The sequence below is a fragment of the Nelumbo lutea genome, chromosome 3, assembly GCF_056320005.1.
Source record: "Nelumbo lutea isolate HS-2025 chromosome 3, American lotus-T2T, whole genome shotgun sequence".
NCBI lineage: Eukaryota > Viridiplantae > Streptophyta > Magnoliopsida > Proteales > Nelumbonaceae > Nelumbo > Nelumbo lutea.
The window spans coordinates 27,137,112-27,206,026 of NC_142686.1; the positions used below are offsets into that span (position 1 = coordinate 27,137,112).

A 68,915-nucleotide genomic window follows, 5' to 3' on the forward strand; every position below is an offset into this window, starting at 1 on the left:
ACTTACGTTCTCACCGACCCATCACCCAACCCCCTTATGCATCAATCCTACCAGCTACCACTTGCGTAACTATTTTCATCCTTCACCTCCCCATCCCCTTTCTTTCTCTTCTGTTGGAGGTAGGGCTGTCGCTGTCAAAGGGACTCCAAAAATCTGATACGTAATTTGGCATTTGATTTGATTTTGGATTTAGATTTTGTTTGTTTTTTGATAAATTATTTATCCGGGTAAGTGTTTCTAGGGAAAGATTTATCTGGGTAAGTACATTTATCCATGTTGTTTTATTTTCCATGTAAATAAGGTAATAACTATTTTAGTCATAAAAATTTATTATTAAAATAGACATTTTTATCCCATTGAAATATTGGCAATTCCCCCCTAAGTGATTAATCCTCACATAAATTTGAAAAAAGAGCATGGATTTCTTGGTCAACAAAATCCAGAGAATAAATGCCCCCTTAGATGTTAAAACCTGTATTCAACCGATTTGATTTGGATAAAAATATATATTTTTAACTTTTTATATTTATACAAATTTTCATTCTATACTAATTATTACCGCTACACCTCTAAGGGTCCATTTGATTTGCAGGAATCGGAATTAGAACCAAAATCAGAATGGTCTATTCCTAAGTGTATTCCATTCAGATAAAAATGGGAATGAATTGGAATTAACAGAAATAGGATTTTATTCCCATGGGAGAGAAAGGAAAATGCCACTCTCTCAAATGGGGAAATGTCATATGCCATTTGGAATCTGAATAATCCATTCTGATTCTAATTCGGTGAACCAAACAAGGCCTAATTTTCTCTTTAGAAGAACTTTGATTTACCCGTTTCTATCGCTTCACTTTGCAATCAGCCACTAATAAAATAACCTCTTGGGAATAATCAATTAATCTCAACCACCAAAATGATGTACTAATGCTTCAGCCAGCAACCAGCATCACTTTCTTTATCACCGCTAGCCGCTAGCTAGCTATTCCCAACATCATTACCAGGCCACCCTCATTGGCTCATCGCCTTGCCTCTGCCTCTGCCTCAGTAATAAGTGCTCTGTTGCTCATGCAATGCATCGATCACTACTGCTGGTTACCAAGACTTGAGCAACCACTACTTACTGTCACCATATTAGCTACTTTCCTTTTTACCTCATCTCCACCTGATTAATCTTCTTCTCATCTCCTTCACCCCCAACCATATTCTTCTCCACCAATATTATCGTCAACATCTTCTCTCCATGACACCATTCCACTCACGCACCTTCACTTCTACGTACCTCCAACTTTCCACCATCGCCTCAACCACCAACTTTTTTTATTTTCTTCATCCTCGTAGTCTGATAGTCATAGTCTTTCTCTACCTATTGCCTTCTTCGTTGCCACCACTAATCCATCTTAGTTCTTTCTCTTTTTTGACTCTTTTTTCTTCAAAAAGCAATACAAGGCTTTCTGGGCGATTTGGTAACCGATTCCTTTCCCTACCTTTCTTTCCATCCAGATACAGCGCACTATGTAAAATTGCTAGTTACATTCTCTGGAGTTTCTAACAGTTGCAGCTGAACTTCCCCTGCTTCTTTGCTAATAGTAGTAAGCTCCCCTGAAGTTTCTGACACTATTGCACTTACCCTTCACACCCCCCCCCCGATATTAAATTGGTGATGTTATCAACTATACATTTTTAAATGTCAATATTGGCCTTACATGAGAAACTGCTAGCCAGTTCGAGTTCAAGCTTTTGACGAGTAAATATGTGCAAATTAAGTGTCGATTCAAAGGAAGGGCAATTTTAGGAAGAACTGTCAATCAAAAGTCAGGGAATGGGTATTTTGGTCATTCCTCTCCTATCATTAACGGATTCTTAGATAACGAAAGTGAGTGATGAGACTAAAAAGTATCATATTTTTATCCCTTAATATTCACTATTTTACATTTATTTAACATTTAAATGGATCCATTACTCTTGTATTTCGATTCAGGACAAGAAAATAGACAATTGGAAGTAAATGGGGCAATTCGGATGATTTTGCACAGTTTCGGTAACAGTCAATAATCTGGGCATAACTCTCAATTCCGGACTCCAATTTGGATAATTCAAGAGGCATCAGAAAGATGAAAGAAAAACCCACAACTTTTATGTTTTGGGTTTTGACAAATATGATCTGCATCAAAGATGAAACCGGGCCCGAAATTGGAGCAAGTTCATAGCAAAGCCCATTTAACAGCTGAAGCCCAATTCGTAGAAGAGCCTTGTAGCAGCCCAAGATATTAAAGCAACAATTAGGTTAATATTTTTCTGGGTCAATTGTTCGTGATAGCCTTTAACCAATGTATTGACATGTTTTAACCTAAAGGGAATCGATGGAACAAGATTCAATAATTGCAGCTATCTCAATTATTGTTATTTTGCTTTAACTATTTTCACAAAGCTTAATACTATCACTAGTTGATATGGAATGCTATCGTACCCAGTCGATTAGTGATAAGTGTTGATTAAATGCTGGGTTTGGTCAATTGAATTAGAAAAACACAAGGTTTATTATGACTATCCTAATAAATATAAGGTCAAATACTTGAATTGCAAGAATGTCAAGGTCTACCCATGATCGATGGCCAATTGACTAACCCGAACCCTTAAACCAGAATTCGGTAAGACTGATTTCTCTTGTTTTGATATTATTATTACTTTCTTGTTCTCTTAATTTTAGTTATTTAATTTTTCCACTCAGTTATATTATTCATTCGGCTGAAAAATTATTATTTAACTCCTTGTGGGATTCGTCCTAATACCACTTTTACAGCAAAAAATTTATTGTGGGACTAGCATTAATTTTGAGGGCTTCGACAACCCGTCAATAAAGTACACTCATTAATGACGGATGCAGAGTTAAATACAAATACTGCCGATACATATCTAAATACAATACAATCTTATATTAAAGGGTTTCTTATATGTTAAATACAAATACTGCCGATACAAATACTGCCGATACATATCTAAATACAATCATAATATGTTATTTAATTTTGTGCTCATTAATTTATAACAACAGTATGTTGATGCGTATTCAAGGGTTTCTTTGTGTTCTATGCACTTTAATTATCTTGATTTTAAATTTATATAAGTTGAAAAGTTATAGTAGGTCTATGTGCTAAGTATTTATCAGTATCTCTACTTTATTTATATTTGTAGGATTTATCTTGATATATTTCTTAATTTGCCTTCTCAACCACCCGGGGTTGAGGGGAGTCCGACCCCAAATCCATAATCCCCAACCATGGTTGTGTAGTAGAGATCATTAGATTCAGGTCTCTACTGCAACTGATCCAACATCAGATGGTCCAATATTTCAGAACTTGCCTCAAAGTAAAATTGTTTAAAATGAAAAACAGTTGGTGTATATATATATATATATATATATATATATATATATATATATATATATATATATAAGAATGAACAGCCAAAGTCAGAAGTTTATTCCTCACTAATGGAATACTTATATCTAACACTGAAAACGCATCTGATTCTTTTATTTTTAAAATTTTCCTGTACTTGGAGATTGAACGCTCTCATTCACCAAAGAATTAAAAAGGAAGTTAGAATATAATTGAAAATAGATACTCTCATTGCCCATTTGGGTAACACATCAACAAATTAGTTTTATTTATTTCTAGTGCAACTTGTTCACTATCATGGATCGTTGTGCAAAGAATGTACTTAAAATGGGTGGCAAGGAATCTGCCTTGGAGATAAACCAATCCAAAATAATACCATTATATTATTATTTTAATAAAAAAATTAAATTTATATTCTAATTTTTTGTCTACCCAATTAGAAAGACTATTTTCCATTTTATACGATCCACTTGCACATTCAACTCCCTTGGAATTCTGCAATTTGGAAATTTCACTTCAAATGAAGTAATTGGAGGGCTCAAGTGGAATCTCAGTTAATTGAAATTAATTAGAGAAATGGATAAGACTTACGATCGATAATATTTTTATCAATACATAACCTTATTACAGTGTGGGCTCTGTTGTCTGTCGCTTACAATATTATATCTGCTACAAACTATTTCAAGTCCAACACAAGCAAAAAGATGCATAAAAAAGCTAATCACTTTGGATGATTTTATGTTTTATATGCATTTATCGACGACGATCCTGTGACGTCTGAAACCCACCACTCAAAGGGTGGGATTAACCAAGATAGAGGGGTCCAGGTATCCTGTATTTAACGCATTAGAATGGGGTTGCCCGACTTGAAGAATTTCAACTACATCGGTCATCAGGCTTGGGTTAGGGTTCGGGCTCATTGAGAATTTGACAAATTTCCAATCCAGCCTGACCAAGTTGTACCCTATTACTTATATATTAAGGTATATACTAATCAATGGAAATTCATCAAAATTTGAAGGAAAAGGGGGATGGGTTGGAGGTGGTTTTCATCAGGGGTGCAATTTTAGGTTCGGATAATAGGGTTGGTACATTCAGATTTTCAGATTTTGATGAAAGCCCAATCAACCCAACCCAACCCAACCCTGTTCAAGTTGTATCCTTAGTTTTGATTGATCAAACTCTAAAACAAAAGTTCGTATTTGGGAGTTTGATTAATCAAAACCATCTCCTTGAATTTTGATGAATTTTTATGTATACATGGAGGATCCGGATTCCTCCCACGCCGGCAAGCACACATACATATAAGTGTAGAGGATGCAGTCACGAGCCTTAGCGTACACAACTTGGAGGGCCATATAGATACGAGGCATGGATCATCCAACTATCACTTTTACAGAAGGCATTGAGAAGGAGAAAGAAACTAATAGTAGTAGTAAGAGAGAGAGAGAGAGAGAGAGAGAGAGAGAGAATGTTGCCTTTCCAGAGATCCATCAAGTGTCTACGAGGCATTCTCGTTCTGTTTATTCTACTTGCTATTATGGTTTCTACAGGGCTGTGCACAAGAGTCATTAGGGGTGTAAATGATTTGGATTATGATCCGATTCATCCAAGATTCAATCTTATTTGGTTGAATTTGGATAATCTTTTTGGATTGGATTGGGTTGGTTTTGGATCACCCCTATCCGATTTGAGAAAATCTGATATGATGTGTTATATATTTATAAATATAAATATATAGTATATAATATATAATATATGTTATTCATTTATAAATATATTATTTATATTGTATTTTTATAAAATTGTTATAAGCGGCATTGGCTTTGCTTTAAATAGCGACATTGGACCATTACAACCTCGTCATTACTTTTATTAGTGTATATCCCTTTGGTTTTATTAATTGTTGTTTATTAGAAAATTGGCATCAGTTCAGTGTCAAATAAGCATTTTTTAATTAGTGGAGTTTGATTTAAAAAAAAAATGTTTTTCTTGAGTTGTGTAAGATTTTTTTTTACTGTTTGGTTTATGTAGTGTTTAATGGTGTAAAAATAAATATTTTGTCCCGATTTTCAGAAGAAAATTCATATAAAACATTTTACTATAAACAGCAATTGAAAACAGCCCCTACATTTGCAGTGGTAAAATGGTAACCATCCTTCAAATGGTGATTCATAATTGAAATATTACAAAGCTTTTGAAGCCAAAACCTATTGGAACTTTCAGCTTGCCAATAACCATGATGGCATCAAAATCATCATATGCTTGACATGTCAAGGAGCTCCAACTCTCAATTAGCCTCAGATGGACAATTGGGAAAGGGCAGAGGTAGGCACTAGGCAGGTCAGATTATCTTGGAGATCATCGGAATCTCTTGGATTAATAAGCAAACCTTACTTGGATTTGGGTGGCCTTTGGCTGCAATTTTCAAACCTTACTTGGAATATCCATGACGTGGGTAGAAACTTGGGTACACTTGATTTCACACTACACTACACTGGGCCAGTCCCATTATGCAAAGTAATCTGATGCGTTGGGGTGCCCTACACTAGCACTAGCACTAGCAGGGCTCCTCTCCTACACATTCTACTTCTACCTTTTGAGTTGTATTTTGTACCATTTCTTTGGGCATGCCGTCTGGGCAGGGATAATTTTGGGCCGTTGGGGGCCAACAGCTGAACAGCATAGACTGTTGAGAGCGTTTTTAGGGTGGGCTGGGCACGTTCACCTATTCACACACACACCCCCTGCCATGTCTTATTGTCTTTGTTTTTGGTTGAGGCAATTACTAATTTACCCCTCTCATGGTAACGTGGCATTCCCAATATCCAAAGTTTTTCCATGCGGGCCTGTTTTCTGATGACATATCAAATGATGTGGAACTGTAGGGCTGAAAATTTTCATCAACCAAGATTTTTTTTTTTTTTTTTTTTATGCACGACCACGAGTGAGGTTGCATATCACATTAGTCAACAAAAGTTGATCACTTGTATCAACATTGATGGCCCAATCAAGCTTCTCAGTCTGAGGTGTGGTAGCTTCTGGGCTTTGAATTATAGGCTTAAACTTGTGGTAAACTTTTAGTCAGTGAATTACTTCATTCAATTCAGCTGCAATTCCATTTCATCAGTACGAGCCAGTAGCCACCTAAAGCTGTGCGTGACAGCGCGAGCTTTGTTTTTTTGTTCTAGTGGTATCTCTAGAATAAGGCTTAGGCACCATATGATAGACTGTAACTTCAAAGAAACGACGACAGCTAATCCTCCTCTTTTCTTATTTGTTGCCACTTGCCAATATGTGAACTAGAGGATTTGAGATGGGCTCATCTCACAACATGGTCCAATATGGGCTTAAAATTTAAATATTAAAGGGGCTTCCTACCAAACATGGTCTAATATGGGCTCTAGCAACTCTCTTTCTGTTTATTCATTTTCTTTTCCACCTGGTCGGTATACTAGACATTAAACATTTAAACAAAGAATCACTGGGCTGGGTGAATACATGGTTGAAAAGATTGAAACGCCTGTGCATAGCCATAACTGGTCTAAGTAACTGAAGCGCTGACAGACTACATACAATGTGGAACCTATTTAGGATTGAACTACTTAACAAGTTAAAAAGAGTGTAACAACATTGAGTGAGAACTTGTCTGCTTTGATCACATTATGAAAAGATGATAATGGCATATGAGTAATAAGAAAGGTTTTAGAAAGATAAAATACCGAGAGCTGGGCGTAAACTACAAAAGAAGTTTGAGGTGAAAGCCCATTAAGTAAGTATTTGGGATGTTGGTGGGCTTTGTTTCAGAACGATTTTTGAAAATTAAATGAAAATCAGTGTCTTGCATATTTGGGTAAGTTGTTTGATGTTCTAGGATCCAAAAATTGCCCCCTCTTTTGAACACTAAAAAATATAGTGTTTTGAAAATTGAAAGTGAAATCTCTTTAGTTAGAGGGGGAAAAAGAGAGTAGATTTATTTTTGTTGACGTTTTATAAAAATCTAAAGAATGAAGGTTTGCATTCATATTCAAATGGAAATACAAGAGAAGAGATATAAACAGAGATTACAGATAAGGATAGCCTTCATTTATCTTGATATCCTAATTCCACACCACTAAACTAATCCTTTGTATGTTTTTGTCATGAACCTTTGGGGGCTGTATAGAGTGGGTAGGGGAGTGTGATTTGTATCTTGGTTTTTAGGCAAGTCTGGCTTCATCCTCCTATCCTCCTCCTATGTACTAATTTATCTCCCTTTTCATAATGGTTAATAAAGTTTGAAGGTGGCCAACCCTTCACTTAAAGTAAAGTTTTGAGATAAAAAGATAAAATAAAATAAACAAGTATTTATGAACAAGGTTTTAAATTTTAATTTTTAATTTCTTATAATCCAATTGCAATTTAAATGTTAAACCAAAAATATTATATATATGTATGAATATATGTTTTTCAAAGTCGCATGTACTGGACTAAAAGCACATCAACAGTTAACCCAAAAAAAGCAGCCCATCCAGAAATAACAATGCCGAAACCGTTTGTTTTACATGGGTGTGTCATGTCTGAGAGATCTAGAAAGGGGTTAGGCATCTCACGTGATCTGGTTAGGGTAGGTGGTGGCCATTTACTATAGATGGAATCTCCTTTGAAATCATATTTGGAAAAAAGAAGCTAGGATGCCACGTACCTTTTTGTTTGTTGGAGAGAGAGAGAGAGAGCAGAGTTTGATGAGGGGGAAATAACACAGAGACTAGCAGATATATAAGTAACGCTTTGTCCCTTGATCATTCAGCCTTCAATCCTTCACAAACAGACAATTCTAGAAGCTGCAGTGATGCTCTCTGATCGTCTTTTGACGACATATTGTAGGTTGTGGGTTCATGCATTCGACATATATAAAAAGATCAGATATGTAGGACCAAAACATTGATGTCTGTCCAACTCCAATCTATATTCCATTCAGTCAGATAATCCGAAACTTTGATGTCCAAATCATGCATCATTGATGTTATTTCGAATTGGATAGTTAACACATGTTTGATGAGACTCATTTTTGGCAACCGAGTTCTCTTATTTGGCAACGACCAAAGGGACCATCCTATCTAAAATAAAATTTTGAAAATTTAAATAGGACTTTTTGTTGTCATCTCTAAGCAATAATAATCCATCTATATCTACAAAAATAGCCATTATCTAATGTATGTTGGTCCCAATTATGTAGGGTTAAAAGAAGGGTAGATCGGTAACAGCCTCTATTCCATGTACCCACCAAAACAATAATAATTAAATTGATTAATTTTAGAAAATATTTATGCAAGGGCATATAATGATATAATACATACATCTTGAGGTAGTGTTAGAAAACATACATACAAGGATTTAAGTTTAACAAATGATGGACCTTGAGTGGAATGGCGAAACAAAAGGATATTGAATTAAATCTCCAGTTAAATATATATAAAAGTTTAATTGGTAATAAAACGGTCATCTTCCTTTCTTTGTTGCTTTTGGATTTTAGAGTCCATGGAAACTTTTCTTTAACTTCCTTTATCGGCGTACTAGAGCAACCCACCATTAAATTACTCATAAAACAAGAAATTTTGATTTGAAGGTTGTTTGGCTATATGAACCTCATGATTGTCTCATGGAAATTGTATGGATAGTAAGATATGTAGGAGAATATTTCATGCTTCTATTCACTAAAAAATAACCTATCCATCAATTAGAGGACCCTCTCAGAACTAATTATATATGAACTATCCATCAAATTAGCCCTTCTCACACATAAGAGGTAGCAGTTCCTCAGAAGTTCAAAGCACAAGGCTAAGCCTGGGAGCAATTGCTTATTCTAATAAGTATTTGTGAGTGTTTCGTGAAAAAGCATTTATTTTAAACTGGGACAGTATATATATTTTTAAAATGATATGGTGGGTCAAGATAGATCATAAAGAAAATAAGTATTTAAAAATAAGCCCAAAGTTTAAGCTTTTTAAATAAGTGCTTATTCTCAGAGTATGTAATTATTTTGGGTTTATTTCCCAAACCCAAATAAGTGCATAATGGTATGCTCTTGGCCCAAAATAAGTACTTATTCAAATAATCACTTATTTTTAAGTAGTCCCAAACTTAACCTAATTAAATATGCATTTCATGTACCTTATACAATATAAGCTATCCAAATTGCAAATATATATAATGAAGAGTTACCCAAATTAACTTAACCAATCTATTGTTTGATTTTCTTCCCAATAAATTAAATATGTGAGTAATTGACCTCTATCTCCTCTTCCAAATCTATGTTTAACAATGTTGCATTGGGTTGATGATGTTCCATGGTGGTAGTGCACACAATCTGGTCAAGCAGTCTGTTATAGCCTTCAAATCATCTTGGAACCAAACTTTCCTGCTAGCTCCAAATTCCCTAGTCAGCATCTAAGGACTCTTCAGCTGCCCAAGCTTCTGCTATTAGTTCTCTATTATAAACATAACTATTTACCCATTGATTTAGGTTTAATCCCAAGGAATTTTCCCTATTGATTTGCTGTACAAGTCAAAATTCTATCTTGTTTTTTACTACTTGATGAAGGTGTGTAGAAAAAGAAGATGTAATGAAATGCAGGAATGAGTTTTTAGCTGTCTTTATTTTGTAAATGAAGAGTGTGGAGAGGATTAGGGGAATAAAGTAAGCGTCTTGAGCTCTAGCTGGACAAAGTTGAAAAGAGAATATATATGTACGACACGGGTAGATAAGGGAACATTATAGATTAACATACCTTTACCAGTCTTCCCTACGTAGTCCATTGTGCCCCACCATTTATTACTTTGACAATGTCTCAAGGTTGTTGGCCTAAAATGTTTATGTTCTTCCCCCTTTCATCCTCTATTCAATGCTACAGGTTTCCACCAATGGAACTACCTACTCACTCTTCACCAGTTGTTATCCTAAAATTACTTTGATTTCAAGCTTTCAAAGACCTGCATCATTCGAATGCTCAACAGGAGCCGTCTGACACATATATATATATTTAAGGGATTTCATTTAGACAACGATAGAAATGAAATCAAGGGAGAATCTACATCGAATTAATTTCACAAAGTGAAACTGATTTTACTCTTTTCTTTTTGGTTTTCTGAAAAGCAAAGAAAAATCGGAGAAGTACGGATTCATCCGATGTAGAATTCTGAATTCCAGCCTCTCTATTATTAGCTTTTTTTCCCCTATAAACCACATCTTATTCGTCAATTTAGCATCAATTTGCTGTCAGGTTATATTCCCCCTGTACTATGGGGTTATAAAATCCTGATCTGGGCTGATTGATCATTCTCTCGAGAAAAATCAGAGAAAGAGCTACACCACATTGGATGGGTGAGGTGGCATTGTAGCATACCCATACGTTAACGTACGTATGTTAAAGCTGTAGAGTGTTGAGTGTAGATTGTTGTTGTTGGGGGGGGGGGGGGGTGTTAAATCGGTAGGACCACGGAGATAGTGCTAAGTAGTAGTAGGATGCATGCCGCAGAGACTTTTTTTTCAATACATTTTGTAATGGAAATCATTGGGCCTTTTAAATGTTTGTTTGTAGGCTCAAAATACATTTTGGATAAGTGCCAGATCGAAATTAATACCAATTCATACAATGCAGGCTTTTGACCTTCTAAATGTTTATAGTTTTGTAATGGAAATCATTGGGCCTCTCCATATTTCTGTCTTACTCAGTTGAAAGACTTTCCTTTTTAATTGGCCCCGCTTTCCCACACAGCTTTGTTAGTACACATGACAATTGCTCAATTGCTTTCTCTCTCTCTCTGACTTTAGTGTAAAAAAATCTGAAGTTCATCATACTTTAATCAAGTTAGTATTTGTTGGTTTGGGGATTAACACTGCTAATTAAAGAGAATAAAAAATTTAAACTTAGATTAAATACCACCAACGTTGTTTCCAACTCACATGCTGGATGTAAATCAGACACAATCCCAAACCATTGTGTTTTGGTGTTTTTATATAGTTTGATTCAAAAGTTTCTTTGAGGGTATTGTTTTTTCTTTTTTTTTTTTTATCTCACATGCTTTCTCACACCCAACATATGCCCATATATAAAGTTGAATTTAACTTTTTGTGATTTTTCAAGAAACCTTTTTTATTTTAAAATTGATTCTCTTCATTTGTGTGCATTTTCTTTGCATCTTTTGATTGCACGTGTGTTTTTATCTTGAATCATGAGTTATTAATTGGTCTATATAGACCCAGAGGTGTGTGTGATTGGAACACATTTTTAGAAAGGCGGGTTTGATTATGATATTAAGAAAACTTGTATCCAATCACAGTTTTGATTGGGCAAAACCCTCCCGGAATCGTATCTTTATGCCAGCATAGATTTTTTCTTTTCAGAATTTGTTCTCTTGTTATTCCTCTATATTCTTCACATTTTTGCATACAAATGAGTTGGGAAATTGTTGCAGTTGGTCTGATTCTGTATTTTTAAGGGAAAATTTAAGATTAATACCTATACATTGTGCTTACTGTCACTTTGGTCTCTGAATTTTAAAACATGTCAATTCAATATCTAAATTTTTAAAACGTGCCAATTTAATCCTTGTTGTTTAACATTCCTTCAATTAATTATTTTGTCACGAAATAAACCACTATTCATCACCTTGTTCCTCAATAAAATGAAACAAGCCGAAGAAAACGGAGGACAGAGCCTTGTTGGCTCTTGCATCTCATTGTCCCTGTTTCACCTTCCTCCCTTTCCAATGCCCGTCCTGACCCAGACGATGATGGATTCACCGTAAAAGATGCAAGCATCAATCAAACAGCTCTTTAGGACCCTTGCCTTGCTTGAAAAACTGGCCCTTAACATTTGCTGCAACTGCAATGTCATGCATGCGAGGCATAATTTATTAAGTGGAGGTGCTGAAGTGTAACTTGGCTAGTATGTTCCGAAAAAGCAATGCTTGTTGATGTGAAAATCTCCTGCTGCAAAAACCTCGATGCTGCAACCTCACTACGAGCTTTGGTGCCAATTAATCTGTGACAGGATCAAACGATTTCACATATATTGTATATGGGACAGTCTACACCTGGGATCGATCGAAGATGCAGGCGGTGAGAAGGTGGATGAAGTTGGGGCAGGCGTGGGTGATGGCAACCGAAGGGACATGGTGCCAATCCGGGAAGGAGGAGGTAAATGACCAAGAATGTAAAGGTGGGAAATCGTCTGTTCTAGATCTGAAGTGGTAACAGATATGAAGGATTCAATTGATATTCTACTAATGATTTGTATTTGAACCCGGAAGGTGGAAGCAGGAGAAGTATTTTCTCTTCATCCACGCCTGCTCCAACAACCCAAGGGAAAGACTTTCCCATGCATCATCACTATGCGTTATTCACATCACAGAGATGGCCCATGGTACCAATCTGGGAAAGGATCCAACGATTACAACCACCACATTCTTTGATGGAACAGATGGTTGATAAAGGCAAGGAGATGACACTTGAAGGTTATTTGTGTCTTTTCACAACAGTCTTAGTAGCTGATTAATGGTAGGGACTAAATTGATACATTTTGGAAGTTTAGGTATTGGATTGATACATTTTGAAGTTTGGGGACGAAAATGATATACTATAGGGTACTAATGTGTGGAATAGGGAAAATTTATTTTATTGGGTAAGTGATACTCATCTCTGCAGTGGGTAAATAATTTCCCACAGGGAAGTTGGGGATGGGACAAAATGCCCATTTTTTCTGGTTAAAATGGTCATTGTCTTATTTACCTGAAAAAAAAAAAAAATATATATATATATATATATATATATATAAATATATATGGATATTTAACTAGATAAATAACTTATTACCAAAAAACAAAAAAAAGAAAAACTTAGAGAAAACCAAATTTTGACCAAAGACAATATGGCCAACACACCTCAACCAATAAGCCCTCCATTTTACTCTATTTACTATTATAGCAGCATCCTAATGCACATACTACATGTTGGAGATGGATCTTCAATCTGATATATCAAATAAATTCCTTCCAGGTAAAGGAAATTTTGTTACATCACAGTGTTGAACGAAAAAGCCAAATCTTACATCTTTTTAAGGGCAGATATGGGGTATTTACCAAGGCAGTTCTCGGAATATAATGTAATCATCTCTTTTGCTGTTCAACTAAAGAAATATCCTTCTAGCAGCTGAAGAAAAAACAAGGAGAAAAGCTGATTCTTCAACCCTGCCAACATTATGATACTTAGCTTGTTCAATATTCGTCAACAAAGCTAATGACACTCACTAAGGAGAATATATATTAATTTTCTTTTGTTATTTACATATTGATCAAATCGATTGTAGGTTGAGGACTTGAGGGTGTGGTTAATACAAGCAAAGACTTTCTTCCAAATTTGAAAGAGAGGGAGAGAAAGAGAGGAAAGGGAAAATGCAAAATTTTAGGTTGTGTTTGCTTTTGAAAGAAAAGAAGGGGCAGGTAGGAAAAGAAGGGGCAGAGAGGAAAGGGAAAATGCAAAATTCAAATCTTGTTTGAATTTTTTTACTTTTTCCTTTTTTACCCTACCTTTTCCATCAAACCAAACACTTCATTAGTGGACTACATCGAACCACTCTTAATTGAATCTAGTAATCATCTCAGAATATACCACCGTTTATTTATATTTTTCTTATTTTCCTTTGGAAATTGCTTACCAGAAAGATCCAAATGCAATTGGACTGAAAAGTCCACGTGATCCAACTCCAACAAGTTGTGCATATGAGATATGATGTGTCATTCTCTTAACCGTGGGATTGGAACATATGAGGGGATGTCAATTCATATAGCTAATTATAAGCTGCCAAATAATTCATGATCTTGAGATTGGTGTGCCAATTTGCTAAAGAGTGACACTTCACATGAGGGCACCCTCCTTGGGTCATAACCTATGTATGCATATACATATATCTATATATATATTTATGGGTTCCACGTGTTTTGGAAAGCTGGAATTCAGTACGACAATATATGTTAAGGTGGGGCTGTGAAAGCTTCCCATATACTAATGGTTGACAGTGGCTTTGGGTTTTTTATAAGGAGCAGTTGGGGTTCGATATAAATTAAAATATTCTAATAAAACATATAAAACAATAAGTCATTCAACTGGACCACTTCAATCATTACCAAACGCGCCCTAATTATTTTGGTGCCCATGAAAAATGCCTTATTTTATGCTGTCACAGAGTGTTTTCATGAAAGGAAAGAATGGGGGGCCGTTGGCATTGCGCATAGTGTGGTAGGTGGCCTGTCCCCAGCACACACGCACACACACACATCTATATATATATATATATATACAAAAATAATTCCAATCCAAGCTTAAACAAACAGGTCTACTTCTCTCTCTCACCATCCTCATGCTGATATAATGATAATATCATTATTATCATTTTTATTATTGTCATCATCATCATACTTAACATTAATTAACCCTAGGCACTATCTTATCTCATTCTATTAGAATGGACGTTTTTCCTTTTCTATTTTTTCTTTAATTTAAAAATTATTCATCATTAGGCGATGAAATGACATAAAATAAATGGAATACAAGATTCATGTAGTCCATCCCATATAGTTGGGACAAAGCATAAACGATGATGATGATGGCCCACAAAATGATTTATCTTATGACTTTTGGGACTAAACCATAATTATTAAATGAAAGATTCCTGAACCATTTAGGCTGTATTTGTATTTTTTGCAAGTCCAAACCAGGTATTAATTTTGTACCCCATTTGTATTTGTAATTGTTTGTTTGGCATATCAAATTGCATTAATTCTTAATTGGGATAAAAGTTGCACTTTTCCCATGCTTTTTCATCAATTGGTGGAACAAATTTTGCATTCTAAGAAGCTACACAAATTTGCACCACTTCCTCCTGGCCTTCAGCCTCTCCTATAAAAATGGTGATCACTTACTACCCGTTTTACATTTCCTAAACAGACAGTGTGATGTAAAGCATTAGTAAAAAAATAAGCAAATTTTACATTCTTCCTTTTTGCATTCTTATTCATTTGAGCCAGTGCAAATGAAATTTGCACGTTAATTTCAAACAAATGAATATTCTTCACATGATTTTTTTGGTGCATTTACTCTCTACATGATTATTAGGCTAGCAAACCTATACCTATTATTTTTTTTTGAAGATAAATAGAAAAAATTATAAAAAAGAAAAAAAGACATATAACCTAGCTATACCTAATATGTATTATAGTTATTTATTTGAAAAGGTGTCTACACTCCATCACGCGAAGGAACAAGAAAAATAATATTAAGAAAATTCAACAATTTTCTTTTAATTTTGTAAGTTTTTCTCTTTTTTTTTCCTTTATCACGAGGGGCTGGGGGGCACTAACTTAACTGAATAACTACGACCATTTTGTTTGAAAAAAAAGAAAACATAAAATTAGTTGGTTGGTAATAAAGGTTCATTTGTTTATCATTCATATGCTTAGCACTCTCTTCTCTATGTTCTAAATTATTATGAATTCTCAGTTATAAGGGTAAATTTACGATGCTCAATTTAAGGACTGAAATTCAAATTCAGATTTCACCAAATTCAAAACCCATTAAAGTTTCTACAGCCCAACAATTTTTATGTCATAAAAAACTAGAAGAATTGTTTCTATATATACTGCACCTACATAGCTATTATAATTTCATTGTTTCTAAATTTTAGAAACTTGCTCTTTTGAGTGCATTTCTGTCGATCTTTTAATTAAACGATTATTGAAATCTGTATATCTTTATTAGTTTCCGAAGAATTTACATTTACATGTGTATGGTTAGTTCATCGATAAATTTTCAATGTTTCCTGCTAGTGGTATTTTACATGCACTATCAAATCGCGTATTTCTTCGTAAACTACGATACTTTGAACAGTGGTGTATTTGGAAATTGCAATTATTAATTTTCTTTTTTTTGATAATTAAAATAGTTTTATTCTCCACTTCTTAATTTAATTTTGGAAATAAAACTGATATTCTTATTATTTTTTTAAATCTATATTCATAATTTATGGTTCCTCATGCATCGCCATTAGCTCATTGTCAATCCCCTTTTTCACTGGCAATAACTACTAGTCTTAACTATTAATCATATGTATTAGTGGCTTTAGTTCCTTGTAATGTATGTATATATATAGTAATATAATATTGAACTCTAAATCACTAACTAATAAGACTTATTAGAAACATTTTGTAGTTTGTATATATAAGAAATCCAATGTCGAGAGGAAAATAAATATCAATTATGATCAATACAAAGGTAAAACATATATTGGGTTCATATTGACTATAAAACATAAAACATGGTCTGCAGGAGATAGAACAGAATTGAAGTAGGTAGGGTTTCTAAATGACCCGTTTCATACATCCATCTTTATTCCACATAAGTGCATACATGTTATTTATTATTTATGGGACCATGTGCTTCTACTACGTATTAAAAAAAAAAAAAAAGTACTTCTACTGGAGTCATGGATATGGTTTGAGGACCCCATACCTTCCAGTTTCGTGATGAAGACAAATTATTGGATGGATCCCACTACCCACCTTAAAAAGAGCGTTCAGTCTAGAGATCAGTGTGATTAAATTATTAGTCTAACTAGGCAGCAGTTTTGAGTCATACATCATCTTTTTGAGCTTAAACACAGTTTTCTCTCCCATCGAATATACATCTTAACTCATCTAATTAAACTCCCTTCTTGGACCTACCGAACGAAATGTTTTAATACTATGCATAAAGGACAAGTGGCAAGTAGTGGGCCCGGACCAGTTTACAAGAGTTGTGGTTACAAACCCAATTAATCTTTTGCCATGAATTTATACATTTATTCGTTTATTTTATTTGAAATTTTATTAGAAGCGAATATAATACAATTTCAGCGGACGATTTGAAACCAGAAACAAAAAAAAAGAAATTAACCTTGGGTGGACACTTGATCGTAAAAGTACATGATGTATCTGTAATTTTTTAGGTAGATCATCAAGGTCAAATCCATTTGTTATTGACACGTGGAGAATTTATAGATAAAAAAACAAAGAACCGTTGCTCGTGTTGGTTGGTCGGTTAGTTGGTCGGTTTGGAGTCGTGTGGATGCTGAAAAAGCGAAAGAAATGGGGGAAGGTAGATGGGGAAATGGATGGAACCATGTGAGGACTGAGGTCGTCCCGCACAAACTATCCATGTTTTTGTTCATCGGCGCTTCAGAATCCCACGAGCACATCTACCCCCCCTCTCTCTCACTCTGTTAAAAAATAAACAGGTAAGGAGTGTGACTGTGAGCTGAGCTAAGCAGAGCCTCTGCCTGATCAACTCGAGCTTGTTACCTGAAGCTTGAGCTCAACCTCATTTTAGCCAAACTGATCAGGCGTGGCTGCTCTTATTTAACGGAATATTCGGATATTAGAGTAATTAAATTTCCGTGGAGCTTGGCTCATACTGGTTTAGCTCTACTTTAGCTAGGCTTGGCTCATTTGTAGCCCTTCTCTCTCTCTCTCTCTCTACATACACGGATATACTTGAGCTCAGCCTCAGTTTAGCCAAACTGATCAGTCTTGGCTGCTTTTATTTTATGAGTTTTTTATTATTTATTTATTTTTTCATATTAGGGTCATAAAAGCCATTTGCAACCATGTTTTCTTTTTAAAGCTCATGAGTAATATCTATATTATTTGTGACTGGTATATGAGCAAAGTTATCCTTTCAGAGTTAATCTTCGTGAAGCTTGACTCATATTCGTTTAGCCAAAGGAGCTCCAATTCTGATTTAGGCTTGGCTCATTTACAGCCTCTCTCTCCTTGTCTGTCTTACGCATATAGTATTCGCACACTCGAAACTCAAAGTCCCAATTTCTGCGTGTGTTGGGGTGGGGAAGGAGGGGAGGTTGTTACGACTTACGAGCTCGATCACACGCGCCGGACGCTCCCGTTTATACCATCCGTGAGTCAAAGCTCCTTCTTCTCCTCCCTTTCTTGGGATGGAATATGGATGCATCACTACAAACATGTAAACACTCCCACGCGTCAACACTTGAACGCCTCTATCCTGAAAAAAGCTCTATAAAAATCTCTTCGGACCCAAACACTGAACACTCCCCGTACCAGACGCCTCCTCGGACTTCCGATGGACTTTGATGGTCGGTCGACACTGCTTTTTCCTCGATGGTTGTTGGTTCAATTGGAGGAGTACTTAATACTGTGGCAGTCCTTGGTCGTTACTAAGAGGTTGGTATAAGATGTTATGGGTATCTGTCGATCGGATGAAAGGTGAGTGGTTTCCATGTTATCCTTGTCAACTAGACAGCCTTTTGCAGATCGACCTCTGTTTCGTTGTCTGTTCGACCTTGAACTTATCGATATGTCTACCATGTTCCAACTTCCATCAAACCCTAATTACGTTATTTCTGATTCTCTCTCTCTCTCTCTCAATCTCTGTATCTCTATATATCTTTCGTGGGTTGATGACTGCAATCCTATTTAACTCTTATCATATTTATCTCTAGGCTTGCCTGTTTAGTTTCTTTCTAATGCATGCAATGAAAATCGTGTATATATATGTTGATTATATTGTTGAATATAACAGAAGGCGTTTCAGTGTGTGTGTGTTAATAATTACCCAGGATATATACTCATGTGGCTGCTCTCTGTATGTCCTTGCCTCGATAGAGGGGGCTAGGCTGCAGGCAGCAGCTGATTGATTTAAATCCCCTAACAAGATATTTGGTTTTACTCACAAGGACAAGAGCCGATATGTTCTCTGAATTCTCATGGGGATTCATATATATATATATATATATATATATATATATATATATATATATATATATATATTTTAATTCTATCACTACTTGCATGTCATGGCTAGGAAGTAGGATCAAGCTCAATCTTGTTGTCCATATGGTACATAAAAGTGTCGTCAGGATTAGACAGAGGGTCGGCTTGATCGAATTTTAGCAGAAACCATGGAAATATAAGGTTAAAACCATGCTAATAATATATATATATATATATTAATTATAGTAGAGCGCAACCGGATGATGCACAGGGTGCTACTTCTTGCACGGTGCAATGGTAAAATCTTGTGCTGATCACAAGTGTACTTAGAACACGAGTATCAATTAGGTCTGAGACCAAAACCACTTTCTGTAAACAAAATACAAAAAAAAAAAAAAAAGCTAGGATTATATCCAGGCCACCCCTCAGAAGAGCCACAATAACTAGTTAGGACCAAGATCGAGTAACGACCTAACTGGAGGATGCATGCAAAAAGGAAGATTTCTTCATTATAGTTATTGTATAACTATAATTATTTAATCTTTATATGAACATACTTACTGTATAGGTTTGGGGTAGATTTTGTGGTGTGATGGGAAAGAATGAAGGAGTGTATCCATAATGCAATGCATGTACTTATTAAGATGATGTTAGATTGTTAGAAAGGTTTTTAACTAAGGTCGTCTCACCCTTCTAAAGGGTCTGAACATGTTTCATCTTGAACTTTATTATGGCAGATGATGAGGCTGGCCCATCCTTGAAAATTACGGTTCAATAGGTTGAGGACATAAATGAGAGGGTACAATTACCATGTAGTTGTGCAGGATAAAGTTGAGCTCATTTAGGGTACCATGCATACAGGAGGAGACAAAATTAAGGGCATTAATGGAAAGGAGTATTTCAATTATTTTGTATACTAATACCAATAATGTGGAAGATGATCATACTACACCAAATTGTTAGTGGTAACTATAATTTTTATTTCATAAATCATATTGATAGATGGGGCCATCACCTTCCATGAACAAATTAAGATTTTTTTTTCTTTTTCTGTTCTCTTCTTTTCAAAGCAAGGGTCTGCCAAAGTTCTTTACTTAAAAAAGATTCATTTCTTTTTTACTTTTTTATTTTTTGAGTTGAAAACCTATTGGTTTTAGAATGAGATATTTATCGTTCCTATGTTAGCATCATCTCAATTATATAATATTGAGAGATTAGATTCTGGATACTCTAGTTTTGAACCCCGCCCCTTTAGCTAAATTTCTTGGGTGAAAATTGTTGGCAGACCAATTTCTGCAATATAAGCAATGTTTATGCAATACAAATGTTCAGTAGTCCGTAATCTAAATTGTTGGCTCCTCTATATTGTGGGGAGATTTAATCATATAATTTAGGGTTCATTTTCTCCACTTTTCTTTAGAAGGAAATCCCATTTTAGCTGATTTCAATTCTCATTCTGATTCCTGTTTGAATTAAACAGACTATGGAAATAGATCATTCTGATTCCAATTTCAAAACATTTTGATTCCGATTTCAATTCTAACTGTAAACCTCTGGACCCTTAGTATATCATGATGTGAATTGAAGCATGAACATAAACCTCCAGCACTCTGACATAGCTGGCATACTTGCTTGGGGAGGCTGGTGACTTGTATTTGAAGAAATGGAAAGTTTTGACCTTATAAATATTGATAATTTTACTATGATCAGAGTGTCAATGAATAAGGTTAAATGGCAAATCTGACTTGACCTTATAGGTATAGGAATTTTGTCAGGTTTGAGGAAGATTTATTTGGGTTAAGGTCCCAATACTTCAACCCTGGTCACAGTCGTATTTCATCATTTTCACCCACTAGACCATGATATCCCCACTTACACAAACACAAACTCCACACTAAGCCCTAAGAAAAAAAGCCTGTTTTTACCCCTTCTATTTACTTTTAGTATTCTTTGTACATATAAATAAGAAATCTATCACTTTTAATCTTATCTAGTTGGACATTGGCCCTCAATGGCCGTTGCAGCCAAGTGTTTTGACTATGTGAAATAAAATTTGAATAGCCTAGTCAGCCCACAACGAAAACTTTTAATCCTTCTTGAGTTTTCAAAATATGCTATAAAAATGTAATAAAAATACTATTTAATATTCATCATAACATAAAAAAAAAATGATAGGACAATCACACAAAAATTGTAATTAATAATTTGTGGGTTGGGTCGGATCGGGTTGACTCATATATATATAATGGTTAGGGTGGTTTGGGAATTGCATTTCATTAAGTCGGGTTCGGTTAAGTAGTTCAGATGAAGGACGAACTGGAGAGTCAAGTTAGGGTGGACCAGTGGAAGCAAAACAGTACGGAACCCAATGCACTGACATCCCGAAATATGATTGTTTTGAAACTTCCAAAACTATGTTGGTCAGTTCATTCTGCTGTGTTAGCTCGGCCAAGTCTCAAAATGGGTTCTGGTCATTGTGGGATCATGTCATTTTGATCTGTGCTAGAACTAGGGATGACCATGCGCTGGGCCGAACCAGGATCATGAGCCGGGTTTTTACATGGTCATGATAGATTTCAGGTCCGCTCGGTCTCAGAATTTCAGTTCTGGGCTGGTCCAGGCCAGACATCATTTATATATGCATATATATGGAATAAAGTAGTAAATCATAATTTAGTTTCCAGGCCGAGTAGGGTTGAGCAAGCCTAGAGCTTACTTGGCCCGAGCCAAACCTACATTATGTGCAGGTCTAGGCTGGCCGGGCCAGGCCAGGTCCTAAATTATCATCCTGAGTTGGAATTATGTTGACTCATCTGGTGTAACGTTGAATTAATTTATTAGAGTCACTGGGTGGATTGTATTTAAAATTTTAAGTATATAGAGCTTTGTGAATAAAATTAGAGATCTTACCTACTAATTTCTGAGTTTTGACTTGTGATCGGTCCACCAGACCTACTACCATGTAAGGTTGATACAAGGAGTTAATTAGTCATGATTTTACCTACAAGTCGTGGGGGTTGAATTATATTAATTAGCTAGATGCAGAGTGATGCCTTAGGGTGATCAATTGTCTGAGTGAGTCCAATGAATATGAAGTAATCAATCCAACTCTAATATTTTAGTGATTATTGATAGGACTTAGATTTGGGTTTGCATTTTAAGTTATTATTATATATAGAGTAAGGGTGGAATTGTGTTTACTTGTTTCAAAATTTCAAACAGCACAAAATCCAAATCAAATCAATTATTATGTAGACAAATACATACATGCACATATGCACATATATGATATGTATTAGAACATGACAGAGATGAACTTGTAGCTAGGCTTACTAGAATGGTAATGGTAGAGGTAGTAAATCATAATAATTAATATAAAGTAGAATATTTATGGTGGGAGTGGATCCACCATTCGTCCACTATATTCAGAAGACTTGAATGAGGGTGGTGTGGTGTATGTGCATTGAAAAGCACGTATTTGAATAATTAATAGACCCGACCCACCACCCATTGGGGACATTGTTTAAGGTCGATCAAGCAATGAATTTGAGGTCTAAGCAAGGGCTGTATGCTTGCCAAGGATTTCCATGAAAATCAACACCTACTGCTCCTTCAATTCAGTTGTATCAATGTTGAACGGATGAGATGATAAAGGTTACGTTTCAAAAGATTTTCACTTATCAACAGTTTTCAGGTATATACTAAATCACACTGTCTTTATTTCAGTTGAATATTATTCTTTTCATGCAATCGTTCTTTTGCAAATATTTCATTTTGACTACTACATACTAACTTACAATATTTCCCATTGTTAGCCAAGACCTGGTTAAAAGTAAAATTTGAGAAAACTATGGCATCTTTTTCCTTGTAGAAGTTCTACAAGAGAGGCTATTCAAATGAACCAATTAGTCACTGTGTTTTCAGTATTTTTTAGCTAGCTAGGAGAGGATAGATCCACTCAGACTGTCTTAATTGGTATTTTCTTTAGCTTGGAATGCAGATTAATTTGGTTCTTGTCTTAATGTGGAAGGCTTTCATGAACTTTTCCCAGTAATTCCATCTATAGAGCACCTTCATATAAGTTAAGAAAGACGATTTTTTGTAGAACCTCTGAGTTTTCATAATGCTTTCTTTCTTTAAGTTGATGAGGATTCAAGTGTCTCTGTGTTGCTTGTTAGAGTCAACTTATAACTAGATCTTACTTGCTAGATTCAAGGATCTCACCTAACAGTTTAAACTTTTAGGTTGAACGTTTTTTAAGATGGTATAGAGCCTGTTTGACCAAGTGGTCTAGCTAGTGTTTAGACCTGTTTATGGGCCGGGCTTCGGGGATGACTTTACACTATATCAGGCTCGGGCTTCAGGCCGGTCCTATCAAATTTTGGCAAAAGCCAAGTCCAAGCCCGACCCATGAACAAATCTACTAGTGTTAAATCCTTGTTTCCTGCACTATAATCAATTAAAGCACATGGCATGGGTAGGCCTTTACTTGTCTATGCTTTAAGCTTAATGGGATTTTGCCTGAGGAGGCATGTTAGAGAATGCAAACGTATCTAGGGACATCACCTAAGAGCTTAAGCTTTTAGTTTGAATAGTTCCAGAAATCTGAATGGTTTTTGCATATGAAAGGAAGCCCTATAAATCTGTCCTTTAAGCTATACCAACACAAAAGTGAATGTCAATGGTAGTTTAATGATGAGAAGGATTAATTAGCTGTTGAATTGACTAGATATGTTCCAAAATTCTCCTTACAGGTTGAATTAGATCAACTTTCCAATGCTACATATCTTCCATCATTCCATATAGAGATGAAAACGGGGCGGGTTTGGGGAGGATTTTTAAATTCCAAACCCTCCCCGCCTCCACAACCTCCCAACCCATACCGTACCATAATTCAAATCCTTGCCACGCATGAAAATGAAAAATTCTCCCAAACACTACCCTCCCTGCATTTGAGTGGCGTGGGTCAGGTCCAAAATCCACATTTAATAGCTTAAATTAGTAAAAATTAGTAAAGTTAATAAACTAAATAATAATTTCCTATTATATGTAAGCAATAAACTATCAAAATAAGGGCATTTTAGTAAATTCAGTTTACAAGTTAGGGAGGGTTGGGTTTAATCAAAATATGGTTTGTAAAATCCCAAAACATGTCCTTGATGGTTAAATTGATTGACTTGTCAGGTAAAGAGAATCATTTTTGAGTTTGTTTCAATCCACCCTCTTGTTGCCAAAAAACAAAAAAAAAAAAAAAAGAATAAGAAGATATTAAATTGCTCAACAACATGATGACCTATTTGGCTAAATAACCTGTCTGTTTAACCTAGTCAACAGGTAATTAGTCAAAAATTAATTATTTTCTTTTTTTTTCTTTTTGTGTTTTAGCCATTTCCATCATTCATAGCAATAATTTCCATCTATTTCCATATATTTTTCAAATTGTCATTTTTTAATTGACATCATGGATCAACCCATTTAATTATAACTGAATCGTTGGCTTACCACATGGATGAAGAAATGGTTATGATTCTAGAAAGTTTTAAATGTTGTATCCTGTTTCTATCATTAATAAAAATATTTCTTATTTATGACACTCATTTTTGTTTAATATGATGAATATTCAATATTGAAGATATTTCTAAAATTATATATATATATATATATATATATATTTATTTCTGTTTTTTTTTAATTTTTTATTATTTAGTTATGGCATCCTAGGTTAACCTATTTAACATGGATAATTGAACAAAAAACTTTCTAGCTAGATGGAAAAACAATTTCATTTTCTATTTTTAAAATTTTTAAATTTTTTATAGCATGACCATCATTATTAAAAATAATTCTTTTTCATAACGCTTCTATTTTTATTATAATAATATTAGAGATGTACACAAATTTGTCTATCAACTTTGTATATTTCTATAATTTTTGTATTATTATTTGATTTTAATTTTTAAAATTTAAATATGACATCATGTGTTGACCGATTTGATCAAGACAATTGAATGGATGGTCTACCACTTAGATGGGAAAACATTTTAACTTTTTAGTTAGTTTAAATTTTGTATTCCATTTACATCATTAATAAAATAACTAATTACTTTTGTTTAATATGATGAATAGATTTTCTTTTTGGTAGCAAAATGTGATGAATTGATAATATTATAAAGATGTGCTCAAATATTTCTGCAAAATTTTTATATGTTTCTGTATTTTTTCTATCTTTTTTTTTTAATTGTTAGATTTCTATAGTTTTATATTTTTATATATTTGTCACACTAAATTTTGTTTATTATAATGAATATATAATATTAGAGATGTGACCATGTTTTTTAATAAATTTCTGTATTTTTTTGTAAATTATAGTTTTAAATTTTTATTACGTATTTATGATATCATGGGTTAACCAATTTGACCTAGATGGAAAATGGTTTAGCTTTTGCATTGATTTGAATTTTCTATTCCATTTCCATCACCAATAAGAATAACTTTTGTTTATGGCACTTTTTTTTTTTGAAGAAGAATGCAAAATTTTGGGGATGTGCCAAATTTTTTTATAAATTTTCTATGTTTTCTGTAATTTGTATATAATTTTAATATTTATTATTTAATTAATTATGATCTAATAGGTTGACGTATATTGCTGAATTGTTGACTAGCCACCTAAATGAAAAGCAATTTTATTTTCGAGTCACTTTTGAATCCCCTATCCCATTCTCATAATCAATAGAAATAATTCTTATTTATCACACTTATTTTGTTTATTATGATGGCTAGATAACATTAGAGATGTGTGAATATTTCTTCAAATTTACGTTGTTTTTTTATTTTTTATAATTTTATTATTTAATTAGAACATTGTAAGTTGACTCATTTGATTTGGATGATTGAATTGCTAACAAGACACCTTGATAGAAAAGTAATTTCACTGCTGAGTTATTTTTAAATTTCTCATTCTATTTCCATCATTAATAAAAAGAATTTGATTTGTCACGCTTATTTTGTTGAATGATGAATATACAATATTATATATAGATGTGATGATCAACTTTTTTATAAAATTTCTATATTTTTAATGCTATCTATTTTTAAATTTTTATTATTTAATCATGACATCATTGTTTGACCCATTTTACTTTGATGGTTGAACTACTAGCCATGACCCAAACCAAAAATAAAAACAATTCCATGTTAGTTTTAAGTTTTGTATTCCTTTTTAATCATTAATAAAAATGATTTATTTTATGACACTAATTAATATATGACATCAGATATGTACCAATTTTTATATCTCTAACTATTTTTTTAAATTTATTATTTAATTATGAGAGTAATGGATTGAACCATTTGACTTAGATGGTTAAATCATTGGCTTGCTGCCTGAATGGGAAAATGGTTTTATTTCCCATCTAGTTTTAAATTTTATATTTCATTTACATTGTTAATAGAACATTTTAAAATAATAGCTCCCAAAAGTGATCAAGAAATAATGTTTTTTTAATTTCCCTATACATTAATTATATATTGTCTTAAAGTTTGAAGATTGTATTACCTAATCAACTTTACAACTTGATAAGTAGAAGAATGGTGGCCATAGAACCAGAATTTAACCATTTGTTCTAATCATTTGAATTCTTTCTGGGCCTCTTCTTGAGCACTAGTTTTGCTTAGATCCTTGATTAGGATTCTTCTTAAACAAGTCTTTAAAAGGATTATGGTGATGAAACGATGTTATAGCTTCTTAAAGATATTGAACATATTTTTCAATATTCTCATGTTACATGGCTACTTCAAGGTTTCATGTGCATTTGAATACTGTTCAATCGGGATTCCCATGGGAGAACCAGATTTGCTTTCTCTCTGTAGGTCTGACTTACAATATTTTCTTATAGTCAGATTGGTACGACCACATTTGTTTGAACAAAAAATGCCAAACCTTTCTTGTAAGTTAATGGAGTTAAATTGTAATAATATGGGAACAAGCCAATCCAATGGGTGCCTTATGAATAATATAATTGATGAGGCTTTTGAAATGAGACCCATCACTAACATTTGGTAATAATTATGCATCTCCCACCTATTTTTGCTCAAGTATATCAATTTCCAAGTTTGATTTATTAATCTGATTAAACTTTGGTTCTCTTTAGTGCAATCCTTTGAAACCCCGATAAAAAAGTGTTGTAACATTAAGCATGAGAAGATAGAATAAGATTAACGGTCTTCTTCGAGCATAATTATAAGACTATTCTTGAATCCTACATACAAGAGAGAAGCCACTGAGAAAAACAAAAATTCTTATTTCTTGAATCGTGTTTTCAATTTTAGTTTGTGGCCCGTTTCATGATCCAATCCGACACATTTGTGGAGAAAAATTCAAAGGGAAAACTTCATTGAAATCTATGGTGGATGTGGGGGTAGGGATGGCAATTTCCGGTATCCGATTTCCCCGATCTAATAGGGTTGGGGGTGAAGATTGTTTTGGGAGGGACGAGGATGAGGAAGGGGAATGAATTTCCAGCCCTAGCCCTGATTATATATATTAAATATATATTATACATATAATATAAATTATTTGTATTTAAATATATATCAAAATATACTTAAAATATTATTTATGTTTTGAAAATTTCTTTTATTTTAGTAGGTGTTTGGCATCAGTGCAGGGAACGCCTTACTGTTTTCTCATAAAAATGGTACTGGCCATGTGGAGTTGTAAACACTTATTTTTTTGTTTGGAACCGATGATATCACATTGGTTTTGTTTGGTATCAGTGCTGTAGAACCATTTTTAGCATTGGTTTATATTGTCCGATGTCCAAGATGATGTCGGATCATTGCACCGCTGGCAACAATGTATCGTTTTCTCATAAAACATTGAATTTGGCATTGCTTCAGACTACACTTTTTCGATTTCCAAGGCGTGCATAGTCTGTTTTTTTGGAAAATTGATATCAAACAAGAGGATGTTTTTTGAAACACCGCTTTCTCTAATGTGGCATTTACATGGCATTGTTTTCTTAGAAAACAACATCAATGCCAAACATCACCTTAAATAAATACATTTTCAAAAAAAGTTTTGATTGAATTTTTTTGAGAATTTGGATTCCGGACAGGAAATCCATCTCTATCAGGGATCTAGGATGAAGGGATAACTTTTATCCCCAATGGGGATTAGGGTCAGGGATGGGGGAGGCCTCCCTCCCGAACATGCCCCATTGTCATTCCATGCGGAGGTGGAATTAGGGTTTTGTTTGTGAGAGGCTGCTCTAACTTGTAGTCCATTACTGTTTCTTTATTGGATTTCTACTCCTCCAATTCATTTCCAATGGATATAGGCCAAAGGCCAAATCACATAAATTAAATTTTTGTGTACTATGCTTTTCTTCTCTTCTCTTGTTGCTCAGCATCTCTGTTTTGCCTTATTTTCTTGCGCCATTCTATCTATTGTTTCAGGGGTTTTTCGCAACTTTATCACAAGAAAGTGTAGGAAAAAAGTTAGTGTAGTGTGTTTGAGATCTCTAGTGGTGTGCTTGTTGTATCAATTAAGCGTGGTGGATCTGATTTTGGTCCAGTTGTTATTGCTGATATCTGGTGGTTTTTCCATTTTAGGTGTCCTTGGTGTGTTTTGCAGTGCTTTAGGTGGTGACGTAAATTTGTAGAGTCTTACGTCTTTTGAGTCTAGCTGTTTTGGCTTGCAGGGTGCTTCTCTTCTATCTTCTCTTCCAATTCGAACATTACAAGCATTAATAGATTCTGAGTCGCCACCTATTTTGGCTCAAACTCCACATCCAAAATGGTAAACTTTGATAAAAATAATAAATTTTATTCAAAATACAAAAAGATCCCGATGATTCAACATCTTAATAGAACACTAGTTATATTGTAGACTCAATTAGACCAAAAAATGATAAAATTCCCAATACAATACCTTGCGTGACTAATTTCAAGCTGTAGAAGTAGAATATAACTGAGCCATTAATTCTAATCAGTTTTTTGTTTTTTTTTTTGTTTTTTTTTTAGTTTCATAGCAAAATACGAACCATTTGATAGTTCTTTTGAAGTTTTTGCATATTACTTGAATAAAAATTCCATTACCTGAATGTTTTTACACAACTTGCTTTTGTTAGCAAAAAAAGCAAAAATTATTACATGTTAATGGAATATTATTGGAATTTCGGTGCTTGAATTGTTTTTTTCTTTTCATTTTTTGATATGTTATTGGAATGTTACTTCGGTTACATGAATGGAATTGTAATCTGATTTTGATTTTTTTTTTTTCATTTTTTTGCTATGATATTGGTATTTGTACAGAATTACTATAGTTACTATATGAAATTATTTATTATTAATACCGTTATTATCATTGTTGTTTTTTTTCTACATAATGTTAACAGTAATATATTATTATTATTTATTTTTGTTAACATAATTATTATTATCCATTTTAATTTATACATAACGTTGTTGTTAACAGTAATATAGATAACCAAAATATGATTTATTGTTATTAATATTTATTTTACTATTAGGATTATTTGTTGGTGCTTGAATTATTATTGTTTCTTGGTTTTAATATTAAATTATTAATATTATTTGTTAAATACTCATTATTGTTAATGATAGGGAAAATTTTCAATTAGTACCCTGTACTTTGGGTCGTGTCACTTTGGTCCCCAAACTTTAAAATGCGATAATTCAGTACTCGAACTTTCAATATGTGACAATCCAATACCTGCCATTAGCTAGCTGTTAATCAGCCATTAAGTGACTTTTTAAAAAGACACAAATACCCTTCGAGTGTCATCTAATTTTCTTTATCAAATATCCAAACATTGACAAAAAAAGAATTAATAGTCTCAAATCCTTGCCTCTTCTATTCATGAAAGTTGGGGTCACTAGAATGCACACTCAAGCGTAACCCCAAATTTCTTGAATCGAAGAAACAAGGATTTGGGACTGTTAATTTTTTGTCAACATTTAGATGGTTGATAAAGAAAATTAAATGACACTCAAAGGGCATTTGTGTCATTTTCAAATGTCACTTAACGACAAATTAACTACTGATTAATGGTAGGTACTGGATTCTCACATTTTGAAAGTTCGGGCATTGGATTGTCGTATTTTAAAGTTCGGGGACTAAAGTAACACTAGAAACCCAAACTACAGGGTACTAATTGGGAATTTTCCCTTAATGATAATATAACTTGGTTAATGATATTATAATTGTTTTTTTTGTTGTTAATAGTGCCATGTTGATCCACATGTACTTTCATGTGCATGACATGTGGGCCCTTGTGTGTCTTGAGGGATATAGTTGTCATTTCTGTGAAAATAGTTTAATGTAAGGGAAAATCTATGATGTGGGAAAGATGTGGTATGGGAAGAGTTTTGACCAATCAAAACCCATCCTTGAATTTTGATAAGGCATTTATGATTCTAGTTGACTAGTCATAAGTTTTTCAAATATCATATCTTTTCCATATCATAATCAAACCTTGTATTTAATATTCCAATAACAACATTTATATGCATTTGTAAAATAAGGCCTAAAAATATAATTTCCACGAAAATAAACACTTCTTGGTTAAGTGGCTCACCAAACAGTGTAACCCCAATAAATACTTAAAATAAGTATAAGTTGTTTGGGAAAGGATCCGCCAAACTGCAATAAGTACTTATTTCTCAAATCACTTATTCGCCAAATATAGCCCAAGTCTATTTGAAAAACTCAAAGTATATTTAAGTTCTTTACCCTAAATTTTATTAGTCATTATCAAGAGGGATCGAGGAAAAAATTACTGGGCATGGGGAAGATGTTGCAAATCTTAACCCAAAATCCAACAACAAGCACAACCTCATCCTTTCACCCAACGCAAAGCAAAAAACGCAAAAGAAAAATACATTATACAAACAAACAAGAAATTAATCAATCTCCTAATATCTAAAGCACAATCATTTTAAATGACCTAATTACTCTTAGTTCCCTTATTTGGAAAATTTCCAGTCGGATGCCCTTATTCAATTTCAGAACCAATATTTGTTATTAGGGCACTTTTGTTCATTTTCCATCTAGAATTAATTATTCAAAGTTGTACAAGTTGTTATTGCAAATTGTTTACATTGTTTAGAACTATATATATGAACTACAAAATATATAGCATCATCTTGTAGAAATTCGTTAATTCACATCTGCATCACCATGCAATATTGTTATTATATATATATATCATTCTACCCAGATCAACGTCATGATCATCATCTTTGCTGCATTTCACATATCTAAATTGTCACTATTCAATCCTCAAAACCATCATCTTGTTATTTGGAAGTTCTGAACCTACATATATAACTGGATTATGACTCCAAGGAAATTAATAGGAGTACTCCTACCTCAGTAGTCAATATTCCAACAAAGCCTAAGTTCATTCTACCCTTCTTCATCAGGATGGAAGAGAATGACGAACCCTTAATAGTAACAGTTTAGATTTTTCTTATTTAAGATATTAATTAAACTGAAAACCGCAATAAATAAAACACAAGATTCGATTTGCATAGAGAACAATTTGTACCCTAAACTGAACCAAAAGCAACACCGATCAATTACCTTTAAAACTGAAATCATTGGATTATTAGAGAATTTAGTTAAAAATTAAACGCTAAATTTAGCGTTTCCAAAACCTTCTAGCTAATATCACTAACATCATCTCATATTTCCGAAAAAACTCACTCAAATTATATCAGATTTTAAGAAGAAATAAATCCAATTTATAGAGATATAGCCAACCCACAAAAATCAGTCGTCAAGCTTGACAGAAGATATCATCAGGATTTTCTCCTAAAGACGTTTTAGTATTATTGCTGTTATTTTTACGTGGTGATTCAGGCAGAAGATTTCCTTCAGAATCATAGAGAATTTTTCCAGAAAACTCCAGTGGACGACAACGTCCCCCAATCATGATTGTCTTCTTCCAAATAGCCACCTCATCACTACCATCATCCTCATCATCGTTCTCTACTTTTCTCCTCCAAGAAATCATCTTCGTCATCGATAAAGCTTTACCAGTAAAATTGTTGCTTAAATTCGATACAAACTTCTTACAGTTGCTAGAACTAGAAGACACAGTGATCTCTCTTTCTTCTCTCCTAGATCTTGACTTCCCGCGGGAGGCACATAGAAATATTAACAGGGAAATCGCCGAGAAGACTGCAACCAGGATGAAGAGGAAGGTTGCTGTTGCTGGCAACAATGGAGACTTCTGCATGGATAGGTCTAGAAGAAGAGGCGTTGCCATTTTCATGGATATATATATACATACAAGAAAACCGATCGAGTTGAAAAGGAGACGAGAGATCTAACAAGAAACCAGAAATCCAGGATTGAGAAAAGGAGAGATACGCAATTGTCCTGCCTTACTATGATGAATTACGGAACACCCACCATTAATTGTCTGGAGCAAAATTGAATGAGCACTACTTCCCTTTATAACAGGAATGGGAGAGGTCTTATTTTTCTTAGGGACCGTGCTAGACCAGTCATGCATGCTGACTCACTTGGGTCTTTTCAGAGTTCAGGTATTATTAGCTTAAGAAGTTTGAACTTGAAGGCTGAATGAATCTTCCCCAGGGTCACCGATTGTCGATCTCCGGTCAGGGAGCCTCATTTAGCCGTGCAACATTGTCTTGGTGTTGACACTTTACCGGCTTGATTCGACCCCACTGGTTACAATAATTACAATTATTAGCTGCTGCTAAGTGTGAACTGTGAAGAAAGAAAGGGCTTAGAAGGGAAGAAAGATTCAAATCAATAAACACAAGATTGGTTCATATATATATTCTAATTGGTAAAAAAAATCATTTATATTAGCTAGGTATATAATTGGTATTAAATAAATTGCAGTTAATGAATGCTTTAGACAGAGAGATATATACTGGTTGATTCTTGGCTCTCATACCTTTGCTTTGTTTTGGGTTTGAAGAAATAAATTGGTGAGGCTTCTAAGCAAAGACCCTGCTTTTGCACATACTTGAGTGCATGTAATTAATCTATCTTATATGATCATACCTGAAACCACTGTAGTTGGAAGCTTAGTGTCCCATGTTTGGGCCGGGTGGTAGTAGTACCAACCTGATTTAACTCCCGAGTCAGTTAGGTTTAATCCTCTTGAGATCTCCGCTCTTCAGTTCACTGCCTCTCAAATTGTATAATAAATTCTGTAGAGTGTAGACTACCAGCAGTCTGATGCAGTTAACTTGTCACTTGTCACCGCTTGTCATATATTTAGATTTAGATGATGTATGGATATGGACCATGTACCCTTGGTGGGGTCCGGTCAAATCATGCCAAGTACCAATCATTGCTTTATCCAGAAAAAGAGGCTGTCAAGTACCCGCCAAGTAGCAATCCCATCTTCTGATTCGTTTCCAACTAATTCTAACTTTGCCAGATGACTTAGGATGATATCAAATTACACTGTTATATGGACCTAAATCCACTCTTGTATTTCAGCAACCAATATCATTCCTTGGTCCGTTGTAATTTTTGTATTTTCAATTACGAGTATCTTGGGGCCCAAAGGCCCATATAAGACATAATTTGTATTCTTGGCAGGGCCATTATTTGCCACGTGTTTAATTTTTAGAGAATAGGTAGCTACAGATGGATCCCACATTCCCACCTAACAGAGTGCCTTGAGCAAAAAAGGTCCGTAGATAAGAAATAAGTCCGATGGCTAACTATGATCATGATACTGATTAGATATTGGATACATTATTTCTAATGTAGGGGGTGGATTAAGTGGTAACCATTGAATTTAAAATTAGGGTCTTCAATTTCACAAAGTCTTGTTGAATTACCTATATTTAGTAATTTTATTCTCCAATGCAGGGACAGTAATATTATAAATCAGCTGCAATCATTTTGGTTTGCAACTCCAGATTTCAAATTCATGACACAGCGATGCCATTGTAAAGTTTCTGAGCACAAACTTTATGCTCCTATTTCTCTAACAATGTTAAATGTATCTATGTCTGTATATATTGAAGCTTTTCTTTGGTGGAATATGCAATCTTCACCTGCAGTAATTCCTTCCTTCTTTATATGGCCTAAGAAAAGAGGGAAGGTTATGTAGAGAAGCATTAAGGTGGCAGTGTGCTAGTTAGTCTATATGGAAAGAGAGAAACCTACGAATCTTTTTAGACAAGGAAAAAATCATGAAAATTTTACTAGAACTAATACACTTAGGAATAGGCTGAAATCTATGGAGCTATTCTCAGAATTTTTCATGGCAGACTTATTGAGAAAGTGAAAAAAAAATAACTACCTCTCTAGATTCATAAAACTGAATTTTGATGGTAGTAACTTAAAGAATTCAGGGCCTTCTGGCATTGGGGGCATGTTCAGGAACGAGATTGGGATTATTACTACTATATTCTTAGGCCGGAGAGGGTGACTCTCTTAAGGTTGAAATTCTAGCAGTTCTGGAAAGAATCCAAAGAACAAGAGAACTAAACATCGGATTCTTGGTCCTTGAAGGGAACTCAGAGGTGCTAATTAGGTGGCTGAAAGGAAACAACAGTGGTTTGTGGAGATAGAATAATGAAAAGAGAATGCTAGATCATTAATTAAAGTGAAAAGGCTCAATGGACAGAGTGAGAGCACAATCTCCACCACCACCGAAGAGAACACCTCTGCCACCAAAACCCCAAGACAGTCCAAAAGCACCTCTGGTGGAAGTAACCATTCTGAAGTAACAAACATTGCAAACGCCCTACATATGTATTTAGTAGCTGTATCTGGAATTTACATCATTTTTTGTTACGATTTAAAGTACAGATGTGTCTTGGACACTATACTTTGTCTTGAGCCCTAATTAACTGAGCTACACCTTCCCCACCTCCTTCCCTGAAGCTATTTCATCTGATTTTTTCTCTTGCCAATGGCCAGTGTTCCTCTCGTTTTCAGGAGCACCTGGTTGCATGATTTGATCTCTTCACCTCTCCAAATAGCTTTACAAAAGAGTTTCTACCTTGAGGCATCGATGCCATCTTCTCTGAGAACAACGGTGAATACTCACCTTCTACTTTACATTCTTCCTCACAACCTTTTTCATGCATTATAATAGAGACATCATTAAAGCTTTGTACCAACTCTCAATATATGGCTGGTTACATTAAAATACTATTCCATTATGTTCATCTGGTTTTTTCTCTGCCAGTATGATCTTGTCTCACAATACTGGTTCCAAGACCAGATAAAAAGAGGATTAGATTAGCAGCTGGCTCAAAAACATTTGCCAAGCTCTTATGAACATGGATCCTGAAATGTCACTGTAATAGGGACATGCCATTGCCATCCTTGTAAGCCAGTTCCTAGCACTCTAGCTAGCTATCAATCTTCTATCAGGACCTGCAGACTTTTAGGATGTGTTTGGTTTGAAGGAAAAAGTAGTAGGAAAAGAGAAGGAACGGTAAGAAAACCTTTGCAAACCTTGTATAGCTTTCTCTGCATTTTCCTTCAAACCAAACATAACCTTAATTTAATTGATGATGTGATTCCTGGCTTCAACCTGTATTCCAGGTTTTGTTTGGTATCAGCTGGACCTATTTTTCTGGCTCAGCTAGTCTGTGTACATCTATACCTCCCCAGAGGCCAGACCTGCATCGGCCTCGTGTACTGAGGTGCCTTTTTTTAAAGGGCTGTAGAAGAACATAAAGGGGCAAAAGAATAAAATATGATTGAGCTCTTCTGGTTGATCAGAGTTGTGCATGCTCCAACCATAACTTGCTGAATTCTTCTTTGCAGTTTTTGTTCATGTTGCTTGGCAATTATCTTATAAATAGCAGAGGATTTGAAAGGTCTAGGCAGAGCTTAGCTCAGGAATCTTTGGATTTTCTCACTTTCTGTGCATCTGTTTTTTGAATTAAAGCCACACACTACCATTGTTTGCCAGGCAGGAACCCATCCTTCATGCAAGGCTGCCACAACTGACTGTTAGGGAAACTATGGAGTGAGTGAATCCTAATTCCCAAGTGAAAGGTCGGCACAGCAACACAATGAACAGGGTCTCTGTTGTTCAGACAAATCATCTAATCTAATGTTTATAGTTAAGGGTTGCTCGTCTTTAGGGCTGAAACTGAAAGGAGACATGAGAGAATCCCGCTGATGCGGCAATTTATTTTTATTGTTTTCTGTGTTTTGAAAAACAAAATCATCAATATTGGCAAAACACCCCCTTATAAGTTAGAAATCATCATCACTATTCAAGCCATAGCAGCGTGATAGCGTCAACATTTTAATCATCATCACGGCAATCATACAACATACGATGCACATCGCCTATGTGGGAGTGGGACCCTCTGACCTTTCTCACATCGGATGGACCTGATGAGAGGACATACGCCTACCTATCCCCCATCCTCTTTTCATCGAGCATAGCTATGCCCGTCCCAACTCCCAAGGATGGGCAATTGTATATGCCCACAAATCCGAATCTGTGGCTTGCTGTGGGCTCAGCAATCAGCATTAGCAGCCTTAATTCGTTTTCTTGTTCATGTTCTTAATAAGTTGGCCCATCTGAAATCTCCAGTACATGAAATAAGCCAAGCCCAGCCCAATCAAAACAAACACCCACACCGCCTCCTCTTCACTTTCCTTGGCCGACTCCAGCTCTTCAATACCGAATTCCTCCCTTTCTTCTTTCCCCGAAATGCCCTTGTCCACATGCCCATATAACACATACGCCCTATCTCCCTCCCTAATTGCAAACGAAGTCGGGAACCTCTCCGTAACAAGGACGATTTCGTCATAAACCACAGCTTCACCCCAGCTGTCGTCGCTCTTGAGTAACCGTGCTTTATGCTGTGAAACCACCACCGCAACGCCGTCACTTCTAACGGCGATATCGTCCGCCAACGTCAAGTCCTTTCTCAGCAGAACCAGCCTCGCTGTCCCGTCGTTTGCGTTCACCTTGAACATCTTTCCGGTGTTACTCTGGACTACTAGTAGATAACCCTTGCTGAGGTAAGCAATTCCATTGAGGCCGCAGAAGCTGTAAGGCTGATCGGGGTCCACGTATTGAGAAGTGAAAAGGGGAGATCTGGAGAAGATGGACGGTTCTCCGTTTACGCTGACCTTCCAGATGAAGTTTCCAGCAGCGTTAGTGATGTACGCGTTGCCCTTATAATCGACGGCGACGTCGTTAGCGATCTGGCGGTCGGAGGAGGCAGGGTCAGTTAGGGGTGCGAGAAAGATACGTTTGCGGGAGCGGAGGTCGTAGGCAGCAAGAGCGTTGTAGTTGGGGAGAGGTTCCATGGCGTTGATAACGGCGAGAAGACGGCGGTTGACAGAGTCTACAGTTAGGCCAAGGATTGTGACGTTAGGGGGAAGCTCGGGGTCTGAGATTAGGGATTCGACGACGCCGGCGTCGGAGACGGCGATGATGGATTGGTGATGCAAGGAGCCGACAACGAAGTGTTGGGCGGCTGGATCCCATGCGACACCTTCAGGGAAGAGATTCGTCGATCGGAAATTGATGATATGTCGTTTTCCGGCGTGGACAGAGCATTCTGATGCAATTAGGAAGACGAATAAGAAGGATGTCTTGGATGAAACGGAAGACATGATTTTTAACGACTTCGTTCGCTGTTATTGGAGCTGATGGTTGAGGTTGGGGATATATAAAAGCCCTCGGAGGAAGTGTTTCATATTTCAATTGACATCGTAATCATGTGAGACTGCTCCTCATATCCATTAGTTTTTTTTTTTTTTTTGGTAAAAGAGATGTCCATTAGATTTGGATCATTACAAATGGGGTGGGTAACTAGAGATGATTCGAATCCATCGTTGGAAGGAAATTAGGATTTTCTCATCCGTTCCGATTACGGAACTCTAATTGGGGTTTGCATTTTGATAGGATTTGTTGTTGTTGGCCAAGAAACTGGTTTGGGCTGAAAATTCGTAGTCGTTGGTCTATGGATTGTTTGGCAAGGAAGAAGAGCAAGAGTCAAGAGAATGATGAAAACTGAGGCCTGAGGGACTGTGTATGTATGTGATCATGTTATAGAATTTAACCACCAATTTTCTCTAATTAACGTTGATTCTCATGCATTGATCAGGTGACAGCATAATATGTAGGGATTGTGAATTTGTTGGGCCTCATTTGGACTCATTAAGGCTTGGCAGAAAGACACTAGGGATTTTGAACTAGGAATTATTCTACCATAAACCTCTCCCAAATCATTGCAAACAATTCACAGCTTTCTGTTTGTTAGGTTGAAATGGTTAACGCAATACCACCACTCACTAGTCTTTCTCCAAACAGTTAGATGAGACGGGATTTACTGAATGCAAGATTGGTTCATCCAACCGCACATGGAGAATACCTCTCTTTCAATTAACACACATGTGCAATGTGTTCTAAGGGTGTTTGCATAATTTTTGCTTTTTTAAGATTCTCCTCTACTTGGATTGCTGACAATGTTCCCAATGAATTTCAGTTTCCATTGGGCCTGTTCACAGGCTGACTTCGGGCAAGGCCCATGAACAGTTCACAGTGTTTACACTACTGCTGCAGTATCGGGCTTCATATTATTTCACCGATATTTTTATAGACGAACTATTCACTTTTCTATCCACTCTCTACCCGTCATGAATTACAGCTACACGTCTCAATTAAAACCTAAATGTTGATTTGCATTTTCTTTTGAGTCCGGAGATGATTTGATAATTACAAAAAATCTCCCTAAAATTTTGTAATTATTATTATCTTCTTAAACTTTTTAAGATAATTGCAAGAATATCCCCTCTAGTAGAATCTTCTAAAAAGAAGCATTAAAATGTTTAAAATACTCGTACAGTTACTTTTATTAAAAGATTTTGTTTTTCAACATTTCTTTTCAAATGAATCACTACTTCAAATCCTTTCAATAATTTTTACGAAGTTGATTTATTTAAAAAATTTACCTTTCATAACAGTCAATCGTTATAATTTTAAATTTTTTATTTATTGTTATTATTTTTCTATAGGAACCAACCTCAATAGTAATTGCATGGTTATTGATATAACCGTTTTTTGTCACGTACCAATTTTTTTCTGATGTACCAATTTTTTGGCTAAGTACCTCGTCATTTGACCTGCTCTCAGGTGGCCTGTGACTCAGAGGATGATGGAGCTCCCTGGTGGTGAACTACCTGGTGATGAGCTACTTGGTGGCGAACTCCCTGGTGGTGAGCTACCCGGTGACGAGCTCCCTAGTGGAGAGCTACTTGGTGATGAGTTCCATGGTGGTGAGCTACTTGGTGACGAGCTCCCTGGTGGTGAGCTACCTGGTGACGAGCTCCCTGGTGGAGAGCTACTAAGTGACGAGCTCCCTGGTGGTGAGCTACTTGGTGACGAGCTCCCTGGTGGAGAGCTACCTGGTGATGAGCTCCCTGATGGAGAGTTGCTCGGGTGGAGTCGTCATTTGACCTGCTCCTAGGCGGCCTATAACTCAAAGGGTGGTGGAGCTTCCTGAGGTAGCGCGACCCGACTACCCTCTGCATGAAGTGATATCCTCTCCTTTGTAGGTGGCGGGAGATGAGGGACCTGCGAGAACTCCATCATTTCCTCCTCTTTGTAAGAGGCGGGAGCTGAGGAACCTGCGAGAATTGAATCAGAGGACCCGGGGGTGTTTACCCAACAGAGACTCTCCGATGCCTAAGTTAGCATTCTGATTGCAGAGAGCTTGGAGAGAAATGAGAGAGCTAGAGAGCAGGGATTACCTCCATTTTTCCATTCCCTCCCCATTGCCTTTGGGGGTCAGAGTCCTTATATAGTGGTGTCCTGTGAAATCAGGCGTAACAACCTCTGTCAAGTCAAGTGTAACTGCCTCTGTCTCTCTGTCGTAGCTGTTAATGCCAGAGCTGAGGTGGTGGGTGCAGGCGACTGCTACAGAGTACGGCTCTGCTAGTCAAGGGACAGTTCTCAGGATTGGCAGGCACGGCACCACCTAGCGAGAGATGTGGGCGTAGGCCTCCAGATCTGTCAGGTACGGTTGTCAGGTAGGAGATCTTCCTGCGATACGTCAAGCTGCCCCTAAGTGCCAAACTACCTATGCCGAGCTACCTGTAAGTGCCGAGTTGCCCCTAAGTGGCGAGCTCTTCGTAAGACGCCAGGTTGCCTGCGGAGTGGCCAGCTGTCTGTGGCGAGCTGCCTATGCCGAGCTACTTGTCGTGTCGAGCTGCCCCTAAGTGGAGAACTCTTTGTAAGACGCCAGGCTGCCTACGGAGTGGCGATCTGCCTATGCCGAGCTGCCCCTAGTTATACCGAGCTCCCTGAGCTATGCCGAGCTACCCGAGCTGTGCTGAGCTGCTCGAGCTGCCCAGTTGTCAAGAGGTTGCACTTGGTTTGCATGAGGTGCCAGGTGTCACAATTTCACTAGAGGGCCAAATCCGCCCTCATCATTTGCCCCCCACTCTCGAGCTGAGAGTAACTCAGCAAAGGGAGTAGATTTCTTCTTTTGGCCCGTAAGTCGACGAGCTAGTAAGTGATGATCCAATTCCTTAGGCTTTGGGAGCTACCTATATGTGGCGAGCTGCCTGTAAGGTGAGGAGGTCTCTGCTAGTTCAGTAGTATAGCCCTTAGGCTCTGGGGCACCTTACAGTTCACTTTTGCTGATTTTGCTCATGCTGAGGAAGCGACTGGGTAATTAGCAATAGTTTGGCCCGTAGGCTTTGGAAGTGACTCGTAGTCCACTCTTCTTTACTTTGCCCATGTCGAAGAGGTGACTGGGTCTTAAACAGTAATGTGGCTCGTAGGCTTTGGGAGCGACTCATAGTCCACTCTTCTTTGACTTTGCCTGTACCGAAGAGGCGACTGGTTCTTAAGTAGTAATGTGGCCCGTAGGCTTTTGGGAGTGACTCGTAGTCCACTCTTTTTTTACTTTGCCCATGCCGAAGAGGCGACTGGGTCTTAAGCAGTAATGTGGCCCATAGGCTTTTGGGAGTGACTTGTAGTCCAATCTTTTTTGACTTTGCCCTTGCCGAAGAGGTGACTGGGTCTTAAGCAGTAATGTGGCCCGTAGGATTTTGGGAGTGACTTGTAGTCCACTCTTTTTTGACTTTGCCCATGCCGAAGAGGCGACTGGGTCTTAAGCAGTAATGTGGCCCATAGGCTTTGCCTATGAGGTGCCGAACTGACCAGGCGTTGAGCTACCAGTGAGGTACTGAGTTGAGCAATTGTTGAGTTGCCTGCGAGGTGCCAAGCTACCAGCGAGGTGTAGAGCTACTAGTAAGGTGCCGAGCTGACCAGGTGTCGAGCTACCTGTAAGGTGCCGGGCTGACCAAGTGGGTGCCTTAGAGCTATGATTGCGTTGCATCAGCTTCGTAATGCTGGTCACCCACTCCTACAAGAAGCTACTAGGAGCTCGACCTTCGGGGGTAGCACTACTAACTTTAGGTTGTCAGCTCAAACGGAGCCTTGGAAGGCTCGACCGGTAAGGGTGCCTATGTAGTTTGTTGGCCGCCAACTATCGCGGAAGCCACGAAGAGCTCATCTTTGTAGGGGGGACCTTGCGAAGAGGACTGATGAGGCTTTATCCGAATTGAAGGTAAAGTTATTTAGTCTGTTAGCTCCTTGCATGGTCTTTGAGTTCATAAAAAAATGTAAACTATAGAGCGAGAGCTTCAATTTCTAAAAAGTGAGGACTTAGCTTTTTGGGAGAAGATGACTTAGCTTTTGTAAGATGAGAACTTAGCTTTTGTAGGATGAGAACTTAGCGTTTGTAGGATGAGAACTTAGCTTTCTATAGTGTGTTCCCATAGACGACGCCAATTGATGTAATCGTTTCTGGTCACGTACCAATTTTTTTGTGATGTACCAATTTTTTGGCTAAGTACCTCGTCATTTGACTTGCTCCCAGGTGGCCTGTGACTCAGAGGATGATGGAGCTCCCTGGTGGCGAACTGCTTGGTGATGAGCTACTTGGTGGCAAACTCCCTAGTGGTGAGCTACTTGGTAACGAACTGCCTGGTGATGAGCTACTTGGTGGCGAACTCCCTGGTGGTGAGCTACCTGGTGACGAGCTCCCTAGTAGAGAGCTACCTGGTGATGAGCTCCCTGGTGGAGAGCTACTTGGTGACGAGCTCCCTGGTGGAGAGCTACCTAGTGACGAGCTCCCTGGTGGAGAGCTACTTGGTGACGAGCTCCCTGGTGGAGAGCTACCTGGTGATGAGCTCCTTGGTGGTGAGCTACTTGGTATCGAGCTCCCTAGTGGAGAGCTACCTGGTGACGAGCTCCTTGGTGGAGAGCTATCTAGTGACGAGCTCCCTGGTGGAGAGCTACCTGGTGACGACCTCCCTGGTGGAGAGCTACCTGGTGACGAGCTCCCTAGTGGAGAGCTACTTGGTGACGAGCTCCCTAGTGGAGAGCTACCTAGTGACGAGCTCCTTGGTGGTGAGCTACCTGGTATCGAGCTCCCTAGTGGAGAGCTACCTGGTGACGAGCTCCTTGGTGGAGAGCTATCTGGTGACGAGCTCCCTGGTGGAGAGCTACCTGGTGACGACCTCCCTGGTGGAGAGCTACCCGGGTGGACTCGTCATTTGACCTACTCCTAGGCGGCCTATAACTCAGAGGGTGGTGGAGCTCCCTAGTGTAGCGCGACCCGACTGCCTTCTGCATGGGGTGATCTCCTCTCCTTTGTAGGTGGTTGGAGCTGAGGGACCTGTGAGAACTCCATCATTTCCTCCTCTTTATAGGCGGTGGGAGCTGAGGAACCTGCGAGAACTGAATCAGAGGACCCGGGGATGTTTAGTCGACGGGGAATCTCCGATGCCTAGGTTAGCATTCTGATTGCAAAGAGCTTGGAGAGAAATGAGAGAGCTACAGAGCAGGGATTACCTCCATTTTTCCATTCCCTCCCCATTGTCTTTGGGGGTCGGAGTCCTTATATAGTGGTGTCCTGTCAAATCAGGCGTAACAACCTCAGTCAAGTCAGGCGTAACTACCTCTATCTCTCTGTCACAACCGTTAATGCCAGATCTGAGGTGGCGGGTGCAGGCGACTGCTGCAAAGCATGGCTCTGCCAGTCAAGGGATAGCTCTCAGGACTGGCAGGCACGGCGCCGCCTAGCGAGAGACGTGGGCACAGGCCTCCAAATCTGTTAGGTAGGAGATCTTCCTGAGATACGCCAAGCTGCCCCTAAGTGCCGAACTACCTATGCCGAGCTACTTGTAAGTGCCAAGCTGCTCCTAAGTGGCAAGCTCTTCGTAAGACGCCAGGCTGCCTGCGGAGTGGCCAGCTGCCTGTGGCGAGTTGCCTATGCCGAGCTACCTGTAAGTGCCGAGCCGCCCCTAAGTGGCGAACTCTTCGTAAGACGCCAGGCTGCCTGTGGAGTGGCCAGCTGCCTATGGTGAGCTGCCTATGCCGAGCTGCCCCTAGTTATACCGAGCTCCCCGAGCTATGCCGAGCTACCCGAGCTGTGCCGAGCTGCTCGAGCTGCCCGAACTGCCCAGTTGTCAAGAGGCTGCACTTGGTTTGCATGAGGTGCCAGGTGTCACAATTTCATTGGAGGGCCAAATCCGCTCTCATCAATTATTTTGAACATTTTTTAGTCTCTATTTATGAAATTCTAACTTTATAACGTCAATGACATCGTGACACGTGGCATAATAAGGCTGTTGCTTAACACCTCAACACCACACGATCAGTTGCGGATCTCACTAAGTCAAAAAGGCACACCATGGAACCAATCCAAGCACCTCGTATACTGTTTAGGCACCTTAGAAGAGTGGCTAACAACACGTCCGCCAACAACTTATCATCAATAACAAAGGGTATTACTTACTTATAACTGGTCAGAAATTAAGAGGAGGTGAGTGCAAATTTGCAATTACCAAACTTGAGAATCGGTTTAAAAAACGTTCAGAAGGTTCAAGAAAGATTTCATCAATTTACCCAATCATAAACAATTGACGCTAAGACGAATCGGTCCATTAAACACATAATTTTTTACCAAAACTGTGTAGTTAAAAATTGTTTGGAGAATGACGGTTCAGCCAATAATCAGAATTTATAAAACTTAAATTACTGTTGGATAGGCTTCAGTTCGAAATTAATGGCAATTCACGAGCCGGCGTGGGTGTTTTCAGCATGGATTGTGGATTGTTGATGTTTTCAAGTTTATAAGAAATCAAAATCTGCATTGAACTTGTCCGTATTTTTCCGAAAATTGTATGATCTGCTCACACAAGGTGGCACATGCAACTCAAACAGAAAAGTATATAGGCAGAAGCCAGAATCATCGATGAAAAACATCCACCGCCAGAATCTGCCACGCATACCGCCACGTGTGTTGAAACGTTCAGGAATGTTCAGGAAGGTCCAGATATTTTTTCCCGCGGGATACCATTTTACCAATTCAGATAGACATAGGCGCATAGCCAACGGCCCATGATCAACTTTCCTTTATATATCCCAACCCAGTTCACAACTTGATATCCTTTTCGTATGGATCACTACCGAATCAATTCCTTAGCCTTCTCTTTATGATCTCGTTTCGTTCATTGGGTTGGACCGCTTGTTATTGTGAGTCATGGAGGTGGACTCCCATCGATCATCTCCATCTTACTACACCATCCTTGGTGTAGATCAGAATTCCTCCGCTTCCGAGATACGCAATGCTTACAGGAAGCTCGCGATGGTACTCTCTCTCTCTCTCTCTCTCTCTCTCAAATGCAATATTGACAGAGAGTTTGTGTTTGCAGCAATGGCATCCAGACAAATGGACGAAAACTCCGTCGCTCTTAGAGAAAGCCAAGAGTAAATTCCAGCAAATCCAGGAGGCTTATTCGGGTGGGTTACTCGTTTTCAGTTTTCCTTGATCTAAATTATCCTTGGAAAATTCTTCCCTCTCTTCTGCTGCTCTTGGTTTTATTTTCTGCCCTTCTATTGACTGAGCTGCTGGGTACCCTGTTCACGAGAGTGCAGTGTTATCGGATCAGGGGAAGAGAACACTGTATGATGTCGGTCTGTATGACCCGGACGATGAAACGAATGACGAGGTGGGTATTTCATATTTGATATAGTGGTGGGATCATAGAAATGGTTTGAGGTTTGTAACGAATTGATCTTCTTGTGCTTGCTTCCAGGGCTTCGCAGATTTCGTGCAGGAGATGATATCTCTCATGGACGATGTGAAGAAACAGGTATTATTGCCCTTGCCCATTTGCCCTGCTGTTCATGTTTTAATTTCGTTTAATATAATCCCACTAGCTACTACTGTAGTTCTGGTCCCACCATTTCATGAAAGACAAAATTGACCGTTTGATCATCTCATAGATTTTGGATTTGTGGGTGCTACAATTTCTAGACTCGCGCGCCGAAGATATTTTCTCTTTGGAGGACTAGAATCCAAATGGCTATTCGTATGCGCGTGTACTCTCTCTCTCTCTCTCTCTCTCTCTCTCTCTCTCTAAAATATCTTGTCAGAGTCTCGAAGTTTCATGAAAAGCCACCATCTCCTGTTAGTGTTTGGCAGATGTGAGATGTGTGTGCCTCCCCGGCTCATGTTAGAGATAGAAAGCAGGATTGGAGGACTAACGCATTCTTTGGGTGCAATATCATAAATGGTTGGATGCAGGAGAAGAAATACAGCTTGGAGGAACTACAGGAGATGTTAGTGGAAATGTCACAAGGGCTGGAGTTGAAGATTGATGGTGTGTGGTTGTTAGATGGAGCTGCAGCCTCAAGGAGGAGCTCAAAGAGGGCCAGATGGGAATCATCAGCGAGTCCGACGACGCTGGACACGACACACCTTCTCTCCCCCACTTGCACGGTTCAGAGCTGGAGATGTTAGGAAGAACCGGCTGTTGCAATTGACTACTTCATCTCCATCTCCCTGATTATATATATATATATATATGCGCAGCTCTTTGATTGATTCTCATGCACAGAAACATCGTTGTTTTGATAAGAAACAACACAAATAAAAGCGATTTGAGAGGTTGCAGTTGGAAGAAGGAGATGAAGACCCTCTGCCCTGTTGATTTTGTTTATTCGAGTGCAATGACAACTGCTGTGCATCGATGAATTATTTGATTAATTTGATATCACAACTCAAAGGGGGAAAGGGTTTAAATTTGGGCCGGGTCAACTCCAACCAATTAATTACCCCCATCCCCAACCCCAAGTAATGGGAGGGTTGGCTAGGGTCTGAGCTTTGTTTCATAAAATATTACACTTGTTATTTGTATATTCTTTTTTATTTTCATGGGGCAACGAAATGGAATAGCGAGTCGAATGCATGGTTTTTAAAACCGACCTGGTGACTGAATCGGTCAGGGTCCGGTTACCAGTTTGAATAGTCCGAACAGTTGGTCCGTTCTGATAAAAAAATAAAAAAAAAGGTTAAAAAGTTGAAAAACAGTCAAAACCATTGGAATGGTTTGAATGGTTAATCAGCCGGTTCAGCGGTTTCTTGATTAATATTAATAGTTTTGGGGAAAAATGTTACCAGGCAGGTGATGGTTTTTTTGGTCCGACCGTTTGGTCTAGTCTGATTTTAAAAATCATGGTCGAATGGATCAACAGTTAGATTCTTGGGGTTAAATGGGTTTATCCGTATAATAATAATAATAATAATAATAATAATAATAATAATAATCATTTAAGGTAGTGTTTTTCCTATTCTTATTTGTCCGATCCATTTATATATGGTATTTTCATGCTAATTGAATGAGGGTGGGCCTTGGTGCAATGCTTGGGTTGTTCCCATTGTGAGGCCACACTTTTTTTTCTATATTTTCACATATATGATTATTTATTTTGAATAAATCAGCAAAAATTATCAATCTCATCAAGTTGTTTTTAAGACAAATTTTGTTGAAAGAAACTTGAGAGAAATACATAGATTTAAGATTTAAAAAAAGAGGGTAAAAGATTTAAACATATATTCAATTTTTAAAAAACACTTAAATTCTGTTTGATTTGTTGTTGGAATTGGAATCAAAATTCTCTGGAATCGAAATTAGAATAGTACATTGGTATAGTTTATTTCATTCAAACAGAAATAAGAATGAGAATTAAAATCAACAGGAATAGAATTTGGATTCCAACAGGAATGGAAATAGAATTTCCATTCCAAACTTCTAATCCTGAGGGGTTACCTGGCCATTCTTCAAAGTCATTTCAGCAGGAATGAAAAAAGAATTTGGATTCCAAACCTTTATTCCCCGAGGGATAGGGAATGGCCGTTCCCTCAAATGAGGGATAGGGCCTTAAATATACATGAGAACCCTTTTACCTTTTATTTTCTTTTAAATTATTAAAATATATTTTACATCTTTTAAATACGTTTTGGTGGTCGGTATAGCAGACTAGCTGTGTCCTCTCTTCTTAAACAGACTATAAATCCTTTGTCAAATATTTTAATAACAATATATTCATTGTAACAATTCACAATCTACCGGGGCTTTTTATTCTCAATGGGTTTCTATTGACCTATCCAAAGTTAGATATTGAAATTAAATGAAGATTTCCCATTTTATGTTTCTAGGGATTTGAATCATTAAGACCTGGTTTTGGGGGATTTGGGGAGAATAGAAGAGGTTGAGCCGTCGAGGAAAATAATAGTGCTAGCAGCAATGGAAAACTAACGTAGACCGTGGAAGATGCCATTACACTCTTAGTACGGGTGGTCGTTCATAATTTATTTTAATTATCGAGTCACCACCCACCACCCACTAATCCTTATTTTGTTGACTAATAGTGAATTAATTATGTAATTAAAAGAGTGCCGAAATGAATCTGTAAAAAGAAAAGTTGAGTATTTAAATAACAGCATAGTATAACCATGCAACTGCCAAGTGCCACTATCCTTTCATCTTTGAACCTTGAAATCTACTCCACCCAATTATTCTTCAACTCAATTAAGATTATTAGGGGCGTTTATTTTTGGGATTTAAGGGGAAATTGGTCAATGGGATTGTAAATTTGACAGAAAAACTAATGATATCTATTTACTAGGGGTATTCATTTTTGGGATTTTAATAGGAAGATTGGTCAACCAAGAAACCTATGAGTGATACCCATCTCCTATATGGAAAAGTTAACTTTTCCCATATTAGGATAGCTGCCAGCAATTGGATAAGACAAAAATAACCCTTTTAATAATGAAATTTTTATGACTAAGGTGCTATTTAATTGTACTTTTCAGACATCTAAATTTGAAAACATTACTTCTCAGATGCCACCTTTGTTTGGTATGCCCTCTTATTACTGATCTGAAATGAAGATCTTAATTCGTAAGGAGTGGGACAGGTCTTTAATGCGCTCAGATGTAATACAGAAGTGTGTAAAAGACATTAGTATCCTAAAAAAAACTTTAATGACATGGTTTGTCCCTCATAACTCAAAAATTAGGTCATTCAAACCATCTTTGCGACCTAAGCAAGCTCCACCACCGTCGAGCTCTCTTCAAACCCTCTTTGTGACTTGAACAAGCAATGGCAGTTCTCTCTCTCTCTCTCTCTCTCTCTCTCTCTCTCTCTCTCTCCCCCCTATCTTTCTGCCACCGCCGTTGTAACTTGCGGCGGCAGTTCTCTCTCTCCCCCTATCTTCCCGCCACTGTTACTACAAGTTACAGCAATGGTTCTCTCTCTCTCTCTCTCCCTTGTCTTCGTGCCACCACGTTCTCTCTCTCCCCTGCCTTCCCACTACCGTTGCTACAACTTACAATAGCAGCGATTCGGTGAGTAATAATAATAATAATAATAATATATAATAATAATAATAATATTAATTATTAATTATTTTAATAATTTTATATTCATTAATTTTTTTAATTATTTCATTTATTAATTAATAATTAGTAATTGATAATTTTTTATTTGTATTGTTTCGTTGAAAATTATATTTTATGAGATGATGCAAATTGAACTCAGTATTTTCAAATAATATATTTTAGGGGTAAAATAGTAAAATCAGTAAATTTCAAATTTATGGATTCAGAGCCTTAAAAAACATATTTTTTTTTTTCAGAATTCAGACATAAAAAATGTCTTTTTTAACTTTTCAAAAATATATTTTTTTAACTTCTTAGATCTGGAATTTCAGTATTAAACGCCATCTAAAATTATATTATTTACCTGAAAAATAAAAAAGAAAAACGTGGATTTTACCAAAGTAACTTACTTAACAAAAAGTGAACGGGCGTTAATCTTAGACTCAACCCAAAGGTTCCAATTTGCTTAATCGGTAAGGTCTATTGCTGATCACAGTCGAGAAACTAGATATTTAGGATCTTATTTTAGTTCAAGGGCTGGAGGGGTTATGGGCCAATTTCTTTAAATTGTCGTTGGCCCAAATAGAATTGAATTGCGTCACGATGCTGGTTCTGTTTATCGTTTTCGTAGCCAGGCCCAAATAAATTGGTTAGTGAATTGCCATATGCTTGCCGTTCTTGATACGTGGAACGTGATCAAATCAAAAGCTTTACAGAAAGGCTTTCTTCTAGTATTTGACACTGCCAAGTGTAGAAATTAGAACGTATCAGCATACTATAACCGACTATTATTAAACAAATTCCTTTTGGACCGGATTTTGTAGATCAATCCCTTGTTCAGTCTCTCAATTGGCTGATCCCTCTGATGCTGGTTGTTTGATATAATACTCCACCTCCTCTACGTGCTCATCGTCGAAATCCCACATACTATCTGTTTTTCGAGAGAGAGAGAGAGAGAGATAGAGAGAGAACAACGAATCTATGTAAGTGTGCGGAGGCCTATTTAGGTATGGGTTCTGACTTTCTGGGCTAAGTACGCTTACTGGGCATTCAAGCGTGCCCACCTTCCTGGAAAAAATGGCTGCTTCATCAGTTTAGTCAGTCACTGCAAGAAACATCATTGCATTGCACGGAAGCGATTGCGCCACTGGAATGCTTATAATTAAACGACCTTCTGATCAGTCATTAATGAGGAAGATCAACTGCATGGTGGTGAGTTTTATATGCGACTGTTCCTTGCAGCGAAACTCTTAAGGGATTTTCATTTCATTTCTCGTACGTCTTTTGATTCAAACTACAAACCAAACACTGCTACTGATCTGAGTCTCATATACATGAACATCGTCTATACATACATACATATATAAGCTACAAGGGGCTGTGAGAGAGAGTCTAATTACTTTCGCCCCACATTTTCAAATGGGAAATGCTCTGGAAACCGATGGATAAACAACGGTGGCAGGATGAGCCATGATACGGCGACCTTTCATGTGTCGGAAGATATACACCACTGCTCCCACCGGCCATTCCACGGCCGCGGCAACCGCAAACGCCAAGAATCCCAGCGTCGGTCCTACCACCTTGCACCGGCAAGGGTTGCTTCGGGTGCCACACTGAACGCATATTGGAACTCCAACCCCAGTCGTCATGACTGCTATTAATTAGCTTTGGGCCCTAGGTGATGGTCCTGATGAACAATAGCTGGTGCTTGTGCCAACGGTTAAGAGATTGGCAGGGCAAAGAGACTTGATTGACGAACAAGTTTTAGGGGGGTCTTTCTCTTATGTAGCCATGCATGATGCATTTCGCCTTCAATTTCAAAGGTCGGTTTTCATAGGAGAGATGGCACTTGCCACATGTCCACGTAAGACAGTGTAAGTTATAAACGTGTCTGTGGGACAGAAAAGTATATAAACACGTAAGTTTCCTTCCTGTCTTAACTCTTGAGTTCCCTCGGTGGCAATTGGACTGGGCCCTGGGGGGGCCCAAGTTTAGTGATCCTTGGTGATTATCAATTCTATCATCTTGCCATTGCGAGAAACCAGTACAAATTTAAGGCACAGTAGAGCTAGGCAGTAATTACGATATTTTTAGGTGTTCGACTTTGCCGCGCCTTGGTGGTGGATTGGCTTAGAAAACATGGCTGATGGCTCTCCCAAAAATCCAACATCTCAACAATTAACCATAATTAACCAGTCTTATTGAATATGGCTAAATTCTTTCCAAGTTCTGGTGGCAACAGGCAGTCTGGCTAGGCCCATCCTCCGGTCCAGTCAAAAGCGAGCCTGGTAGGCTAGTTCCATTAAGGCCCATGTTGTAGTTCCAGTCCGTAAAATTTTGTTCAGTCACCCTTTCTGTGGGCCTACACTGATCGATGGTCCGTAAAATCTTTAGTTATTAAATCTACAGAAAAATCATTAGTTATAGGATTACAGGAGATCTGGGTTCCGGTCAAATAGTGGGAGAGTGAAGACATTAGACATATTTATATTTAGTTTGTTTCTCCATTCCTTGATCAGTGAAGTGCTTCGGATTAGCAGCATCCCACTCTTCACGCAGCAAAAATTGACAAGTTGTTTGTTGTTTGTACTTAATCTAATCAACTCCCAGAGGAACCCTTTTTCCACACGCAATCTATACCTATTTATATATATATATATATATATATATATATATATATATATATGTCCAAAACATTTGAGAGAGAGAGAGAGTCCCGAAAAGAAAAGTCTAGAGCTTTGATTGGGGTTAAAGTTAAACAAATGAGCAAGAAAAGGGCCAGTGTCCAGATGAATCCAGATTGACCAGCTAATTGACCCAATTGAAACTTCTAGCATCATGTCAAACCCGCCCATAGAAATGTGTGTTACAAAATTAGTCCATTTTAGGGGCGTAAACGGATCGAATTCGAATCTCATCATGCAATATTCGATATTAAAAATTAATAAATATATAAAATAAATATTTTATTTATATAAAGTATACAAATATATAAAAAATTATATAATTTAATTATTATATATAAATTATATAAAACATTTAAATTTTTCATATATTATATATAAGAATTAAATAATCAGTCAAATTTGGATATTTATCGAATTGAATCAGGTTATATCCGAATTCGAATCCAATCAACTATTCGGTATGAATAAGATATCCGAATTTGACTAGTTAGATATTCGAATTATTCAATCTCGAATTCAAAATCAAATTTTCAAATACTATTGATAGTGACACCCCTAATCCCTTTATCGATTCTGATCCGAGCCCACATTCATGCAATTTGATCTCTCAAGGTGTCTAGGTTCATGGCCACATGAGCAAGGGTGTCAACGGATAAGTTTTGGATTGGACCCGTCTACTCCAAAATCAATTTGAATTTGGATGGATTGGACCCCATCTACTCCAAAATCAATTTGAATTTGGATGGACTAACAAAATATAATTGGATACAATCCAAAATATTTATTAGATTGGATTGGACTTGGTGTGTGCATAATAAACTTATATCGGATTAGGTTGGGTTAAGTCAATATCTGATCCATTGATATAAGATAAGAATATAGGTGTTAATAGACTGGATTTGGGTTAAAACCAATTTAAATCAAGGCGAATTTGAGCAGATTGGATGGTCCAAACATTGAATTGAACTGATCCAAAATAGTCCAAAGTATTCATTGAATTGGATTTGACCTGGTCTATTTATAATGAACTCACATTGAATTGGATCGAGTTGGACCAAATCCAATCCAATTGACACCCTACACATGAGCTCATTGCTCAGTGTTTTTTTAACTGTGCATTTTCAATTCCTTAACGTAAAAGAAAATAGCATCATAATTACTAAGGCTCAGTTTGGAAGGAGTACAAATGCAAATTTGTAGAGTGCAAAATTTTATATTTTGTATGGGGGGGGGTTAACTCATTCTCCAGACCCTTGACTCCACAATCAGGGAAATTTCTGTGATATTCCAATTTTCCTTGTAGTTTTCCTAAGAAACTATTAAGTAGGTGTTTGGCATCGATGTCGTTGCTTCAAAACAATGTTTTTTTTTTCCTCAGAAAATGGCTCCTTTTTTTGTTTCGCATCGATGCTGCCACATAGGCTGTTTTCTTGGAAAACAACATTGGTTTTGTTTGGTACAACTGCCGTATAACCATTTTGAGCATTGGTTTACATTATCCAACACCCAAGATGATGCCTCATTGTTGCCACATCATTGCACCATTGGTAGCAACTGGTTATTCCTAATTTTCAAGGCATGGTTTGGAGCAACATTTTTTTTTTGAAAAACTATGCCAAATAAGAGGCCGTTTTCTCAAGCACCATTTTTTCTGACATGGCATGACTGATCTAATTCTGTTTTCTTAGGAAATGGCATCGATGCCAAACACCGCCTAAATTCCATGATGACGGTTCAATTCCCTTTCATAATTTATCTTTACTATATAATGTTGATATTGCATAAATTGGAACTGTTCCTAACAGAATGCTCCTCATACCAACCTCACACAGCACATCTCCTCATGAATAATAATATACAAGTATGGGAGATGTTCCCAATGCATGGCTATAAGTGATGCGAGGAGTGCTATGTGAGGAATAAATCTGTGACCTCACGTTTAGACCATTGTTATTTTGGCCCATTTAGGCCATGTTTGGTTCCATTCTCATTTTTGTTGTTATTTTTAATAAGAATTAACAAAATTGGGTGGAAATATGCAGAATGAGAAAAAGTTGTTACAAACAGAATGTTTTTTCCATAAAAAAAAAAAAGATTTCTTTTCGATGTCAAGAATGAAAACAAATTTTCAATCCATTTGATTATAAATTTCATTTTCATAAATAATATAAGTATACATACAATACTCAATAACAATATCTAAATGCAAACATGCAAGACCCGTACTAACAAAACACAAATCAACTAGATAGACGTAGACCCCACATCAATAACACAAAATATGAAAAAGAAAAAAAAAAAGACAAAAAGCTAAAAAAAAAAGTTGTGCATTTGGCTGCCTGCGTAGAGAAATTATAAGAAAAATAAAGGAATCAATTATATAGCACCTAAAAGGAGATTAGTTTGCTCTCTCTCTTTTGCACATGCAAACACTCAATTATTGAATATAAACCTGGGTAAGTATTTGGAGGAATAGACATGTATTGTTGGGAAAGAAAAGCTAGTAAGCCCCAACAGTTGGACATGGATCGACAGATGGCGGAACTCATGGATGGAAGAGCATCATACAACCATAAAGAAAAATAATTTAATTCCATAAAATCAGGTCTTACTATGGTTCTTGCCTTAGAAACCAAATTTTCTAACCACCGGCGGATCGGCCAACGTTTATAAACTGCAAATGCACCAAATCTGACGTATACACAACTCTCTAAACCTCTCGGAATCCACCCTTCTCTTTCTTTAATTCTCTCTCCAACGTCCAAACCAACATTAATTTCTGCATCATCAAACAACAAGATCAAGAACTAGGCCATTTCTAATACAAGAATGCTGCTCAACTCACCCAATCGATCGGGTCATTGGTTGCTACTGGCTATGGTTCTGATGATTTATATTGTGGTTGTGGAGACAACTCCAATCAATAGCCCTGTTTCAGAAAAGCTAGGTGACAGCTCTGTTATGTGCTCTACATGTTCATGTGTTTCATGTAATCAGCATCCTCCTCCTCCACCTCCCTCGCCACCGCCACCACCGCCGCCGGACAACCTTTCCTCGCAAAACTGCCCTCCACCAACAAACTACTGCTCTCCGCCACCCCCAACTCCATTCATTTATGTAACGGGTCAGTCTGCAAATCTGTATCCCGTAGTCGACCCATATTTTTCAGATAATGGCTACAAGTCTGGTGTAAGAATGCCTGTCTTGGTTGGATGTGTATTGTTAGGTTTTATGGCGATTTAGAGCCTATAAAGGGCATTGTTGAAGTTGAGACCCTTGAGAGGAATGGTGTCTGGGGAATCTAATACACTGCGTTTGTTTATTTCTTCATGTAAATTGTAAGATATATTTGTGTAACAATCTTGTTTTTTCTCATTTATTTTGATCTTCTTTAGTTCTTTATGTGACTCTTTGTCTCTCTCCCTCCCTCTTCATATATATATATATATATATATATATATATATATATATATATATATATATATATATATATATATATATATATATATATATATATATATATATATATTTCTTTTCTGGCAATTGGAGTTGTTAACTAACTAGGAGCAGAAAAGAATTAAACTTGCGAAGCTCCAAGAAATTTTATAAGTTCGATCGATCTTTTGCGAGGAAATTCGAATTCATTACAAGCCGCCTATAAAGGGCACCGCCTTAATAGCTTAATTGATAAGCTTATGGGATTCCACATTCACACCTGCATTTGAACCGAAGATAGGTGTGACTTGTGAAAACTCAATGCCCATCACACCCAATTCAAAAATTAAGTTTACAACATGCCCCTCTGAAAACTCAATGCCCATCACACCCATGCAATATCCATATGAAATATTCAGCAACTCTTTAGGCCTCCTTTAATTGCAGTCAAGACCTCCAAATTAAGAATCCATCCAATACAATACTGCCCCTCTGCTAACCAAAACTTGAGAAGATTTGATTTTACAGGAATTTAATTTAATTTGTTTTTTTTCCCACAATTTTGGATAGGCTTTTACGAATTATGTTGGTCAACCTGGTGTGACTGGTTCTAGGATTTTTTTTTTTTTTTGTGATTTATAACTTTAATTTTCATTGAGCTATATATAAGGTGGAACATAATCACTTTCTGAAGTCAAAGCCACTGAAAAAGTGTAAAGGATTACCGGTGGCAACGTCCTTTGTATTCAACCAACCAACTCAACTTTTGCCTTAGGAATTGCACTTTTTCACAGTTAAATAAATCTCAAACCAATTTCACGGGAAAATATACAATTCACTTAGGCTGTATTTGGTTTGAAGGATAAAGTAGGGAAAGGAAGGGAAAAGCAGGGAAACTTTTATAAACCTTATATAGGTTTCCCCACCTTTCCCTACGTTTTCCTTCAAACCAACATAGCCTTATAGAATGCATTCTCAAATTTATCAGAGTTTCCTCTACATGAAAAATTAATTTTAACAACAATAATAACACTCTTAAAGAGTAAGGTAGCCTTAGTCAAAACCATTACACATGCGAAACATAAAATTCATTTGGGCTGCGTTTGGTTTGAAGGTCTTTATATAGGTTTTTCTACCTTTTTCCTTCAAAACAAACACAGACTTACAAAATGCATTCATTTAAATAAACTAAGGCTACAAATGATATCAATTCGATATCAACTTATTCGATTTGTTTTAAATGTAGACATGCTTAGTTTTTACTAAGAATCATAAGTTCAAGTTCCAAAAATAATAATTTTAATATATTTTTGGATAAACAATATCAAAGTCATATTTAATACATTTTGTCAATAACCCGTAATATGTAAAGTGGGTACTTGGCTTGAGTCATAGACAGCCAAAAAACCTGAATCTGAATACCTGGTTAATACGTGTATACATGCTTAGCACTATAACATAATGTTAATTACATTTGAAAAGTTTTGTTTAATTTTATCGAGGAAAAAATAGAACGTTTTGTTTGGAAACTAAATTTATTTTACACTATCATATTTGAAAACCTTTTCCATTAATTGTTTATTATAAAATTTAAAATATTTGAAGAATTATGTCTATCTCTAGCTGACAGCTGGTAAATTATTGGGGCAGTTTTGGACTTTTCCATTTGACACAAAAGTTTCAGTCATATGATAAGGGAGGGATTAGGAATTTAGGATCAACTGAGTCCGTAAGGTAGGCTCTATTATTATTTTTCATAAGTGGGGAATTTTTGAAAAAGAAAGTTCACCGGAAAAGGTGAGAAGTTTGGATATTTATCCCAATTTAATCATGGAGAATTTTCCGATAAAAAAAAAAAAGGAAAAAGAAAAGCAAAAAGGACACCTCTCTCTCTCTCACACACACACAGAAAAACCTATCTAGCTGGAATGGTATACAACTCCTCCTTATCTACAACTTTTCTTTTTGGTAAATTTTCCAATTCTAATTTCTGAGTACTAGATTAATGCTCAATATGTACAAAGGACGGTGAGCATTCAATTAAAAGGTTCCAATTCAACAAATATACAAATCCGAACCCAAACAAGGAGCCGTGGTTAGAAAATAAAAAAGGACAAAAGCCTTGAAAAGGAAGCCAGAGGGACAAAACGTAGCCATTTTACCTTCTCCAGTCCACACTCCAACTCCAAGCATAGGCTAAAAGGCTTTTTTACAGTTTCCATGCATTACACGCAATTCACAGCACAAAACGTAGCCTACAGTGCTCAAAGAGTCAACACACTCGAGACCTATAATTTAACTACTTCCTTTCTTCCTTCTTCTTCAAGCTGACAATTATCTTCCTCGGCCCTCAGTCCACATCCCACCGCCCCACCTTCGGATACCAATTCATCAGATCTAAATTACCCCCAACAAGACCTAGAAGTACTCCGTCCCTTTCATCTGAACTCTGAAGATGCCGTGGCCGGTACGTCGATCGGTTCCAGGAACTGGAATACTGCTGCTGGCAATTCTTATGATCGTTCTGATCACAACTCCGACCACTGGCTCCACTTCGGAGAAGCTGGATCAGACCACGCTGCCTCAGGCACCTGACTCCGGAGTCAAGTGTACCTCCTGCTCGTCTTGCGAGAATCCATGTAACCAGCATCCCCCGCCACCTCCGCCACCGAAGAAGCCAAGCAGCAATAACTGCCCTCCACCACCGCCTTCTTCGTTTATATACATAACGGGTCCGCCAGGGACTTTGTATCCTGCCGACCTTTATTTTTCAGGTGCCGGCCGGAGCTCTGTTGTTGGGTCGTTGGTTTTGGTCGGGTGTTGGTTAATAGGCTTCATAGCGCTTTGAAGACCGTAAGAGCCACTTTCAAGGTTGGGTCTTGGGAGGATTGTGATTGAAGGGTTCTGATCTGTAGGTTGATCCTTTCTTTCAGTACTCAATTGTTTTTCTTTTTCCTTTTCTTTTTTTTTTCTCAATTTGGTAAAAGTTCTATGTTTTCTGTATTTTGTTTTATAGTTATTTAGAACTCTCCTCCCCCAAATTTCTTTTTTTTTTTTTCTTTCTGTAACAAATCCTTAATCCTTATAGTTTCAAAATAAAGGAAATGAAAGATCAAAACCATTAAGTTTGGATTGGTTATTGGCATATCTTAATCTGATGGATTTCTTATTTGCTTTGTTTGATTCTATGAACATTTTTTTTTCTGAAAACCTATACAAGATTTATAAAAGTTTCTTATCTTTCCCTTCATTTCCTTACTTTTTTTCTTTAAACCAAACATAACTTAAATGAAAAGTCTTACTTTAGAAAAAAAAAAGAAAAGAATTTAATTATAATTATAAAACTCAGGTAAATGAAGAAATGGGATGAATTTAAAAAATTTGGGATTTTTGGACTACAATCCCCCTCAACAACAAGTATATGGGAGGTCCACCATATGGTTACTTATGTCTTATATATATATATATCATATTTTCTTTCTTAAGGGTCATATTATTAAACTTAAGCAGAATGTATAGTTGTTGGTGACTGGTGAGGAAGAAAAATAAGATGTCTTTCATGTGGTTAGTGAATCCAAGACAATCGTTAGAATGAGAGATGCTTGAATGAGTGTGAGACCCTCCATCCAGTTAAATACTCAAATGTAGGTCTAATCCTTTTCATAATAATTATATTAGTAGTAATTATTTATTATAAAGAAAAGGACAAGAGTATGTAATGAGGTTGCCAGATGGAAATCAATCACAGCCTCTCTTGGCAAAGGATGGATTATTTGATGTATTCAAAGGAAGAAGGAATTAATAATTGCGTTAAGACGAATGGACACCAATTAAAGTATTAAACAAATGTGGTTCCCACTCTGGTATTAAACTAGTACTATCCAACGTAGACAGATTACACCAAGTGTCAAAATATGGCTCTTTTCTTATCTTTACGTAATATTAATCACCAGCTCACATTAACTGAATAAAAGAAGTGGTATGGTGTAGTAATGGGTAGTGGGAGACCGTCAGAATGGCCAAGGAATGAATTTGGTCCACCGTCCACCTGGAGAAGTTGGGCCCATCCAACTCTTGGCTCATAGATCAATTGGATCAGACACCCCTGTACTTTACTAGGTTGTTCTATCGTCCTATTGGTGTATTGCACTTCACGGATGTAGGGCACAAGTACATGTGTCAGGTCCGCTGGTAAGGGAATGGGATCTGCTCGTTACACATGGGCATCCACTGTGCATTGGGAACCTCATGATAGGATGTGCGTGTGAAATGTAGGGCATAGATCAATTGGATCAGACACCCCTGGTCAAGGCCAAGCATTGTACTACGACTACTCACAGTCACAACAAGACAGTCAGAATGCGGGCCCATTATCAAACTATTATGGTCGTCTGATATTTTAGAAGAATACGATATGAAAAACGAAAAAGAAAGCATGGAATAACGGTCATGGATTATTGATATGGGCCTCTCTAAAAATGAGCTATCTGTTCAATTAATTTTCACCAATTTTATGGCACTTTCTTTTTTTCTTGGCTTCATGGATGGCCCGTCTCATGACCCTCCAACCTATGTAAAGGTGGCGGGAATTGATCCCAAGCCACAGCTATGACCATTTTAGAGATAACAAATTTTTCTATTTTTTATTTTTATGGGAATTTATTTTGAATGGGACATGGATGAAGATGAATTATAAATTTTAATTATTTTATTTTTAAATTTTAAATGAAATAAAAATAAAAACAAAATAATTAACATAAAAAACAATTAAAGGGAGTGAAGATCCCCACGGCGATGGAGATGACCTTGTCCCAACAGTCCTATCCAATAGTCCTACCTACCAAGTAAATACAATTCATGGTTATTGAGGAAAGATTCTATTACAATGGGACAGTACTCCTCTCTCTCTCTCTATAAAGAAAAAAAAGAAAAAAGGAAAATAAAATCTGTTTTGTATGGTTATAAACCAAACATGCCCATGTTCAAAAAAGTGAGAAATTAATTATCAAAGAAAAAAAAAGGAGAAACTTTAATTTTAAACAGAGGAATTTGAAGGTATTCCACCGACACTGGGTGGGAAGGTGAAGAAACTACACACTTGACTTTGACAACTTAATTATTATTAATTGGACCTTTAAATTGATAGCTACTAAAATAATCCACATAACTCATTCCCAGTTCAAACCTATAGAGATGGAAATTGTGTTCACTAAGACTCACTTTGGAAGGAGTATGAATACAGATATGTAAAAGTGCAAAATCTTGTATTTTGTATGTATTTATATTGTACATATTTATATTTGTATTCTTTCCAAACTAAACCTAAAAAATTACTATTTATCATACATACGAAATGCCAATTTGGCTCCAACTCTCCTACTGGTTGTAGTCCAATGTCAAGGGTTATATATTTGTCTCTTTTCACACGTGATGTTTTGTTAATCACACATCTTATATGAGGATAACGGTGACTGGAGACAGTTGATTTCTAATTCTCTTCTTGTGAACGAGCATTCTTTTTATCTTTCCACACCCCATTTATCTCAACACGAAATCTGTTTGAGATTGGTAAGTAGATCTAAATTTGATTTATTTATATTGGAATTTGAATCAGATTCAACTTACAATGAAATATCGAATAAAATGACTGAAATATCATATAATTAAAAAAATGGACTAAAAATGACTTTGAAATGTATTTCCTGAACAAAATGAATAAAAGATAGTATGTATAAAACTTAGACCTGTGAAAATTTAGTAAAATTATAGCATGTGGACCAATTTTATGAATAAGTACAATATAAATTTTGAGTATATATGAGCGTAAAACTTAAATTGAATGGACTAGGATTTAATCAGAGGTGGATCCATATTTGATGCAATTATAAATAAATCGAATTAAGAATGTCCCGTCTTAATAGGATGAATTTGAATTCAGACAAATGGTTACTGATGAGGGCAAATTTGGCCCTCCAGTGAAATTATGACATGTGGCATCTCGTGACAACTAGAAAAACACCTAGCCAACAAACTTACGAAGTTGGTGACCCACCGGGTACCAGTCTGGCCGGCCTGGCGCGACCTGTGCGCGGCCTGACGCGTGCCTGCGCGACCTACGCGTGGCACACGCGACCTGCGCGGCACGCGCGCACGGCCTGCGCGAACTGCACACGGTCTGTGCGACCTGGCCGACCTGGACCAACCTAGCGCATGATCCAGCCAAGGCGCCCACCGGCGAACCTGGCCTAGACACTGACCCGCCGACTGACACAGGCGCCAGCTTGACGACCTGATCTAGACACTGACCCGCCGACTGACACAGGCGCCGACCTGACGACCTGGCCTAGACACTGACCCACCGACTGACGCAGGCACCCCTCTGACAACCCGGCCCAGGCGCCAACCTGGCAGCCTGACACAAGCGCCAGCCTGACGACCTCGAGGAGTTCACCACCGTACCCCGGTTCTGACAGGATGTGACGAGTCTTACCGTTTGGAGGCTTTTCACCCACCTAACCCGCGAGGACTCCGGTATATAAAGACCTCACCCCCCAAAGGGGAGAAGGATGGGGAAAAAAAGGGAAGTAACCCTGCTCTCTAGTTCTCTCATATTATCTTCAAAGCTCTCTACAATAAGAGTGCTAACTTAAGCATCGGAGAGCCCCCACCGGGAAAATACCCCCGGGACCTCTGATTCAGTTCTCGTAGGTCCTTCAGCTCCCGCCGCCTACAAAGAGGAGGAAAAGATGGAGTTCTCAGAGGTCCCTCAGCTCCCGCCACTTACAAGGAGGAAAAGATGGAGTCCTCGGAGGTCCCTCAGCTCCTGCCACCTACAAGGAGGAGGAAAAGATGGAGTTCTCGGAGGTTCCTCAGCTCCCGCCACCTACAAAGAGGAGGAAAAGATGGAGTTCTCGGAGGTCCCTCAGCTCCCGCCACCTACAAAGAGGAGGAAAAGATTCAGTTCTCGTAGGTCCCTTAGCTCCCGCCACCTACAAAGAGGAGGAAAAGATTCAGTTCTCGTAGGTCTCTCAGCTCCCGCCACCTACAAAGAGGAGGAAAAGATTCAGTTCTCACAGGTCTCTCAGCTCCCGCCACCTACAAAGAGGAGGAAAAGTTGAAGTTCTCGCAGGTCCCTCATCTCCCGCAGCCTACAAAGGAAAGAATACCACCTCATGCTGAGGGCAGTCGGATTGCGCCGCACCAGGGAGCTCCAGCATTCTATAAGGCATCGGCCGCCTAGTAAGCAGTTCGCCACCAGGGAGTTCGCCAGGCAGTTTGCCACCAGGCAGTTCACCCCCAGGCAGTTCGCCACCAAGGCAGTTCGCCCCCAGGCAGCTCGCCACCAGGGAGTTCGCCACCAGGCAGTTCGCCCCCAGGCAGTTCGCCACCAAGCAGTTCACCACCCGGCAGTTTGTCACCAAGTATCTCTCCACTAGGGGGCTCGCCACCGAGCAGTTCGCCACCAAGTAGTTTGTCACCAAGCAGTTCTCCCCCAGGGAGTTCGCCACCAAGTAGTTCATCACTAAGGCACGCCACCACCGGGTCAAATAACGAGGTACTTAGCCAAAAAATTTTACATCACAAAACATTGGTACGTGGCCGAAAACGGTTACATCAATTGGCGCCGTCTGTGGGAACACGCTACAAAAAGCTAAGTTCTCATCCACCAAAGCTAGGTTCTCATCTTGCCAAAACTAAGTCATCACTTTTTAGAAATTGAAGCTATCGCTTTATAGTTTACATTTTTTATGAACTCAGAGACTATGCAGGGAGCTAATGGACTAAGTAGCTCTACCAACCTTACTTTTAAAATCAGATAATGCCACATCAGTCCTCTCCGCAAGGTCCCCCTACAAAGATGAGCTCTTCGTGGCTTCCGCGGGAGTTGGTGGCCAACTGACTACATAGGCGCCCTTACTGGTCGAGCCTTCCAAGGCTCCCGTGTGAGCTGGCAACCTAAAGTTAGTAGTGCTTCCCCCGAAGGTCGAGCCCCTAGTAGCTTCTTGTAGGAGTAGGTGATCGGCATTACGAAGCTGATGCAGGCCAAGCCTACGAGCCATATTACTACTTAAAACCCGATCGCCTCTCCAGCACGGGCAAAAGTCAAAAAAGAGTAGACTACGAGTCACTCTCAAAAGCCTACGGGCCACATTACTGCTTAAGACCCGGTCGCCTCTCCGGCACGGGCAAAGTCAAAAAAGAGTAGACTACGAGTCGCTCAAGAGTAGACTACGAGTCGCCCCCAAAAGCCTACGGGCCACATTACTGCTTAAGACCCGGTCGCCTCTCCGGCACGAGCAAAGTCAAAAAGGAGTAGACTACGAGTCGCTCCCAAAGCGTACGGGCCACACTAGTAATTGGATTAGCACTTACTAGCTCGTCGACTTACGGGCCAAAAGAAATCTACTCCCTTCGCTGAGTTACTATCAGCTCGGGAGTGGGGGGCTATTGATGAGGGCAGATTTGGCCCCCTAGTGAAATTGTGACACGTGGCACCTCGTGACAACTAGGAAAACACCCAGCCAACAAACTTACGAAGTTGGTGACCCACCCGGGCACCAATCTGGCCAGCCTGGTGCGACCTGCACGGCACGCGCGCGCGGCCTGTGCGAACTGCACGGCGCGTGCGGCCTGCGCGAACTGCGTGCGGCCTGCGCGAACTGCACACGACCTGCGCGACCTGGCCGACCTGGACCAGCCTAGCGCATGATCCAGCCAAGGCGCCCACCGACGAACCTGGCCTAGACACTGATCCGTCGACTGACACAAGCGCTAGCTTGACGACCTGATCTAGACACTGACCCGTCGACTGACACAGGCGCCAGCTTGACGACCTGATCTAGACACTGACCCGCCGACTGACACAGGCACCGACCTGACGACCTGGCCTAGACACTGACCCGCCGACTGACGCATGCACCCCTCTGACAACCTGGCCCAGGCGCCGACCTAGCCGCCTGACACAAGCGCCAGCCTGACGACCTCGAGGAGTTCACCACCGTACCCCGGTTCTGATAGGATGCGACGAGTCTTACCATTTGGAGGCTTTTCACCCACCTAACCCGTGAGGACTCCGGTATATAAAGACCTCACCACCCAAAGGGGAGAAGGATGGGGAAAAAAAGGGAAGTAACCCTGCTCTCTAGCTCTCTCATTTTATCTTCAAAGCTCTCTACAATAAGAGTGCTAACTTAAGCATCGGAGAGTCCCCACCGGGAAAATACCCCCGGGACCTCTGATTTAGTTCTCGCAGGTCCTTCAGCTCCCGCCGCCTACGAAGAGGAGGAAAATATGGAGTTCTCGGAGGTCCCTCAGCTCCCGCTACTTACAAGGAGGAAAAGATGGAGTTCTTGGAGGTCCCTCAACTCCCGCCACCTACAAGGAGGAAAAGATGGAGTTCTCGGAGGTCCCTCAGCTCCCGCCACCTACAAAGAGGAGGAAAAGATGGAGTTCTCGGAGGTCTCTCAGCTCCCGCCACCTACAAAGAGGAGGAAAAGATGAAGTTCTCGTAGGTCCCTCATCTCCCGCAGCCTACAAAGGAAAGAAGACCACCTCATGCTGAGGGCAGTCGGATTGCGCCGCACCAGGGTGCTCCAGCATTCTCTAAGGCATCGGCCGCCTAGTAAGCAGTTCGCCACCAGGCAGTTCGCCCCAAGCAGTTCGCCACCAAGGCAGTTCGCCCCCAGGGAGTTCGCCACCAGGCAGTTCGCCCCCAGGCAGTTCGCCACCAAGGTAGTTCGCCACCAAGGTAGTTCGCCCCCAGGCAGTTCGCCACCAAGCAGATCGCCACCAGGTAGTTCGCCTCCAGGGAGCACCACCAGGCAGTTCGCCACCAAGCAGATCGCCACCAGGCAGTTCGCCTCCAGGGAGCACCACCCGGCAGTTCGCCACCAAGCAGTTCTCCCCTAAGGAGTTCGCCACCAAGTAGTTCGTCACTAAGGTACGCCACCACCGGGTCAAATAACGAGGTACTTAGCTAAAAAATTTTACATCACAAAACATTGGTACATGGCCGAAAACGGTTACATCAGTTACCATTGGCAACTCTAATCAAACCAGTAGGCATCAACAATTGATATTTCCGCCCACGAGAACCCTATTCACACCTATGCCCGGGATACTACGGTTGTACATTGAAAATATCTGTCCATGAATGATAACATGTAAATAAAGAGATATTCTCAATGTACCGTTATAATGATGTGTTGTGTGGGTAGGGTTTCTTGTGTTCAGGAGACCCAAACTCAAAGCATCAGAACCGTCCTGTGGCTGGTTATTAGCTGATTAGGCTGATTTTGTATTAATAGGATCTTTCGAGGTTTAATTCTTCTGATTTTTAATTATCCACCATCCTGGGTCCTGTTGACTGTTATATATATAAGAGGTAAAGGCCCAGACGGCATCTTAGGCATCGTTTGGCTTCACCCCCCTAACTCCAAACTTGATAAAGTAACCTGATTTGACCCACTCCACTGCACGAGTGGAAGTGGAAGTGGAGCTCAACCGGGCCCCGTCCCTTCCACCTCTGACGGATGCGGTACCTCGGCTCATCAAATCATGGGGCTAGACCAGTAGAGGCTATTAGGCTATCGTGCAAGTCACGGGGTCTTCAATTAACGGGGAAATATTATCATCTCCATAGAATTTGATTTCCTCACATACCAAGGAATTCTGAATTCATTATCCCTGTTGAGTGTTGATCAATCTGGCCCACCCAGAAGCTCCTCCTAATTACCCTCCGATTAATTATTTAATTTCTATCCGGAGAACTCCACCCAAAACCAACAAAGGCAACCAGCCATCTTCCACGGCGCCAATCTTAGCAACCTTTCCAATCAAGAAGGCGTAGAGTGAAAGAAGGCAGTGATGGCAATTGGAGAGAGCCATAGCCTTGTTTTTTTTTCAACATTAAATTATTGTGGTTGCCTTTTTCTCTCACGCCTGGAGCCCTCTCTCTCTCTCTCTCTCTCTCAAACGTCAAAAGTCAGCAAAACAAATAGACTCTTCAACTACAATCTTTAATACCAACTTTGCACATGCTCTGTGACTGAAGGTTTTATTACCTTGCATGGGTAATTTTGTCCTTTTCAGTCTTCAAACAAATGGTTCCACTGAATCAGCCAAGAACTTATGTCAGATTATCAGAAAGCTTTTTAATGAACGTTGGCATGTCTCTGTCCATAGTTATGATAATCATATGGATTTCTACCTTTTTAAATTTTATTTGTCTAAATAAATTTACAAGTGCTGACAACCACCAAAGAAAAAGATTAAAAAATCTCTCTAACTTTTGTTTGGTGAATGGGCATGCTCATAAAATACCCACTTTTAATTTAGGGCACCCACCCTTTTTTTTTATAAATGTAGTGAGAGTACGAAAATGTCCCTGATCAATCCTCACAAAAAAAAGCTTGGGAGGGTAATCTTGTCTTTCACTACTACCCTTAATTGGAAGGTTGCTCTAATCACAGTCCTTGAAAAAAATAAACATATTTTCAAGCTTGAATTATGTTTTTGCCCAATTGCCCATGTGGGTCCATTTTCCACATCCAAATGCGGATCTGGATTTGCCTGGATCATGTATAGATCCGCACCAAATCATGCCCTAATGCTAATAACATGCTCATCTCCACATTCTAACGAATCCAACTCTTGCTTGAAGGTTAAAATTTCCTGGTCAGCCCATTGTAATTGTCATCAGCTACAGCCCACTATTCAATGAGAAGCCCACAAACCTATGGGCCTTAATGCCCTCTCCAGTCTCCACGTTCCACTTCTCCCTATCTCGTTAAGTTGAGTTGCTTACACCGCTACACGTACAGTGCTCTCTACACTCTCTCTACTCTCTACCATACAATGCTGTGTCAATGTGTTGTGAAAAAATATAAATAATACAAGGAAGAAAGGAGTGAGTTGAGTACATCTCGTTTTTTGATAGATCCCTGCATTTTCGATATTCCATCGCACATGTGAACCACAACCAACAGTGTTTCTCATTCTTTATAAAAAATGGAACGTGCCCTAATCAATCCCATTAAAAAATAAAAAATGGAAAGAATACCCTTTTTGTGGATTGACGGATGACCCCCACCCGCTTGGTGCAGTCGACTGGACGTTGCTTTCAAAAGATAGATTGGTGCATGACAAGCGCTCAAAAAAGTCATCTCAAAAGTCACTCCCCCATTTCCTCTCTCTCTCTCTCCCTCTCTCTCCCTCTCTCTCAGGTGAAAGGCTCACACTTTTGTTTCATCTTCTCTATCATCACCATCTTCCGGCCACGTCTTATATCATGGCCGGCAAGTTCAGGCAGTTGGTAGCTGCCCTCTTTTTGTCAGCCGTTGTAATGAAGCTTCCGGGGGCGGCAATGCTGGAGACAACAATTTCCGATCAAATTCCGAACAATTCGCCTCCTTCTCCCTATGTATGTTCCTATCCTTGTCTTCCACCCCCTTTACCCCCATCCACCACTACCTCCCCTTCCACCAACACGAATTACCAGCCACCACCGACAACTCAATCGCCACCGTCTGGAGGCTCCGTCTATTACCCACCCCCAACTGGGATCTATCCTCCACCTACTGCTACTGGAACCCCCTACGGGAATTACTACGCTCCTCCCCCTCCTGACCCAATTTTACCTTATTTTCCATTTTATTTCACACGCCCTTCCCCACCAAATTTCTCCTCCGCAACCACTCTGAGAGGCTCTGCGGTCTTGATTCTAAACCTCCTTTTACTGGGTTTACTTGAAAGTGATCATATTCTCGGTGTAATTCGTTAGCTGATCAAGGACTTGACAGCAGTCTAGAGATGCTTCATTTTGTAAAAGCTTCAGAAGAAGTCAGCAATGGCGATGGGGGAGAAGTATAGATGAGACACACATACTGTTCAACATATTTATTAGGTACTGTGCCCTTTTCCCTGTTTTTATGGTTGATGTGTTTAAGTAGTGTACATGGTTGTTTTAATTTCTTGATTAAGAGTAGTTAGGAGTTGTTGATTTTCTGACCATGTGATCACATCATCACGCACATTCGATGTGAATTTGATACATACTTTATGGATGCGCTCATTATATTTATATGGATTTCAATGTGGATGTCTCAAAAGTCTATATAGGGGTGTCAACGGTATTCGAAATTTGATTTCGAATTCTATATTCAACGTAATCAAATCGAATTCAGATAATTTGAATATCTAATGGATCAAATTTGGATATTTTGTTTCTACCAAACAGTTAATCGGATTCGAATTCTGATATGACCTGATTCCATTCAATAAATATCCGAATTTGATTATTATTTATTTTTTATATATAATATATAAATTATTTTATACAATATATAGAATAATTAAGATATATAAAAAATTTATATATTTATATACTTTATATCAATAAAATATTTATTTTATATATTTATTAATTATCTAAAATAATTAATTAATCAAAATCCAATCTAATCAATATTCGTATATTGAATCGAATTCGAATTCGAATATTAATTTCCAATATCTATCAGATATCGAATCAAATTCGAATTTGGATATTGCTTGATCCAATATGAATTCGATCCGTTTACATCCCTAAATCTACACATTTGGATCATCAATCTCAGTAATGGATTGATGATTATGTAGGTTTTGTTTATAGAGGATACCTTGAAAGTTGAAATAAGCGAAAAATGGATTATAAAAAGGTGTTGCTGTTGCTAAGTATTCAGTTATTGTGACTAAGAAGAAGCCTGTGTAGCAGATAGGAGTTGGAATTAGTAATCATGAAAAACTATGATACAACTGAGAAATATAATAATGGGTTTGA

At 38.1% G+C, this 68,915-nt stretch overlaps 3 protein-coding genes and 1 long non-coding RNA gene across 8 annotated transcripts; 2 read left to right on the plus strand and 2 right to left on the minus strand.

The window, feature by feature from the left end:
• The first annotated feature begins 18,530 nt into the window (after nt 1-18,530).
• On the plus strand, nt 18,531-33,136 carry LOC148863817 (uncharacterized). Its single transcript, XR_016109121.1, has 2 exons — nt 18,531-18,668; nt 32,368-33,136. It is a non-coding gene; the product is annotated as an uncharacterized LOC148863817 (long non-coding RNA).
• A 3,229-nt stretch (nt 33,137-36,365) lies between these two features.
• Nucleotides 36,366-38,319, minus strand: LOC148863818 (uncharacterized). The gene has a single exon (XM_088974936.1). The coding sequence runs from the start codon at nt 37,837-37,839 to the stop codon at nt 36,751-36,753; it is 1,089 nt and encodes a 362-aa protein (XP_088831062.1). The 5' UTR covers nt 37,840-38,319; the 3' UTR covers nt 36,366-36,750.
• Nucleotides 38,320-44,697: 6,378 nt separating this feature from the next.
• LOC148863819 (uncharacterized) lies at nt 44,698-46,308 on the plus strand. Of its 5 annotated transcripts, none has more exons than XM_088979441.1 (6): nt 44,698-44,894; nt 44,959-45,046; nt 45,182-45,255; nt 45,343-45,399; nt 45,533-45,628; nt 45,834-46,308. In XM_088979441.1, exons 1-5 carry the CDS (start codon nt 44,787-44,789, stop codon nt 45,599-45,601), a joined length of 396 nt encoding a protein of 131 aa, XP_088835567.1. In that variant the 5' UTR covers nt 44,698-44,786; the 3' UTR covers nt 45,602-45,628; nt 45,834-46,308. The 5 variants fall into 5 exon arrangements, with proteins under 5 accessions (XP_088835567.1, XP_088835565.1, XP_088835563.1 ...); XM_088979439.1 differs by having other exon boundaries at nt 45,564-45,628; nt 45,834-46,007; XM_088979437.1 differs by lacking the exon at nt 45,533-45,628.
• Nucleotides 46,309-50,262: 3,954 nt separating this feature from the next.
• Nucleotides 50,263-50,695, minus strand: LOC148863820 (uncharacterized). The gene has a single exon (XM_088976002.1). It carries the CDS (start codon nt 50,621-50,623, stop codon nt 50,390-50,392), a length of 234 nt encoding a protein of 77 aa, XP_088832128.1. The 5' UTR covers nt 50,624-50,695; the 3' UTR covers nt 50,263-50,389.
• Between the last annotated feature and the right edge of the window lie 18,220 nt (nt 50,696-68,915).

What these genes read in the sequence shown, in the direction of transcription:
- LOC148863818 (XM_088974936.1), bottom strand. Translation starts at nt 37,839, where the DNA reads ATGTCTTCCGTTTCATCCAAGACATCCTTCTTATTCGTCTTCCTAATT.
- LOC148863819 (XM_088979437.1), top strand. Translation starts at nt 44,787, where the DNA reads ATGGAGGTGGACTCCCATCGATCATCTCCATCTTACTACACCATCCTT. An exon ending in CTTACAGGAAGCTCGCGATG is followed by an intron (nt 44,895 to 44,958) that starts GTACTCTCTCTC and finishes TTGTGTTTGCAG; the next exon opens with CAATGGCATCCAGACAAATG. An exon ending in AATCCAGGAGGCTTATTCGG is followed by an intron (nt 45,047 to 45,181) that starts GTGGGTTACTCG and finishes ACGAGAGTGCAG; the next exon opens with TGTTATCGGATCAGGGGAAG.
- LOC148863820 (XM_088976002.1), bottom strand. Translation starts at nt 50,623, where the DNA reads ATGACGACTGGGGTTGGAGTTCCAATATGCGTTCAGTGTGGCACCCGA.